The sequence below is a fragment of the Equus asinus genome, chromosome 1 (genome assembly GCF_041296235.1).
Source record: "Equus asinus isolate D_3611 breed Donkey chromosome 1, EquAss-T2T_v2, whole genome shotgun sequence".
NCBI classification, from domain to species: Eukaryota; Metazoa; Chordata; class Mammalia; order Perissodactyla; family Equidae; genus Equus; species Equus asinus.
Genome location: NC_091790.1, coordinates 66,508,447 through 66,578,886, shown reverse-complemented (window position 1 = coordinate 66,578,886; position 70,440 = coordinate 66,508,447).

The window sequence follows — 70,440 nt, the reverse complement described above, 5'->3', positions numbered from 1 at the left end:
CCAAAGAGCTGGAAGCAAGATGCTTTGGGGTCCTTCTGACCCTTTGGAAAGAAGGCAGCACTTTGAGCCTTGCAGCTCTAGGGCAATGTAGCACACACAGAGCAGAAGTTCTACTTCAGCCAGATCAGGCCTTCAAAGAAACTTCGTTTCACAGGCCTTTGTAAGAGATGTTCCCGGTAGGCTGTAAGAGCACTGTGCAGAGCGTGTTTTCACTTAGCTTCCCAAAGAGCTGGAGACAAAAGCCTTTTGGTCCAGTCTCCCTCTTTGGAAAGAAGGCAGCACTTGGTGCCTTGCACCTCTAGGGCAATGTAGCACATGGCAGAGCAGAAGTTCTACTTCAGGGAGATCACGCCTGCAAAGAAACTGCATTTCACAGGCCTTTGTAAAACATGTTCCCAGTAGGCTGTAAGAGCACTGTGCAGAGCGACTTGTTTCTTAGCTTCAGAAAGAGCTGGAAGCAAGATGCTTTGGGGCCCTTCTCACCCTTTGGAAAGAAGGCAGCACTTTGTGCCTTACAGCTCTAGGGCAATGTAGCACACCCAGAGCAGAAGTTCTTCTTCAGCCAGATCAGGCTTTCAAAGAAACTGCGTTTCACAGGCCTTTGTAAGAAATGTTCCCTGTGGGCTGTTAGAGCACTGTGCAGAGCGAGTTCTTTCTTAGCTTCCCAAAGACCTGGAAGCAAGATGCTTTGGGGGCCATCTGCCCTTAAGTAAAGAAGGCAGCACTTTGTGCCTTGCAGCTCTAGGGCAATGTAGCTCACGCAGAGCAGATGTTGTACTTCTGCCAGGTCAGGCCTGCAAAGAAACTGCGTTTCACAGGCCTTTGTAAGAGATGTTCCCGGTAGGCTGTAAGAGCACTGTGCAGAGCGTGTTTTCTCTTAGCTTCCCAAAGAGCTGGCAACAAAACGCTTTTAGTCCAGTCTCCCTCTTTGTAAACAAGGCAGCACTTGGTGCCTTGCACCTCTAGGGCGATGTAGCACATGGCAGAGCAGAAGTTCTATTTCAGGGAGATCACGCCTGCAAAGAAACTGCATTTCACAGGCCTTTGTAAAACATGTTCCCAGTAGGCTGTAAGAGCACTGTGCAGAGCGACTTGTTTCTTAGCTTCAGAAAGAGCTGGAAGCAAGATGCTTTGGGGCCATTCTCACCCTTTGGAAAGAAGGCAGCACTTTGTGCCTTGCAGCTCTAGGGCAATGTAGCACACCCAGAGCAGAACTTCTGCTTCAGCTACATCAGACCTGCAAAGAAACTTCGTTTCACAGGCCTTTGTAAGAGATGTTCCCTGTAGGCTGTAAGAGCACTGTGCAGAGCGACTAGTTTCTTAGCTTCCCAGAGAGCTGGAAGCAAGATGCTTTGGGGCCCATATGCCCCTATGGAAAGAACGCAGCACTTTGTGCCTTGCAGCTCTAGGGCGATGCAGCACACCCAGAGCAGAAGTTCTACTTCTGCCAGGTCAGGCCTGCAAAGAAACTGCGTTTCACAGGCCTTTGTAAGAGATGTTCCCGGTAGGCTGTAAGAGCACTGTGCAGAGCGTGTTTTCTCTTAGCTTCCCAAAGAGCTGGAAACAAAACGCTTTTGGTCCAGTCTCCCTCTTTGGAAAGAAGGCAGCACTTGGTGCCTTGCACCTCTAGGGCAATGTAGCACATGGCAGAGCAGAAGTTCTACTTCAGGGAGATCACGCCTGCAAAGAAACTGCATTTCACAGGCCTTTGTAAAACATGTTCCCAGTAGGCTGTAAGAGCACTTTGCAGAGCGACTTGTTTCTTAGCTTCCCAAAGAGCTGGAAGCAAGATGCTTTGGGGTCCTTCTGACCCTTTGGAAAGAAGGCAGCACTTTGAGCCTTGCAGCTCTAGGGCAATGTAGCACATGGCAGAGCAGAAGTTCTACTTCATGGAGATCACGCCTGCAAAGAAACTGCATTTCACAGGCCTTTGTAAAACATGTTCCCAGTAGGCTGTAAGAGCACTGTGCAGAGCGACTTGATTCTTAGCTTCAGAAAGAGCTGGAAGCAAGATGCTTTGGGGCCATTCTCACCCTTTGGAAAGAAGGCAGCACTTTGTGCCTTGCAGCTCTAGGGCAATGTAGCACACCTAGAGCAGAACTTCTGCTTCAGCTACATCAGACCTGCAAAGAAACTTCGTTTCACAGGCCTTTGTAAGAGATGTTCCCTGTAGGCTGTAAGAGCACTGTGCAGAGCGACTAGTTTCTTAGCTTCCCAGAGAGCTGGAAGCAAGATGCTTTGGGGCCCATATGCCCCTATGGAAAGAACGCAGCACTTTGTGCCTTGCAGCTCTAGGGCGATGCAGCACACCCAGAGCAGAAGTTCTACTTCTGCCAGGTCAGGCCTGCAAAGAAACTGCGTTTCACAGGCCTTTGTAAGAGATGTTCCCGGTAGGCTGTAAGAGCACTGTGCAGAGCGTGTTTTCTCTTAGCTTCCCAAAGAGCTGGAAACAAAACGCTTTTGGTCCAGTCTCCCTCTTTGGAAAGAAGGCAGCACTTGGTGCCTTGCACCTCTAGGGCGATGTAGCACATGGCAGAGCAGAAGTTCTACTTCATGGAGATCACGCCTGCAAAGAAACTGCATTTCACAGGCCTTTGTAAAACATGTTCCCAGTAGGCTGTAAGAGCACTGTGCAGAGCGACTTGTTTCTTAGCTTCAGAAAGAGCTGGAAGCAAGATGCTTTGGGGCCCTTCTCACCCTTTGGAAAGTAGGCAGCACTTTGTGCCTTGCAGCTCTAGGGCAATGTAGCACACCCAGAGCAGAACTTCTGCTTCAGCTACATCAGACCTGCAAAGAAACTTCGTTTCACAGGCCTTTGTAAGAGATGTTCCCTGTAGGCTGTAAGAGCACTGTGCTGAGCGACTAGTTTCTTAGCTTCCCAGAGAGCTGGAAGCAAGATGCTTTGGGGCCCATATGCCCCTATGGAAAGAACGCAGCAGTTTGTGCCTTGCAGCTCTAGGGCGATGCAGCAAACCCAGAGCAGAAGTTATACTTCTGCCAGGTCAGGCCTGCAAAGAAACTGCGTTTCACAGGCCTTTGTAAGAGATGTTCCCGGTAGGCTGTAAGAGCACTGTGCAGAGCGTGTTTTCTCTTAGCTTCCCAAAGAGCTGGAAACAAAACGCTTTTGGTCCAGTCTCCCTCTTTGGAAAGAAGGCAGCACTTGGTGCCTTGCACCTCTAGGGCAATGTAGCACATGGCAGAGCAGAAGTTCTACTTCAGGGAGATCACGCCTGCAAAGAAACTGCATTTCACAGGCCTTTGTAAAACATGTTCCCAGTAGGCTGTAAGAGCACTGTGCAGAGCGACTTGTTTCTTAGCTTCCCAAAGAGCTGGAGACAAAAGCCTTTTGGTCCAGTCTCCCTCTTTGGAAAGAAGGCAGCACTTGGTGCCTTGCACCTCTAGGGCAATGTAGCACATGGCAGAGCAGAAGTTCTACTTCAGGGAGATCACGCCTGCAAAGAAACTGCATTTCACAGGCCTTTGTAAAACATGTTCCCAGTAGGCTGTAAGAGCACTGTGCAGAGCGACTTGTTTCTTAGCTTCCCAAAGAGCTGGAAGCAAGATGCTTTGGGGTCCTTCTGACCCTTTGGAAAGAAGGCAGCACTTTGAGCCTTGCAGCTCTAGGGCAATGTAGCACACACAGAGCAGAAGTTCTACTTCAGCCAGATCAGGCCTTCAAAGAAACTTCGTTTCACAGGCCTTTGTAAGAGATGTTCCCGGTAGGCTGTAAGAGCACTGTGCAGAGCGTGTTTTCACTTAGCTTCCCAAAGAGCTGGAGACAAAAGCCTTTTGGTCCAGTCTCCCTCTTTGGAAAGAAGGCAGCACTTGGTGCCTTGCACCTCTAGGGCAATGTAGCACATGGCAGAGCAGAAGTTCTAATTCAGGGAGATCACGCCTGCAAAGAAACTGCATTTCACAGGCCTTTGTAAAACATGTTCCCAGTAGGCTGTAAGAGCACTGTGCAGAGCGACTTGTTTCTTAGCTTCCCAAAGAGCTGGAAGCAAGATGCTTTGGGCCCATTCTCACCATTTGGAAAGAAGGCAGCACTTTGTGCCTTACAGCTCTAGGGCAATGTAGCACACCCAGAGCAGAAGTTCTTCTTCAGCCAGATCAGGCTTTCAAAGAAACTGCGTTTCACAGGCCTTTGTAAGAAATGTTCCCTGTGGGCTGTTAGAGCACTGTGCAGAGCGAGTTCTTTCTTAGCTTCCCAAAGACCTGGAAGCAAGATGCTTTGGGGCCCTTCTCACCCTTTGGAAAGAAGGCAGCACTTTGTGCCTTGCAGCTCTAGGGCAATGTAGCACACCCAGAGCAGAACTTCTGCTTCAGCTACATCAGACCTGCAAAGAAACTTCGTTTCACAGGCCTTTGTAAGAGATGTTCCCTGTAGGCTGTAAGAGCACTGTGCTGAGCGACTAGTTTCTTAGCTTCCCAGAGAGCTGGAAGCAAGATGCTTTGGGGCCCATATGCCCCTATGGAAAGAACGCAGCAGTTTGTGCCTTGCAGCTCTAGGGCGATGCAGCACACCCAGAGCAGAAGTTCTACTTCTGCCAGGTCAGGCCTGCAAAGAAACTGCGTTTCACAGGCCTTTGTAAGAGATGTTCCCGGTAGGCTGTAAGAGCACTGTGCAGAGCGTGTTTTCTCTTAGCTTCCCAAAGAGCTGGAAACAAAACGCTTTTGGTCCAGTCTCCCTCTTTGGAAAGAAGGCAGCACTTGGTGCCTTGCACCTCTAGGGCAATGTAGCACATGGCAGAGCAGAAGTTCTACTTCAGGGAGATCACGCCTGCAAAGAAACTGCATTTCACAGGCCTTTGTAAAACATGTTCCCAGTAGGCTGTAAGAGCACTGTGCAGAGCGACTTGTTTCTTAGCTTCCCAAAGAGCTGGAAGCAAGATGCTTTGGGGTCCTTCTGACCCTTTGGAAAGAAGGCAGCACTTTGAGCCTTGCAGCTCTAGGGCAATGTAGCACACACAGAGCAGAAGTTCTACTTCAGCCAGATCAGGCCTTCAAAGAAACTTCGTTTCACAGGCCTTTGTAAGAGATGTTCCCGGTAGGCTGTAAGAGCACTGTGCAGAGCGTGTTTTCACTTAGCTTCCCAAAGAGCTGGAGACAAAAGCCTTTTGGTCCAGTCTCCCTCTTTGGAAAGAAGGCAGCACTTGGTGCCTTGCACCTCTAGGGCAATGTAGCACATGGCAGAGCAGAAGTTCTACTTCAGGGAGATCACGCCTGCAAAGAAACTGCATTTCACAGGCCTTTGTAAAACATGTTCCCAGTAGGCTGTAAGAGCACTGTGCAGAGCGACTTGTTTCTTAGCTTCAGAAAGAGCTGGAAGCAAGATGCTTTGGGGCCCTTCTCACCCTTTGGAAAGAAGGCAGCACTTTGTGCCTTACAGCTCTAGGGCAATGTAGCACACCCAGAGCAGAAGTTCTTCAGCCAGATCAGGCTTTCAAAGAAACTGCGTTTCACAGGCCTTTGTAAGAAATGTTCCCTGTGGGCTGTTAGAGCACTGTGCAGAGCGAGTTCTTTCTTAGCTTCCCAAAGACCTGGAAGCAAGATGCTTTGGGGGCCATCTGCCCTTAAGTAAAGAAGGCAGCACTTTGTGCCTTGCAGCTCTAGGGCAATGTAGCTCACGCAGAGCAGATGTTGTACTTCTGCCAGGTCAGGCCTGCAAAGAAACTGCGTTTCATAGGCCTTTGTAAGAGATGTTCCCGGTAGGCTGTAAGAGCACTGTGCAGAGCGTGTTTTCTCTTAGCTTCCCAAAGAGCTGGCAACAAAACGCTTTTAGTCCAGTCTCCCTCTTTGTAAACAAGGCAGCACTTGGTGCCTTGCACCTCTAGGGCGATGTAGCACATGGCAGAGCAGAAGTTCTACTTCAGGGAGATCACGCCTGCAAAGAAACTGCATTTCACAGGCCTTTGTAAAACATGTTCCCAGTATGCTGTAAGAGCACTGTGCAGAGCGACTTGTTTCTTAGCTTCAGAAAGAGCTGGAAGCAAGATGCTTTGGGGCCCTTCTCACCCTTTGGAAAGAAGGCAGCACTTTGTGCCTTGCAGCTCTAGGGCAATGTAGCACACCCAGAGCAGAACTTCTGCTTCAGCTACATCAGACCTGCAAAGAAACTTCGTTTCACAGGCCTTTGTAAGAGATGTTCCCTGTAGGCTGTAAGAGCACTGTGCAGAGCGACTAGTTTCTTAGCTTCCCAGAGAGCTGGAAGCAAGATGCTTTGGGGCCCATATGCCCCTATGGAAAGAACGCAGCACTTTGTGCCTTGCAGCTCTAGGGCGATGCAGCACACCCAGAGCAGAAGTTCTACTTCTGCCAGGTCAGGCCTGCAAAGAAACTGCGTTTCACAGGCCTTTGTAAGAGATGTTCCCGGTAGGCTGTAAGAGCACTGTGCAGAGCGTGTTTTCTCTTAGCTTCCCAAAGAGCTGGAAACAAAACGCTTTTGGTCCAGTCTCCCTCTTTGGAAAGAAGGCAGCACTTGGTGCCTTGCACCTCTAGGGCAATGTAGCACATGGCAGAGCAGAAGTTCTACTTCAGGGAGATCACGCCTGCAAAGAAACTGCATTTCACAGGCCTTTGTAAAACATGTTCCCAGTAGGCTGTAAGAGCACTGTGCGGAGCGACTTGTTTCTTAGCTTCCCAAAGAGCTGAAAGCAAGATGCTTTGGGGCCATTCTCACCCTTTGGAAAGAAGGCAGCACTTTGTGCCTTACAGCTCTAGGGCAATGTAGCACACCCAGAGCAGAAGTTCTTCTTCAGCCAGATCAGGCTTTCAAAGAAACTGCGTTTCACAGGCCTTTGTAAGAAATGTTCCCTGTGGGCTGTTAGAGCACTGTGCAGAGCGAGTTCTTTCTTAGCTTCCCAACGACCTGGAAGCAAGATGCTTTGGGGGCCATCTGCCCTTAAGTAAAGAAGGCAGCACTTTGTGCCTTGCAGCTCTAGGGCAATGTAGCTCACGCAGAGCAGATGTTGTACTTCTCCCAGGTCAGGCCTGCAAAGAAACTGCGTTTCACAGGCCTTTGTAAGAGATGTTACCGGTAGGCTGTAAGAGCACTGTGCAGAGCGTGTTTTTTCTTAGCTTCCCAAAGAGCTGGAGACAAAACGCTTTTGGTCCAGTCTCCCTCTTAGTAAACAAGGCAGCACTTGGTGCCTTGCACCTCTAGGGCAATGTAGCACATGGCAGAGCAGAAGTTCTACTTCAGGGAGATCACGCCTGCAAAGAAACTGCATTTCACAGGCCTTTGTAAAACATGTTCCCAGTAGGCTGTAAGAGCACTGTGCAGAGCGACTTGTTTCTTAGCTTCAGAAAGAGCTGGAAGCAAGATGCTTTGGGGCCCTTCTCACCCTTTGGAAAGAAGGCAGCACTTTGTGCCTTGCAGCTCTAGGGCAATGTAGCACACCCAGAGCAGAACTTCTGCTTCAGCTACATCAGACCTGCAAAGAAACTTCGTTTCACAGGCCTTTGTAAGAGATGTTCCCTGTAGGCTGTAAGAGCACTGTGCAGAGCGACTAGTTTCTTAGCTTCCCAGAGAGCTGGAAGCAAGATGCTTTGGGGCCCATATGCCCCTATGGAAAGAACGCAGCACTTTGTGCCTTGCAGCTCTAGGGCGATGCAGCACACCCAGAGCAGAAGTTCTACTTCTGCCAGGTCAGGCCTGCAAAGAAACTGCGTTTCACAGGCCTTTGTAAGAGATGTTCCCGGTAGGCTGTAAGAGCACTGTGCAGAGCGTGTTTTCTCTTAGCTTCCCAAAGAGCTGGAAACAAAACGCTTTTGGTCCAGTCTCCCTCTTTGGAAAGAAGGCAGCACTTGGTGCCTTGCACCTCTAGGGCAATGTAGCACATGGCAGAGCAGAAGTTCTACTTCAGGGAGATCACGCCTGCAAAGAAACTGCATTTCACAGGCCTTTGTAAAACATGTTCCCAGTAGGCTGTAAGAGCACTGTGCAGAGCGACTTGTTTCTTAGCTTCCCAAAGAGCTGGAAGCAAGATGCTTTGGGGTCCTTCTGACCCTTTGGAAAGAAGGCAGCACTTTGAGCCTTGCAGCTCTAGGGCAATGTAGCACATGGCAGAGCAGAAGTTCTACTTCATGGAGATCACGCCTGCAAAGAAACTGCATTTCACAGGCCTTTGTAAAACATGTTCCCAGTAGGCTGTAAGAGCACTGTGCAGAGCGACTTGTTTCTTAGCTTCAGAAAGAGCTGGAAGCAAGATGCTTTGGGGCCCTTCTCACCCTTTGGAAAGAAGGCAGCACTTTGTGCCTTGCAGCTCTAGGGCAATGTAGCACACCCAGAGCAGAACTTCTGCTTCAGCTACATCAGACCTGCAAAGAAACTTCGTTTCACAGGCCTTTGTAAGAGATGTTCCCTGTAGGCTGTAAGAGCACTGTGCAGAGCGACTAGTTTCTTAGCTTCCCAGAGAGCTGGAAGCAAGATGCTTTGGGGCCCATATGCGCCTATGGAAAGAACGCAGCACTTTGTGCCTTGCAGCTCTAGGGCGATGCAGCACACCCAGAGCAGATGTTGTACTTCTGCCAGGTCAGGCCTGCAAAGAAACTGCGTTTCACAGGCCTTTGTAAGAGATGTTCCCGGTAGGCTGTAAGAGCACTGTGCAGAGCGTGTTTTCTCTTAGCTTCCCAAACAGCTGGAAACAAAACGCTTTTGGTCCAGTCTCCCTCTTTGGAAAGAAGGCAGCACTTGGTGCCTTGCACCTCTAGGGCAATGTAGCACATGGCAGAGCAGAAGTTCTACTTCAGGGAGATCACGCCTGCAAAGAAACTGCATTTCACAGGCCTTTGTAAAGCATGTTCCCAGTAGGCTGTAAGAGCACTGTGCAGAGCGACTTGTTTCTTAGCTTCAGAAAGAGCTGGAAGCAAGATGCTTTGGGGCCCTTCTCACCCTTTGGAAAGAAGGCAGCACTTTGTGCCTTGCAGCTCTAGGGCAATGTAGCACACCCAGAGCAGAACTTCTGCTTCAGCTACATCAGACCTGCAAAGAAACTTCGTTTCACAGGCCTTTGTAAGAGATGTTCCCTGTAGGCTGTAAGAGCACTGTGCAGAGCGACTAGTTTCTTAGCTTCCCAGAGAGCTGGAAGCAAGATGCTTTGGGGCCCATATGCCCCTATGGAAAGAACGCAGCACTTTGTGCCTTGCAGCTCTAGGGCGATGCAGCACACCCAGAGCAGAAGTTCTACTTCTGCCAGGTCAGGCCTGCAAAGAAACTGCGTTTCACAGGCCTTTGTAAGAGATGTTCCCGGTAGGCTGTAAGAGCACTGTGCAGAGCGTGTTTTCTCTTAGCTTCCCAAAGAGCTGGAAACAAAACGCTTTTGGTCCAGTCTCCCTCTTTGGAAAGAAGGCAGCACTTGGTGCCTTGCACCTCTAGGGCAATGTAGCACATGGCAGAGCAGAAGTTCTACTTCAGGGAGATCACGCCTGCAAAGAAACTGCATTTCACAGGCCTTTGTAAAACATGTTCCCAGTAGGCTGTAAGAGCACTGTGCAGAGCGACTTGTTTCTTAGCTTCCCAAAGAGCTGGAAGCAAGATGCTTTGGGGCCATTCTCACCCTTTGGAAAGAAGGCAGCACTTTGTGCCTTACAGCTCTAGGGCAATGTAGCACACCCAGAGCAGAAGTTCTTCTTCAGCCAGATCAGGCTTTCAAAGAAACTGCGTTTCACAGGCCTTTGTAAGAAATGTTCCCTGTGGGCTGTTAGAGCACTGTGCAGAGCGAGTTCTTTCTTAGCTTCCCAACGACCTGGAAGCAAGATGCTTTGGGGGCCATCTGCCCTTAAGTAAAGAAGGCAGCACTTTGGGCCTTGCAGCTCTAGGGCAATGTAGCTCACGCAGAGCAGATGTTGTACTTCTGCCAGGTCAGGCCTGCAAAGAAACTGCGTTTCACAGGCCTTTGTAAGAGATGTTCCCGGTAGGCTGTAAGAGCACTGTGCAGAGCGTGTTTTCTCTTAGCTTCCCAAAGAGCTGGAGACAAAACGCTTTTGGTCCAGTCTCCCTCTTTGTAAACAAGGCAGCACTTGGTGCCTTGCACCTCTAGGGCAATGTAGCACATGGCAGAGCAGAAGTTCTACTTCAGGGAGATCACGCCTGCAAAGAAACTGCATTTCACAGGCCTTTGTAAAACATGTTCCCAGTAGGCTGTAAGAGCACTGTGCAGAGCGACTTGTTTCTTAGCTTCCCAAAGAGCTGGAAGCAAGATGCTTTGGGGTCCTTCTGACCCTTTGGAAAGAAGGCAGCACTTTGAGCCTTGCAGCTCTAGGGCAATGTAGCACATGGCAGAGCAGAAGTTCTACTTCATGGAGATCACGCCTGCAAAGAAACTGCATTTCACAGGCCTTTGTAAAACATGTTCCCAGTAGGCTGTAAGAGCACTGTGCAGAGCGACTTGTTTCTTAGCTTCAGAAAGAGCTGGAAGCAAGATGCTTTGGGGCCCTTCTCACCCTTTGGAAAGAAGGCAGCACTTTGTGCCTTGCAGCTCTAGGGCAATGTAGCACACCCAGAGCAGAACTTCTGCTTCAGCTACATCAGACCTGCAAAGAAACTTCGTTTCACAGGCCTTTGTAAGAGATGTTCCCTGTAGGCTGTAAGAGCACTGTGCAGAGCGACTAGTTTCTTAGCTTCCCAGAGAGCTGGAAGCAAGATGCTTTGGGGCCCATATGCGCCTATGGAAAGAACGCAGCACTTTGTGCCTTGCAGCTCTAGGGCGATGCAGCACACCCAGAGCAGATGTTGTACTTCTGCCAGGTCAGGCCTGCAAAGAAACTGCGTTTCACAGGCCTTTGTAAGAGATGTTCCCGGTAGGCTGTAAGAGCACTGTGCAGAGCGTGTTTTCTCTTAGCTTCCCAAACAGCTGGAAACAAAACGCTTTTGGTCCAGTCTCCCTCTTTGGAAAGAAGGCAGCACTTGGTGCCTTGCACCTCTAGGGCAATGTAGCACATGGCAGAGCAGAAGTTCTACTTCAGGGAGATCACGCCTGCAAAGAAACTGCATTTCACAGGCCTTTGTAAAGCATGTTCCCAGTAGGCTGTAAGAGCACTGTGCAGAGCGACTTGTTTCTTAGCTTCAGAAAGAGCTGGAAGCAAGATGCTTTGGGGCCCTTCTCACCCTTTGGAAAGAAGGCAGCACTTTGTGCCTTGCAGCTCTAGGGCAATGTAGCACACCCAGAGCAGAACTTCTGCTTCAGCTACATCAGACCTGCAAAGAAACTTCGTTTCACAGGCCTTTGTAAGAGATGTTCCCTGTAGGCTGTAAGAGCACTGTGCAGAGCGACTAGTTTCTTAGCTTCCCAGAGAGCTGGAAGCAAGATGCTTTGGGGCCCATATGCCCCTATGGAAAGAACGCAGCACTTTGTGCCTTGCAGCTCTAGGGCGATGCAGCACACCCAGAGCAGAAGTTCTACTTCTGCCAGGTCAGGCCTGCAAAGAAACTGCGTTTCACAGGCCTTTGTAAGAGATGTTCCCGGTAGGCTGTAAGAGCACTGTGCAGAGCGTGTTTTCTCTTAGCTTCCCAAAGAGCTGGAAACAAAACGCTTTTGGTCCAGTCTCCCTCTTTGGAAAGAAGGCAGCACTTGGTGCCTTGCACCTCTAGGGCAATGTAGCACATGGCAGAGCAGAAGTTCTACTTCAGGGAGATCACGCCTGCAAAGAAACTGCATTTCACAGGCCTTTGTAAAACATGTTCCCAGTAGGCTGTAAGAGCACTGTGCAGAGCGACTTGTTTCTTAGCTTCCCAAAGAGCTGGAAGCAAGATGCTTTGGGGCCATTCTCACCCTTTGGAAAGAAGGCAGCACTTTGTGCCTTACAGCTCTAGGGCAATGTAGCACACCCAGAGCAGAAGTTCTTCTTCAGCCAGATCAGGCTTTCAAAGAAACTGCGTTTCACAGGCCTTTGTAAGAAATGTTCCCTGTGGGCTGTTAGAGCACTGTGCAGAGCGAGTTCTTTCTTAGCTTCCCAACGACCTGGAAGCAAGATGCTTTGGGGGCCATCTGCCCTTAAGTAAAGAAGGCAGCACTTTGGGCCTTGCAGCTCTAGGGCAATGTAGCTCACGCAGAGCAGATGTTGTACTTCTGCCAGGTCAGGCCTGCAAAGAAACTGCGTTTCACAGGCCTTTGTAAGAGATGTTCCCGGTAGGCTGTAAGAGCACTGTGCAGAGCGTGTTTTCTCTTAGCTTCCCAAAGAGCTGGAGACAAAACGCTTTTGGTCCAGTCTCCCTCTTTGTAAACAAGGCAGCACTTGGTGCCTTGCACCTCTAGGGCAATGTAGCACATGGCAGAGCAGAAGTTCTACTTCAGGGAGATCACGCCTGCAAAGAAACTGCATTTCACAGGCCTTTGTAAAACATGTTCCCAGTAGGCTGTAAGAGCACTGTGCAGAGCGACTTGTTTCTTAGCTTCCCAAAGAGCTGGAAGCAAGATGCTTTGGGGTCCTTCTGACCCTTTGGAAAGAAGGCAGCACTTTGAGCCTTGCAGCTCTAGGGCAATGTAGCACATGGCAGAGCAGAAGTTCTACTTCATGGAGATCACGCCTGCAAAGAAACTGCATTTCACAGGCCTTTGTAAAACATGTTCCCAGTAGGCTGTAAGAGCACTGTGCAGAGCGACTTGTTTCTTAGCTTCAGAAAGAGCTGGAAGCAAGATGCTTTGGGGCCCTTCTCACCCTTTGGAAAGAAGGCAGCACTTTGTGCCTTGCAGCTCTAGGGCAATGTAGCACACCCAGAGCAGAACTTCTGCTTCAGCTACATCAGACCTGCAAAGAAACTTCGTTTCACAGGCCTTTGTAAGAGATGTTCCCTGTAGGCTGTAAGAGCACTGTGCAGAGCGACTAGTTTCTTAGCTTCCCAGAGAGCTGGAAGCAAGATGCTTTGGGGCCCATATGCGCCTATGGAAAGAACGCAGCACTTTGTGCCTTGCAGCTCTAGGGCGATGCAGCACACCCAGAGCAGATGTTGTACTTCTGCCAGGTCAGGCCTGCAAAGAAACTGCGTTTCACAGGCCTTTGTAAGAGATGTTCCCGGTAGGCTGTAAGAGCACTGTGCAGAGCGTGTTTTCTCTTAGCTTCCCAAACAGCTGGAAACAAAACGCTTTTGGTCCAGTCTCCCTCTTTGGAAAGAAGGCAGCACTTGGTGCCTTGCACCTCTAGGGCAATGTAGCACATGGCAGAGCAGAAGTTCTACTTCAGGGAGATCACGCCTGCAAAGAAACTGCATTTCACAGGCCTTTGTAAAACATGTTCCCAGTAGGCTGTAAGAGCACTGTGCAGAGCGACTTGTTTCTTAGCTTCAGAAAGAGCTGGAAGCAAGATGCTTTGGGGCCCTTCTCACCCTTTGGAAAGAAGGCAGCACTTTGTGCCTTGCAGCTCTAGGGCAATGTAGCACACCCAGAGCAGAACTTCTGCTTCAGCTACATCAGACCTGCAAAGAAACTTCGTTTCACAGGCCTTTGTAAGAGATGTTCCCTGTAGGCTGTAAGAGCACTGTGCAGAGCGACTAGTTTCTTAGCTTCCCAGAGAGCTGGAAGCAAGATGCTTTGGGGCCCATATGCCCCTATGGAAAGAACGCAGCACTTTGTGCCTTGCAGCTCTAGGGCGATGCAGCACACCCAGAGCAGAAGTTCTACTTCTGCCAGGTCAGGCCTGCAAAGAAACTGCGTTTCACAGGCCTTTGTAAGAGATGTTCCCGGTAGGCTGTAAGAGCACTGTGCAGAGCGTGTTTTCTCTTAGCTTCCCAAAGAGCTGGAAACAAAACGCTTTTGGTCCAGTCTCCCTCTTTGGAAAGAAGGCAGCACTTGGTGCCTTGCACCTCTAGGGCAATGTAGCACATGGCAGAGCAGAAGTTCTACTTCAGGGAGATCACGCCTGCAAAGAAACTGCATTTCACAGGCCTTTGTAAAACATGTTCCCAGTAGGCTGTAAGAGCACTGTGCAGAGCGACTTGTTTCTTAGCTTCCCAAAGAGCTGGAAGCAAGATGCTTTGGGGCCATTCTCACCCTTTGGAAAGAAGGCAGCACTTTGTGCCTTACAGCTCTAGGGCAATGTAGCACACCCAGAGCAGAAGTTCTTCTTCAGCCAGATCAGGCTTTCAAAGAAACTGCGTTTCACAGGCCTTTGTAAGAAATGTTCCCTGTGGGCTGTTAGAGCACTGTGCAGAGCGAGTTCTTTCTTAGCTTCCCAACGACCTGGAAGCAAGATGCTTTGGGGGCCATCTGCCCTTAAGTAAAGAAGGCAGCACTTTGGGCCTTGCAGCTCTAGGGCAATGTAGCTCACGCAGAGCAGATGTTGTACTTCTGCCAGGTCAGGCCTGCAAAGAAACTGCGTTTCACAGGCCTTTGTAAGAGATGTTCCCGGTAGGCTGTAAGAGCACTGTGCAGAGCGTGTTTTCTCTTAGCTTCCCAAAGAGCTGGAGACAAAACGCTTTTGGTCCAGTCTCCCTCTTTGTAAACAAGGCAGCACTTGGTGCCTTGCACCTCTAGGGCAATGTAGCACATGGCAGAGCAGAAGTTCTACTTCAGGGAGATCACGCCTGCAAAGAAACTGCATTTCACAGGCCTTTGTAAAACATGTTCCCAGTAGGCTGTAAGAGCACTGTGCAGAGCGACTTGTTTCTTAGCTTCAGAAAGAGCTGGAAGCAAGATGCTTTGGGGCCCTTCTCACCCTTTGGAAAGAAGGCAGCACTTTGTGCCTTGCAGCTCTAGGGCAATGTAGCACACCCGGAGCAGAACTTCTGCTTCAGCTACATCAGACCTGCAAAGAAACTTCTTTTCACAGGCCTTTGTAAGAGATGTTCCCTGTAGGCTGTAAGAGCACTGTGCAGAGCGACTAGTTTCTTAGCTTCCCAGAGAACTTGAAGCAAGATGCTTTGGGGCCCATATGCCCCTATGGAAAGAACGCAGCACTTTGTGCCTTGCAGCTCTAGGGCGATGCAGCACACCCAGAGCAGAAGTTCTACTTCTGCCAGGTCAGGCCTGCAAAGAAACTGCGTTTCACAGGCCTTTGTAAGAGATGTTCCCGGTAGGCTGTAAGAGCACTGTGCAGAGCGTGTTTTCTCTTAGCTTCCCGAAGAGCTGGAAACAAAACGCTTTTGGTCCAGTCTCCCTCTTTGGAAAGAAGGCAGCACTTGGTGCCTTGCACCTCTAGGGCAATGTAGCACATGGCAGAGCAGAAGTTCTACTTCAGGGAGATCACGCCTGCAAAGAAACTGCATTTCACAGGCCTTTGTAAAACATGTTCCCAGTAGGCTGTAAGAGCACTGTGCAGAGCGACTTGTTTCTTAGCTTCCCAAAGAGCTTTAAGCAAGATGCTTTGGGGCCCTTCTCACCCTTTGGAAAGAAGGCAGCACTTTGTGCCTTGCAGCTCTAGGGCAATGTAGCACACCCAGAGCAGAAGTTCTGCTTCAGCTACATCAGACCTGCAAAGAAACTTCGTTTCACAGGCTTTTGTAAGAGATGTTCCCTGTAGGCTGTAAGAGCACTGTGCAGAGCGACTAGTTTCTTAGCTTCCCAGAGAGCTGGAAGCAAGATGATTTGGGGCCCATATGCCCCTATGGAAAGAACGCAGCACTTTGTGCCTTGCAGCTCTAGGGCGATGCAGCACACCCAGAGCAGAAGTTCTACTTCTGCCAGGTCAGGCCTGCAAAGAAACTGCGTTTCACAGGCCTTTGTAAGAGATGTTCCCGGTAGGCTGTAAGAGCACTGTGCAGAGCGTGTTTTCTCTTAGCTTCCCAAAGAGCTGGAAACAAAACGCATTTGGTCCAGTCTCCCTCTTTGGAAAGAAGGCAGCACTTGGTGCCTTGCACCTCTAGGGCAATGTAGCACATGGCAGAGCAGAAGTTCTACTTCAGGGAGATCACGCCTGCAAAGAAACTGCATTTCACAGGCCTTTGTAAAACATGTTCCCAGTAGGCTGTAAGAGCACTGTGCAGAGCGACTTGTTTCTTAGCTTAGCAAAGAGCTGGAAGCAAGATGCTTTGGGGTCCTTCTGACCCTTTGGAAAGAAGGCAGCACTTGGTGCCTTGCACCTCTAGGGCAATGTAGCACATGGCAGAGCAGAAATTCTACTTCAGGGAGATCACGCCTGCAAAGAAACTGCATTTCACAGGCCTTTGTAAAACATGTTCCCAGTAGGCTGTAAGAGCACTGTGCAGAGCGACTTGTTTCTTAGCTTCCCAAAGAGCTGGAAGCAAGATGCTTTGGGGTCCTTCTGACCTTTTGGAAAGAAGGCAGCACTTTGAGCCTTGCAGCTCTAGGGCAATGTAGCACACACAGAGCAGAAGTTCTACTTCAGCCAGATCAGGCCTTCAAAGAAACTTCGTTTCACAGGCCTTTGTAAGAGATGTGCCCGGTAGGCTGTAAGAGCACTGTGCAGAGCGTGTTTTCTCTTAGCTTCCCAAAGAGCTGGAGACAAAAGCCTTTTGGTCCAGTCTCCCTCTTTGGAAAGAAGGCAGCACTTGGTGCCTTGCACCTCTAGGGCAATGTAGCACATGGCAGAGCAGAAGTTCTACTTCAGGGAGATCACGCCTGCAAAGAAACTGCATTTCACAGGCCTTTGTAAAACATGTTCCCAGTAGGCTGTAAGAGCACTGTGCAGAGCGACTTGTTTCTTCGCTTCCCAAAGAGCTTTAAGCAAGATGCTTTGGGGCCCTTCTCACCCTTTGGAAAGAAGGCAGCACTTTGTGCCTTGCAGCTCTAGGGCAATGTAGCACACCCAGAGCAGAAGTTCTGCTTCAGCTACATCAGACCTGCAAAGAAACTTCGTTTCACAGGCTTTTGTAAGAGATGTTCCCTGTAGGCTGTAAGAGCACTGTGCAGAGCGACTAGTTTCTTAGCTTCCCAGAGAGCTGGAAGCAAGATGATTTGGGGCCCATATGCCCCTATGGAAAGAACGCAGCACTTTGTGCCTTGCAGCTCTAGGGCGATGCAGCACACCCAGAGCAGAAGTTCTACTTCTGCCAGGTCAGGCCTGCAAAGAAACTGCGTTTCACAGGCCTTTGTAAGAGATGTTCCCGGTAGGCTGTAAGAGCACTGTGCAGAGCGTGTTTTCTCTTAGCTTCCCAAAGAGCTGGAAACAAAACGCATTTGGTCCAGTCTCCCTCTTTGGAAAGAAGGCAGCACTTGGTGCCTTGCACCTCTAGGGCAATGTAGCACATGGCAGAGCAGAAGTTCTACTTCAGGGAGATCACGCCTGCAAAGAAACTGCATTTCACAGGCCTTTGTAAAACATGTTCCCAGTAGGCTGTAAGAGCACTGTGCAGAGCGACTTGTTTCTTAGCTTAGCAAAGAGCTGGAAGCAAGATGCTTTGGGGTCCTTCTGACCCTTTGGAAAGAAGGCAGCACTTGGTGCCTTGCACCTCTAGGGCAATGTAGCACATGGCAGAGCAGAAATTCTACTTCAGGGAGATCACGCCTGCAAAGAAACTGCATTTCACAGGCCTTTGTAAAACATGTTCCCAGTAGGCTGTAAGAGCACTGTGCAGAGCGACTTGTTTCTTAGCTTCCCAAAGAGCTGGAAGCAAGATGCTTTGGGGTCCTTCTGACCCTTTGGAAAGAAGGCAGCACTTTGAGCCTTGCAGCTCTAGGGCAATGTAGCACACACAGAGCAGAAGTTCTACTTCAGCCAGATCAGGCCTTCAAAGAAACTTCGTTTCACAGGCCTTTGTAAGAGATGTGCCCGGTAGGCTGTAAGAGCACTGTGCAGAGCGTGTTTTCTCTTAGCTTCCCAAAGAGCTGGAGACAAAAGCCTTTTGGTCCAGTCTCCCTCTTTGGAAAGAAGGCAGCACTTGGTGCCTTGCACCTCTAGGGCAATGTAGCACATGGCAGAGCAGAAGTTCTACTTCAGGGAGATCACGCCTGCAAAGAAACTGCATTTCACAGGCCTTTGTAAAACATGTTCCCAGTAGGCTGTAAGAGCACTGTGCAGAGCGACTTGTTTCTTAGCTTCAGAAAGAGCTGGAAGCAAGATGCTTTGGGGCCCTTCTCACCCTTTGGAAAGAAGGCAGCACTTTGTGCCTTGCAGCTCTAGGGCAATGTAGCACACCCAGAGCAGAACTTCTGCTTCAGCTACATCAGACCTGCAAAGAAACTTCGTTTCACAGGCCTTTGTAAGAGATGTTCCCTGTAGGCTGTAAGAGCACTGTGCAGAGCGACTAGTTTCTTAGCTTCCCAGAGAGCTGGAAGCAAGATGCTTTGGGGCCCATATGCCCCTATGGAAAGAACGCAGCACTTTGTGCCTTGCAGCTCTAGGGCGATGCAACACACACAGAGCAGAAGTTCTACTTCTGCCAGGTCAGGCCTGCAAAGAAACTGCGTTTCACAGGCCTTTGTAAGAGATGTTCCCGGTAGGCTGTAAGAGCACTGTGCAGAGCGTGTTTTCTCTTAGCTTCCCAAAGAGCTGGAAACAAAACGCTTTTGGTCCAGTCTCCCTCTTTGGAAAGAAGGCAGCACTTGGTGCCTTGCACCTCTAGGGCAATGTAGCACATGGCAGAGCAGAAGTTCTACTTCAGGGAGATCACGCCTGCAAAGAAACTGCATTTCACAGCCCTTTGTAAAACATGTTCCCAGTAGGCTGTAAGAGCACTGTGCAGAGCGACTTGTTTCTTAGCTTCCCAAAGAGCTGGAAGCAAGATGCTTTGGGGTCCTTCTGACCCTTTGGAAAGAAGGCAGCACTTTGAGCCTTGCAGCTCTAAGGCAATGTAGCACACACAGAGCAGAAGTTCTACTTCAGCCAGATCAGGCCTTCAAAGAAACTTCGTTTCACAGGCCTTTGTAAGAGATGTTCCCGGTAGGCTGTAAGAGCACTGTGCAGAGCGTGTTTTCTCTTAGCTTCCCAAAGAGCTGGAAACAAAACGCTTTTGGTCCAGTCTCCCTCTTTGTAAACAAGGCAGCACTTGGTGCCTTGCACCTCTAGGGCGTTGTAGCTCATGGCAGAGCAGAAGTTCTACTTCATGGAGATCACGCCTGCAGAGAAATTGCATTTCACAGGCGTTTGTAAAACATGTTCCCAGAAGGCTGTAAGAGCACTGTGCAGAGCGACTTGTTTCTTAGCTTCAGAAAGAGCTGGAAGCAAGATGCTTTGGGGCCCTTCTCACCCTTTGGAAAGAAGGCAGCACTTTGTGCCTTGCAGCTCTAGGGCAATGTAGCACACCCAGAGCAGAACTTCTGCTTCAGCTACATCAGACCTGCAAAGAAACTTCGTTTCACAGGCCTTTGTAAGAGATGTTCCCTGTAGGCTGTGAGAGCACTGTGCAGAGCGACTAGTTTCTTAGCTTCCCAGAGAGCTGGAAGCAAGATGCTTTGGGGCCCATATGCCCCTATGGAAAGAACGCAGCACTTTGTGCCTTGCAGCTCTAGGGCGATGCAGCACACCCAGAGCAGAAGTTCTACTTCTGCCAGGTCAGGCCTGCAAAGAAACTGCGTTTCAGAGGCCTTTGTAAGAGATGTTCCCGGTAGGCTGTAAGAGCACTGTGCAGAGCGACTTGTTTCTTAGCTTCCCAAAGAGCTGGAAGCAAGATGCTTTGGGGCCATTCTCACCCTTTGGAAAGAAGGCAGCACTTTGTGCCTTACAGCTCTAGGGCAATGTAGCACACCCAGAGCAGAAGTTCTTCTTCAGCCAGTTCAGGCTTTCAAAGAAACTGTGTTTCACAGGCCTTTGTAAGAAATGTTCCCTGTGGGCTGTTAGAGCACTGTGCAGAGCGAGTTCTTTCTTAGCTTCCCAACGACCTGGAAGCAAGATGCTTTGGGGGCCATCTGCCCTTAAGTAAAGAAGGCAGCACTTTGTGCCTTGCAGCTCTAGGGCAATGTAGCTCACGCAGAGCAGATGTTATACTTCTGCCAGGTCAGGCCTGCAAAGAAACTCCGTTTCACAGGCCTTTGTAAGAGATGTTCCCGGTAGGCTGTAAGAGCACTGTGCAGAGCGTGTTTTCTCTTAGCTTCCCGAAGAGCTGGAAACAAAACGCTTTTGGTCCAGTCTCCTTCTTTGGAAAGAAGGCAGCACTTGGTGCCTTGCACCTCTAGGGCAATGTAGCACATGGCAGAGCAGAAGTTCTACTTCAGGGAGATCACGCCTGCAAAGAAACTGCATTTCACAGGCCTTTGTAAAACATGTTCCCAGTAGGCTGTAAGAGCACTGTGCAGAGCGACTTGTTTCTTAGCTTCCCAAAGAGCTTTAAGCAAGATGCTTTGGGGCCCTTCTCACCCTTTGGAAAGAAGGCAGCACTTTGTGCCTTGCAGCTCTAGGGCAATGTAGCACACCCAGAGCAGAAGTTCTGCTTCAGCTACATCAGACCTGCAAAGAAACTTCGTTTCACAGGCTTTTGTAAGAGATGTTCCCTGTAGGCTGTAAGAGCACTGTGCAGAGCGACTAGTTTCTTAGCTTCCCAGAGAGCTGGAAGCAAGATGATTTGGGGCCCATATGCCCCTATGGAAAGAACGCAGCACTTTGTGCCTTGCAGCTCTAGGGCGATGCAGCACACCCAGAGCAGAAGTTCTACTTCTGCCAGGTCAGGCCTGCAAAGAAACTGCGTTTCACAGGCCTTTGTAAGAGATGTTCCCGGTAGGCTGTAAGAGCACTGTGCAGAGCGTGTTTTCTCTTAGCTTCCCAAAGAGCTGGAAACAAAACGCATTTGGTCCAGTCTCCCTCTTTGGAAAGAAGGCAGCACTTGGTGCCTTGCACCTCTAGGGCAATGTAGCACATGGCAGAGCAGAAGTTCTACTTCAGGGAGATCACGCCTGCAAAGAAACTGCATTTCACAGGCCTTTGTAAAACATGTTCCCAGTAGGCTGTAAGAGCACTGTGCAGAGCGACTTGTTTCTTAGCTTAGCAAAGAGCTGGAAGCAAGATGCTTTGGGGTCCTTCTGACCCTTTGGAAAGAAGGCAGCACTTGGTGCCTTGCACCTCTAGGGCAATGTAGCACATGGCAGAGCAGAAATTCTACTTCAGGGAGATCACGCCTGCAAAGAAACTGCATTTCACAGGCCTTTGTAAAACATGTTCCCAGTAGGCTGTAAGAGCACTGTGCAGAGCGACTTGTTTCTTAGCTTCCCAAAGAGCTGGAAGCAAGATGCTTTGGGGTCCTTCTGACCCTTTGGAAAGAAGGCAGCACTTTGAGCCTTGCAGCTCTAGGGCAATGTAGCACACACAGAGCAGAAGTTCTACTTCAGCCAGATCAGGCCTTCAAAGAAACTTCGTTTAACAGGCCTTTGTAAGAGATGTTCCCGGTAGGCTGTAAGAGCACTGTGCAGAGCGTGTTTTCTCTTAGCTTCCCAAAGAGCTGGAGACAAAAGCCTTTTGGTCCAGTCTCCCTCTTTGGAAAGAAGGCAGCACTTGGTGCCTTGCACCTCTAGGGCAATGTAGCACATGGCAGAGCAGAAGTTCTACTTCAGGGAGATCACGCCTGCAAAGAAACTGCATTTCACAGGCCTTTGTAAAACATGTTCCCAGTAGGCTGTAAGAGCACTGTGCAGAGCGACTTGTTTCTTAGCTTCAGAAAGAGCTGGAAGCAAGATGCTTTGGGGCCCTTCTCACCCTTTGGAAAGAAGGCAGCACTTTGTGCCTTGCAGCTCTAGGGCAATGTAGCACACCCAGAGCAGAACTTCTGCTTCAGCTACATCAGACCTGCAAAGAAACTTCGTTTCACAGGCCTTTGTAAGAGATGTTCCCTGTAGGCTGTAAGAGCACTGTGCAGAGCGACTAGTTTCTTAGCTTCCCAGAGAGCTGGAAGCAAGCTGCTTTGGGGCCCATATGCCCCTATGGAAAGAACGCAGCACTTTGTGCCTTGCAGCTCTAGGGCGATGCAGCACACCCAGAGCAGAAGTTCTACTTCTGCCAGGTCAGGCCTGCAAAGAAACTGCGTTTCACAGGCCTTTGTAAGAGATGTTCCCGGTAGGCTGTAAGAGCACTGTGCAGAGCGTGTTTTCTCTTAGCTTCCCAAAGAGCTGGAAACAAAACGCTTTTGGTCCAGTCTCCCTCTTTGTAAACAAGGCAGCACTTGGTGCCTTGCACCTCTAGGGCGTTGTAGCTCATGGCAGAGCAGAAGTTCTACTTCATGGAGATCACGCCTGCAGAGAAATTGCATTTCACAGGCGTTTGTAAAACATGTTCCCAGAAGGCTGTAAGAGCACTGTGCAGAGCGACTTGTTTCTTAGCTTCAGAAAGAGCTGGAAGCAAGATGCTTTGGGGCCATTCTCACCCTTTGGAAAGAAGGCAGCACTTTGTGCCTTACAGCTCTAGGGCAATGTAGCACACCCAGAGCAGAAGTTCTTCTTCAGCCAGTTCAGGCTTTCAAAGAAACTGTGTTTCACAGGCCTTTGTAAGAAATGTTCCCTGTGGGCTGTTAGAGCACTGTGCAGAGCGAGTTCTTTCTTAGCTTCCCAACGACCTGGAAGCAAGATGCTTTGGGGGCCATCTGCCCTTAAGTAAAGAAGGCAGCACTTTGTGCCTTGCAGCTCTAGGGCAATGTAGCTCACGCAGAGCAGATGTTGTACTTCTGCCAGGTCAGGCCTGCAAAGAAACTGCGTTTCACAGGCCTTTGTAAGAGATGTTCCCGGTAGGCTGTAAGAGCACTGTGCAGAGCGTGTTTTCTCTTAGCTTCCCAAAGAGCTGGAAACAAAACGCTTTTTGTCCAGTCTCCCTCTTTGTAAACAAGGCAGCACTTGGTGCCTTGCACCTCTAGGGCAATGTAGCACATGGCAGAGCAGAAGTTCTACTTCAGGGAGATCACGCCTGCAAAGAAACTGCATTTCACAGGCCTTTGTAAAACATGTTCCCAGTAGGCTGTAGGAGCACTGTGCAGAGCGACTTTTTTCTTAGCTTCAGAAAGAGCTGGAAGCAAGATGCTTTGGGGCCCTTCTCACGCTTTGGAAAGAAGGCAGCACTTTGTGCCTTGCAGCTCTAGGGCAATGTAGCACACCCAGAGCAGAACTTCTGCTTCAGCTACATCAGACCTGCAAAGAAACTTCGTTTCACAGGCCTTTGTAAGAGATGTTCCCTGTAGGCTGTGAGAGCACTGTGCAGAGCGACTAGTTTCTTAGCTTCCCAGAGAACTGGAAGCAAGATGCTTTGGGGCCCATATGCCCCTATGGAAAGAACGCAGCACTTTGTGCCTTGCAGCTCTAGGGCGATGCAGCACACCCAGAGCAGAAGTTCTACTTCTGCCAGGTCAGGCCTGCAAAGAAACTGCGTTTCACAGGCCTTTGTAAGAGATGTTCCCGGTAGGCTGTAAGAGCACTGTGCAGAGCGACTTGTTTCTTAGCTTCCCAAAGAGCTGGAAGCAAGATGCTTTGGGGCCATTCTCACCCTTTGGAAAGAAGGCAGCACTTTGTGCCTTACAGCTCTAGGGCAATGTAGCACACCCAGAGCAGAAGTTCTTCTTCAGCCAGTTCAGGCTTTCAAAGAAACTGTGTTTCACAGGCCTTTGTAAGAAATGTTCCCTGTGGGCTGTTAGAGCACTGTGCAGAGCGAGTTCTTTCTTAGCTTCCCAACGACCTGGAAGCAAGATGCTTTGGGGGCCATCTGCCCTTAAGTAAAGAAGGCAGCACTTTGTGCCTTGCAGCTCTAGGGCAATGTAGCTCACGCAGAGCAGATGTTGTACTTCTGCCAGGTCAGGCCTGCAAAGAAACTGCGTTTCACAGGCCTTTGTAAGAGATGTTCCCGGTAGGCTGTAAGAGCACTGTGCAGAGCGTGTTTTCTCTTAGCTTCCCAAAGAGCTGGAAACAAAACGCTTTTTGTCCAGTCTCCCTCTTTGTAAACAAGGCAGCACTTGGTGCCTTGCACCTCTAGGGCAATGTAGCACATGGCAGAGCAGAAGTTCTACTTCAGGGAGATCACGCCTGCAAAGAAACTGCATTTCACAGGCCTTTGTAAAACATGTTCCCAGTAGGCTGTAAGAGCACTGTGCAGAGCGACTTGTTTCTTAGCTTCAGAAAGAGCTGGAAGCAAGATGCTTTGGGGCCCTTCTCACCCTTTGGAAAGAAGGCAGCACTTTGTGCCTTGCAGCTCTAGGGCAATGTAGCACACCCAGAGCAGAACTTCTGCTTCAGCTACATCAGACCTGCAAAGAAACTTCGTTTCACAGGCCTTTGTAAGAGATGTTCCCTGTAGGCTGTAAGAGCACTGTGCAGAGCGACTAGTTTCTTAGCTTCCCAGAGAGCTGGAAGCAAGCTGCTTTGGGGCCCATATGCCCCTATGGAAAGAACGCAGCACTTTGTGCCTTGCAGCTCTAGGGCGATGCAGCACACCCAGAGCAGAAGTTCTACTTCTGCCAGGTCAGGCCTGCAAAGAAACTGCGTTTCACAGGCCTTTGTAAGAGATGTTCCCGGTAGGCTGTAAGAGCACTGTGCAGAGCGTGTTTTCTCTTAGCTTCCCAAAGAGCTGGAAACAAAACGCTTTTGGTCCAGTCTCCCTCTTTGTAAACAAGGCAGCACTTGGTGCCTTGCACCTCTAGGGCGTTGTAGCTCATGGCAGAGCAGAAGTTCTACTTCATGGAGATCACGCCTGCAGAGAAATTGCATTTCACAGGCGTTTGTAAAACATGTTCCCAGAAGGCTGTAAGAGCACTGTGCAGAGCGACTTGTTTCTTAGCTTCAGAAAGAGCTGGAAGCAAGATGCTTTGGGGCCATTCTCACCCTTTGGAAAGAAGGCAGCACTTTGTGCCTTACAGCTCTAGGGCAATGTAGCACACCCAGAGCAGAAGTTCTTCTTCAGCCAGTTCAGGCTTTCAAAGAAACTGTGTTTCACAGGCCTTTGTAAGAAATGTTCCCTGTGGGCTGTTAGAGCACTGTGCAGAGCGAGTTCTTTCTTAGCTTCCCAACGACCTGGAAGCAAGATGCTTTGGGGGCCATCTGCCCTTAAGTAAAGAAGGCAGCACTTTGTGCCTTGCAGCTCTAGGGCAATGTAGCTCACGCAGAGCAGATGTTGTACTTCTGCCAGGTCAGGCCTGCAAAGAAACTGCGTTTCACAGGCCTTTGTAAGAGATGTTCCCGGTAGGCTGTAAGAGCACTGTGCAGAGCGTGTTTTCTCTTAGCTTCCCAAAGAGCTGGAAACAAAACGCTTTTTGTCCAGTCTCCCTCTTTGTAAACAAGGCAGCACTTGGTGCCTTGCACCTCTAGGGCAATGTAGCACATGGCAGAGCAGAAGTTCTACTTCAGGGAGATCACGCCTGCAAAGAAACTGCATTTCACAGGCCTTTGTAAAACATGTTCCCAGTAGGCTGTAGGAGCACTGTGCAGAGCGACTTTTTTCTTAGCTTCAGAAAGAGCTGGAAGCAAGATGCTTTGGGGCCCTTCTCACGCTTTGGAAAGAAGGCAGCACTTTGTGCCTTGCAGCTCTAGGGCAATGTAGCACACCCAGAGCAGAACTTCTGCTTCAGCTACATCAGACCTGCAAAGAAACTTCGTTTCACAGGCCTTTGTAAGAGATGTTCCCTGTAGGCTGTGAGAGCACTGTGCAGAGCGACTAGTTTCTTAGCTTCCCAGAGAACTGGAAGCAAGATGCTTTGGGGCCCATATGCCCCTATGGAAAGAACGCAGCACTTTGTGCCTTGCAGCTCTAGGGCGATGCAGCACACCCAGAGCAGAAGTTCTACTTCTGCCAGGTCAGGCCTGCAAAGAAACTGCGTTTCACAGGCCTTTGTAAGAGATGTTCCCGGTAGGCTGTAAGAGCACTGTGCAGAGCGACTTGTTTCTTAGCTTCCCAAAGAGCTGGAAGCAAGATGCTTTGGGGCCATTCTCACCCTTTGGAAAGAAGGCAGCACTTTGTGCCTTACAGCTCTAGGGCAATGTAGCACACCCAGAGCAGAAGTTCTTCTTCAGCCAGTTCAGGCTTTCAAAGAAACTGTGTTTCACAGGCCTTTGTAAGAAATGTTCCCTGTGGGCTGTTAGAGCACTGTGCAGAGCGAGTTCTTTCTTAGCTTCCCAACGACCTGGAAGCAAGATGCTTTGGGGGCCATCTGCCCTTAAGTAAAGAAGGCAGCACTTTGTGCCTTGCAGCTCTAGGGCAATGTAGCTCACGCAGAGCAGATGTTGTACTTCTGCCAGGTCAGGCCTGCAAAGAAACTGCGTTTCACAGGCCTTTGTAAGAGATGTTCCCGGTAGGCTGTAAGAGCACTGTGCAGAGCGTGTTTTCTCTTAGCTTCCCAAAGAGCTGGAAACAAAACGCTTTTTGTCCAGTCTCCCTCTTTGTAAACAAGGCAGCACTTGGTGCCTTGCACCTCTAGGGCAATGTAGCACATGGCAGAGCAGAAGTTCTACTTCAGGGAGATCACGCCTGCAAAGAAACTGCATTTCACAGGCCTTTGTAAAACATGTTCCCAGTAGGCTGTAAGAGCACTGTGCAGAGCGACTTGTTTCTTAGCTTCAGAAAGAGCTGGAAGCAAGATGCTTTGGGGCCCTTCTCACCCTTTGGAAAGAAGGCAGCACTTTGTGCCTTGCAGCTCTAGGGCAATGTAGCACACCCAGAGCAGAACTTCTGCTTCAGCTACATCAGACCTGCAAAGAAACTTCGTTTCACAGGCCTTTGTAAGAGATGTTCCCTGTAGGCTGTAAGAGCACTGTGCAGAGCGACTAGTTTCTTAGCTTCCCAGAGAGCTGGAAGCAAGATGCTTTGGGGCCCATATGCCCCTATGGAAAGAACGCAGCACTTTGTGCCTTGCAGCTCTAGGGCGATGCAGCACACCCAGAGCAGAAGTTCTACTTCTGCCAGGTCAGGCCTGCAAAGAAACTGCGTTTCACAGGCCTTTGTAAGAGATGTTCCCGGTAGGCTGTAAGAGCACTGTGCAGAGCGTGTTTTCTCTTAGCTTCCCAAAGAGCTGGAAACAAAACGCTTTTGGTCCAGTCTCCCTCTTTGTAAACAAGGCAGCACTTGGTGCCTTGCACCTCTAGGGCGTTGTAGCTCATGGCAGAGCAGAAGTTCTACTTCATGGAGATCACGCCTGCAGAGAAATTGCATTTCACAGGCGTTTGTAAAACATGTTCCCAGAAGGCTGTAAGAGCACTGTGCAGAGCGACTTGTTTCTTAGCTTCAGAAAGAGCTGGAAGCAAGATGCTTTGGGGCCATTCTCACCCTTTGGAAAGAAGGCAGCACTTTGTGCCTTACAGCTCTAGGGCAATGTAGCACACCCAGAGCAGAAGTTCTTCTTCAGCCAGTTCAGGCTTTCAAAGAAACTGTGTTTCACAGGCCTTTGTAAGAAATGTTCCCTGTGGGCTGTTAGAGCACTGTGCAGAGCGAGTTCTTTCTTAGCTTCCCAACGACCTGGAAGCAAGATGCTTTGGGGGCCATCTGCCCTTAAGTAAAGAAGGCAGCACTTTGTGCCTTGCAGCTCTAGGGCAATGTAGCTCACGCAGAGCAGATGTTGTACTTCTGCCAGGTCAGGCCTGCAAAGAAACTGCGTTTCACAGGCCTTTGTAAGAGATGTTCCCGGTAGGCTGTAAGAGCACTGTGCAGAGCGTGTTTTCTCTTAGCTTCCCAAAGAGCTGGAAACAAAACGCTTTTTGTCCAGTCTCCCTCTTTGTAAACAAGGCAGCACTTGGTGCCTTGCACCTCTAGGGCAATGTAGCACATGGCAGAGCAGAAGTTCTACTTCAGGGAGATCACGCCTGCAAAGAAACTGCATTTCACAGGCCTTTGTAAAACATGTTCCCAGTAGGCTGTAAGAGCACTGTGCAGAGCGACTTGTTTCTTAGCTTCCCAAAGAGCTGGAAGCAAGATGCTTTGGGGCCATTCTCACCCTTTGGAAAGAAGGCAGCACTTTGTGCCTTACAGCTCTAGGGCAATGTAGCACACCCAGAGCAGAAGTTCTTCTTCAGCCAGATCAGGCTTTCAAAGAAACTGCGTTTCACAGGCCTTTGTAAGAAATGTTCCCTGTGGGCTCTTAGAGCACTGTGTAGAGCGAGTTCTTTCTTAGCTTCCCAAAGACCTGGAAGCAAGATGCTTTGGGGGCCATCTGCCCTTAAGTAAAGAAGGCAGCACTTTGTGCCTTGCAGCTCTAGGGCGATGCAGCACACCCAGAGCAGAAGTTCTACTTCTGCCAGGTCAGGCCTGCAAAGAAACTGCGTTTCACAGGCCTTTGTAAGAGATGTTCCCGGTAGGCTGTAAGAGCACTGTGCAGAGCGTGTTTTCTCTTAGCTTCCCAAAGAGCTGGAAACAAAACGCTTTTTGTCCAGTCTCCCTCTTTGTAAACAAGGCAGCACTTGGTGCCTTGCACCTCTAGGGCAATGTAGCACATGGCAGAGCAGAAGTTCTACTTCAGGGAGATCACGCCTGCAAAGAAACTGCATTTCACAGGCCTTTGTAAAACATGTTCCCAGTAGGCTGTAAGAGCACTGTGCAGAGCGACTTGTTTCTTAGCTTCCCAAAGAGCTGGAAGCAAGATGCTTTGGGGCCATTCTCACCCTTTGGAAAGAAGGCAGCACTTTGTGCCTTACAGCTCTAGGGCAATGTAGCACACCCAGAGCAGAAGTTCTTCTTCAGCCAGATCAGGCTTTCAAAGAAACTGCGTTTCACAGGCCTTTGTAAGAAATGTTCCCTGTGGGCTCTTAGAGCACTGTGTAGAGCGAGTTCTTTGTTAGCTTCCCAAAGACCTGGAAGCAAGATGCTTTGGGGGCCATCTGCCCTTAAGTAAAGAAGGCAGCACTTTGTGCCTTGCAGCTCTAGGGCAATGTAGCTCACGCAGAGCAGATGTTGTACTTCTGCCAGGTCAGGCCTGCAAAGAAACTGCGTTTCACAGGCCTTTGTAAGAGATGTTCCCGGTAGGCTGTAAGAGCACTGTGCAGAGCGTGTTTTCTCTTAGCTTCCCAAAGAGCTGGAAACAAAACGCTTTTGGTCCAGTCTCCCTCTTTGTAAACAAGGCAGCACTTGGTGCCTTGCACCTCTAGGTAGATGTAGCACATGGCAGAGCAGAAGTTCTACTTCAGGGAGATCACGCCTGCAAAGAAACTGCATTTCACAGGCCTTTGTAAAACATGTTCCCAGTAGGCTGTAAGAGCACTGTGCAGAGCGACTTGTTTCTTAGCTTCAGAAAGAGCTGGAAGCAAGATGCTTTGGGGCCCTTCTCACGCTTTGGAAAGAAGGCAGCACTTTGTGCCTTGCAGCTCTAGGGCAATGTAGCACACCAAGAGCAGAACTTCTGCTTCAGCTACATCAGACCTGCAAAGAAACTTCGTTTCACAGGCCTTTGTAAGAGATGTTCCCTGTAGGCTGTAAGAGCACTGTGCAGAGCGACTAGTTTCTTAGCTTCCCAGAGAGCTGGAAGCAAGATGCTTTGGGGCCCATATGCCCCTATGGAAACAACGCAGCACTTTGTGCCTTGCAGCTCTAGGGCGATGCAGCACACCCAGAGCAGAAGTTCTACTTCTGCCAGGTCAGGCCTGCAAAGAAACTGCGTTTCACAGGCCTTTGTAAGAGATGTTCCCTGTAGGCTGTAAGAGCACTGTGCAGAGCGACTAGTTTCTTAGCTTCCCAGAGAGCTGGAAGCAAGATGCTTTGGGGCCCATATGCCCCTATGGAAACAACGCAGCACTTTGTGCCTTGCAGCTCTAGGGCGATGCAGCACACCCAGAGCAGAAGTTCTACTTCTGCCAGGTCAGGCCTGCAAAGAAACTGCGTTTCAGAGGCCTTTGTAAGAGATGTTCCCGGTAGGCTGTAAGAGCACTGTGCAGAGCGACTTGTTTCTTAGCTTCCCAAAGAGCTGGAAGCAAGATGCTTTGGGGCCATTCTCACCCTTTGGAAAGAAGGCAGCACTTTGTGCCTTACAGCTCTAGGGCAATGTAGCACACCCAGAGCAGAAGTTCTTCTTCAGCCAGTTCAGGCTTTCAAAGAAACTGTGTTTCACAGGCCTTTGTAAGAAATGTTCCCTGTGGGCTGTTAGAGCACTGTGCAGAGCGAGTTCTTTCTTAGCTTCCCAACGACCTGGAAGCAAGATGCTTTGGGGGCCATCTGCCCTTAAGTAAAGAAGGCAGCACTTTGTGCCTTGCAGCTCTAGGGCAATGTAGCTCACGCAGAGCAGATGTTGTACTTCTGCCAGGTCAGGCCTGCAAAGAAACTGCGTTTCACAGGCCTTTGTAAGAGATGTTCCCGGTAGGCTGTAAGAGCACTGTGCAGAGCGTGTTTTCTCTTAGCTTCCCAAAGAGCTGGAAACAAAACGCTTTTTGTCCAGTCTCCCTCTTTGTAAACAAGGCAGCACTTGGTGCCTTGCACCTCTAGGGCAATGTAGCACATGGCAGAGCAGAAGTTCTACTTCAGGGAGATCACGCCTGCAAAGAAACTGCATTTCACAGGCCTTTGTAAAACATGTTCCCAGTAGGCTGTAAGAGCACTGTGCAGAGCGACTTGTTTCTTAGCTTCAGAAAGAGCTGGAAGCAAGATGCTTTGGGGCCCTTCTCACCCTTTGGAAAGAAGGCAGCACTTTGTGCCTTGCAGCTCTAGGGCAATGTAGCACACCCAGAGCAGAGGTTCTGCTTCAGCTACATCAGACCTGCAAAGAAACTTCGTTTCACAGGCTTTTGTAAGAGATGTTCCCTGTAGGCTGTAAGAGCACTGTGCAGAGCGACTAGTTTCTTAGCTTCCCAGAGAGCTGGAAGCAAGATGATTTGGGGCCCATATGCCCCTATGGAAAGAACGCAGCACTTTGTGCCTTGCAGCTCTAGGGCGATGCAGCACACCCAGAGCAGAAGTTCTACTTCTGCCAGGTCAGGCCTGCAAAGAAACTGCGTTTCACAGGCCTTTGTAAGAGATGTTCCCGGTAGGCTGTAAGAGCACTGTGCAGAGCGTGTTTTCTCTTAGCTTCCCAAAGAGCTGGAAACAAAACGCTTTTGGTCCAGTCTCCCTCTTTGTAAACAAGGCAGCACTTGGTGCCTTGCACCTCTAGGGCAATGTAGCACATGGCAGAGCAGAAGTTCTACTTCAGGGAGATCACGCCTGCAAAGAAACTGCATTTCACAGGCCTTTGTAAAACATGTTCCCAGTAGGCTGTAAGAGCACTGTGCAGAGCGACTTGTTTCTTAGCTTCCCAAAGAGCTGGAAGCAAGATGCTTTGGGGCCATTCTCACCCTTTGGAAAGAAGGCAGCACTTTGTGCCTTACAGCTCTAGGGCAATGTAGCACACCCAGAGCAGAAGTTCTTCTTCAGCCAGATCAGGCTTTCAAAGAAACTGCGTTTCACAGGCCTTTGTAAGAAATGTTCCCTGTGGGCTCTTAGAGCACTGTGTGGAGCGAGTTCTTTCTTAGCTTCCCAAAGACCTGGAAGCAAGATGCTTTGGGGGCCATCTGCCCTTAAGTAAAGAAGGCAGCACTTTGTGCCTTGCAGCTCTAGGGCAATGTAGCTCACGCAGAGCAGATGTTGTACTTCTGCCAGGTCAGGCCTGCAAAGAAACTGCGTTTCACAGGCCTTTGTAAGAGATGTTCCCGGTAGGCTGTAAGAGCACTGTGCAGAGCGTGTTTTCTCTTAGCTTCCCAAAGAGCTGGAAACAAAACGCTTTTGGTCCAGTCTCCCTCTTTGTAAACAAGGCAGCACTTGGTGCCTTGCACCTCTAGGGCGATGTAGCACATGGCAGAGCAGAAGTTCTACTTCAGGGAGATCACGCCTGCAAAGAAACTGCATTTCACAGGCCTTTGTAAAACATGTTCCCAGTAGGCTGTAAGAGCACTGTGCAGAGCGACTTGTTTCTTAGCTTCAGAAAGAGCTGGAAGCAAGATGCTTTGGGGCCCTTCTCACGCTTTGGAAAGAAGGCAGCACTTTGTGCCTTGCAGCTCTAGGGCAATGTAGCACACCCAGAGCAGAACTTCTGCTTCAGCTACATCAGACCTGCAAAGAAACTTCGTTTCACAGGCCTTTGTAAGAGATGTTCCCTGTAGGCTGTAAGAGCACTGTGCAGAGCGACTAGTTTCTTAGCTTCCCAGAGAGCTGGAAGCAAGATGCTTTGGGGCCCATATGCCCCTATGGAAACAACGCAGCACTTTGTGCCTTGCAGCTCTAGGGCGATGCAGCACACCCAGAGCAGAAGTTCTACTTCTGCCAGGTCAGGCCTGCAAAGAAACTGCGTTTCAGAGGCCTTTGTAAGAGATGTTCCCGGTAGGCTGTAAGAGCACTGTGCAGAGCGACTTGTTTCTTAGCTTCCCAAAGAGCTGGAAGCAAGATGCTTTGGGGCCATTCTCACCCTTTGGAAAGAAGGCAGCACTTTGTGCCTTACAGCTCTAGGGCAATGTAGCACACCCAGAGCAGAAGTTCTTCTTCAGCCAGTTCAGGCTTTCAAAGAAACTGTGTTTCACAGGCCTTTGTAAGAAATGTTCCCTGTGGGCTGTTAGAGCACTGTGCAGAGCGAGTTCTTTCTTAGCTTCCCAACGACCTGGAAGCAAGATGCTTTGGGGGCCATCTGCCCTTAAGTAAAGAAGGCAGCACTTTGTGCCTTGCAGCTCTAGGGCAATGTAGCTCACGCAGAGCAGATGTTGTACTTCTGCCAGGTCAGGCCTGCAAAGAAACTGCGTTTCACAGGCCTTTGTAAGAGATGTTCCCGGTAGGCTGTAAGAGCACTGTGCAGAGCGTGTTTTCTCTTAGCTTCCCAAAGAGCTGGAAACAAAACGCTTTTTGTCCAGTCTCCCTCTTTGTAAACAAGGCAGCACTTGGTGCCTTGCACCTCTAGGGCAATGTAGCACATGGCAGAGCAGAAGTTCTACTTCAGGGAGATCACGCCTGCAAAGAAACTGCATTTCACAGGCCTTTGTAAAACATGTTCCCAGTAGGCTGTAAGAGCACTGTGCAGAGCGACTTGTTTCTTAGCTTCAGAAAGAGCTGGAAGCAAGATGCTTTGGGGCCCTTCTCACCCTTTGGAAAGAAGGCAGCACTTTGTGCCTTGCAGCTCTAGGGCAATGTAGCACACCCAGAGCAGAGGTTCTGCTTCAGCTACATCAGACCTGCAAAGAAACTTCGTTTCAAGGCTTTTGTAAGAGATGTTCCCTGTAGGCTGTAAGAGCACTGTGCAGAGCGACTAGTTTCTTAGCTTCCCAGAGAGCTGGAAGCAAGATGATTTGGGGCCCATATGCCCCTATGGAAAGAACGCAGCACTTTGTGCCTTGCAGCTCTAGGGCGATGCAGCACACCCAGAGCAGAAGTTCTACTTCTGCCAGGTCAGGCCTGCAAAGAAACTGCGTTTCACAGGCCTTTGTAAGAGATGTTCCCGGTAGGCTGTAAGAGCACTGTGCAGAGCGTGTTTTCTCTTAGCTTCCCAAAGAGCTGGAAACAAAACGCTTTTGGTCCAGTCTCCCTCTTTGTAAACAAGGCAGCACTTGGTGCCTTGCACCTCTAGGGCAATGTAGCACATGGCAGAGCAGAAGTTCTACTTCAGGGAGATCACGCCTGCAAAGAAACTGCATTTCACAGGCCTTTGTAAAACATGTTCCCAGTAGGCTGTAAGAGCACTGTGCAGAGCGACTTGTTTCTTAGCTTCCCAAAGAGCTGGAAGCAAGATGCTTTGGGGCCATTCTCACCCTTTGGAAAGAAGGCAGCACTTTGTGCCTTACAGCTCTAGGGCAATGTAGCACACCCAGAGCAGAAGTTCTTCTTCAGCCAGATCAGGCTTTCAAAGAAACTGCGTTTCACAGGCCTTTGTAAGAAATGTTCCCTGTGGGCTCTTAGAGCACTGTGTGGAGCGAGTTCTTTCTTAGCTTCCCAAAGACCTGGAAGCAAGATGCTTTGGGGGCCATCTGCCCTTAAGTAAAGAAGGCAGCACTTTGTGCCTTGCAGCTCTAGGGCAATGTAGCTCACGCAGAGCAGATGTTGTACTTCTGCCAGGTCAGGCCTGCAAAGAAACTGCGTTTCACAGGCCTTTGTAAGAGATGTTCCCGGTAGGCTGTAAGAGCACTGTGCAGAGCGTGTTTTCTCTTAGCTTCCCAAAGAGCTGGAAACAAAACGCTTTTGGTCCAGTCTCCCTCTTTGTAAACAAGGCAGCACTTGGTGCCTTGCACCTCTAGGGCGATGTAGCACATGGCAGAGCAGAAGTTCTACTTCAGGGAGATCACGCCTGCAAAGAAACTGCATTTCACAGGCCTTTGTAAAACATGTTCCCAGTAGGCTGTAAGAGCACTGTGCAGAGCGACTTGTTTCTTAGCTTCAGAAAGAGCTGGAAGCAAGATGCTTTGGGGCCCTTCTCACCCTTTGGAAAGAAGGCAGCACTTTGTGCCTTGCAGCTCTAGGGCAATGTAGCACACCCAGAGCAGAACTTCTGCTTCAGCTACATCAGACCTGCAAAGAAACTTCGTTTCACAGGCCTTTGTAAGAGATGTTCCCTGTAGGCTGTAAGAGCACTGTGCAGAGCGACTAGTTTCTTAGCTTCCCAGAGAGCTGGAAGCAAGATGCTTTGGGGCCCATATGCGCCTATGGAAAGAACGCAGCACTTTGTGCCTTGCAGCTCTAGGGCGATGCAGCACACCCAGAGCAGATGTTGTACTTCTGCCAGGTCAGGCCTGCAAAGAAACTGCGTTTCACAGGCCTTTGTAAGAGATGTTCCCGGTAGGCTGTAAGAGCACTGTGCAGAGCGTGTTTTCTCTTAGCTTCCCAAACAGCTGGAAACAAAACGCTTTTGGTCCAGTCTCCCTCTTTGGAAAGAAGGCAGCACTTGGTGCCTTGCACCTCTAGGGCAATGTAGCACATGGCAGAGCAGAAGTTCTACTTCAGGGAGATCACGCCTGCAAAGAAACTGCATTTCACAGGCCTTTGTAAAGCATGTTCCCAGTAGGCTGTAAGAGCACTGTGCAGAGCGACTTGTTTCTTAGCTTCAGAAAGAGCTGGAAGCAAGATGCTTTGGGGCCCTTCTCACCCTTTGGAAAGAAGGCAGCACTTTGTGCCTTGCAGCTCTAGGGCAATGTAGCACACCCAGAGCAGAACTTCTGCTTCAGCTACATCAGACCTGCAAAGAAACTTCGTTTCACAGGCCTTTGTAAGAGATGTTCCCTGTAGGCTGTAAGAGCACTGTGCAGAGCGACTAGTTTCTTAGCTTCCCAGAGAGCTGGAAGCAAGATGCTTTGGGGCCCATATGCCCCTATGGAAAGAACGCAGCACTTTGTGCCTTGCAGCTCTAGGGCGATGCAGCACACCCAGAGCAGAAGTTCTACTTCTGCCAGGTCAGGCCTGCAAAGAAACTGCGTTTCACAGGCCTTTGTAAGAGATGTTCCCGGTAGGCTGTAAGAGCACTGTGCAGAGCGTGTTTTCTCTTAGCTTCCCAAAGAGCTGGAAACAAAACGCTTTTGGTCCAGTCTCCCTCTTTGGAAAGAAGGCAGCACTTGGTGCCTTGCACCTCTAGGGCAATGTAGCACATGGCAGAGCAGAAGTTCTACTTCAGGGAGATCACGCCTGCAAAGAAACTGCATTTCACAGGCCTTTGTAAAACATGTTCCCAGTAGGCTGTAAGAGCACTGTGCAGAGCGACTTGTTTCTTAGCTTCCCAAAGAGCTGGAAGCAAGATGCTTTGGGGCCATTCTCACCCTTTGGAAAGAAGGCAGCACTTTGTGCCTTACAGCTCTAGGGCAATGTAGCACACCCAGAGCAGAAGTTCTTCTTCAGCCAGATCAGGCTTTCAAAGAAACTGCGTTTCACAGGCCTTTGTAAGAAATGTTCCCTGTGGGCTGTTAGAGCACTGTGCAGAGCGAGTTCTTTCTTAGCTTCCCAACGACCTGGAAGCAAGATGCTTTGGGGGCCATCTGCCCTTAAGTAAAGAAGGCAGCACTTTGGGCCTTGCAGCTCTAGGGCAATGTAGCTCACGCAGAGCAGATGTTGTACTTCTGCCAGGTCAGGCCTGCAAAGAAACTGCGTTTCACAGGCCTTTGTAAGAGATGTTCCCGGTAGGCTGTAAGAGCACTGTGCAGAGCGTGTTTTCTCTTAGCTTCCCAAAGAGCTGGAGACAAAACGCTTTTGGTCCAGTCTCCCTCTTTGTAAACAAGGCAGCACTTGGTGCCTTGCACCTCTAGGGCAATGTAGCACATGGCAGAGCAGAAGTTCTACTTCAGGGAGATCACGCCTGCAAAGAAACTGCATTTCACAGGCCTTTGTAAAACATGTTCCCAGTAGGCTGTAAGAGCACTGTGCAGAGCGACTTGTTTCTTAGCTTCCCAAAGAGCTGGAAGCAAGATGCTTTGGGGTCCTTCTGACCCTTTGGAAAGAAGGCAGCACTTTGAGCCTTGCAGCTCTAGGGCAATGTAGCACATGGCAGAGCAGAAGTTCTACTTCATGGAGATCACGCCTGCAAAGAAACTGCATTTCACAGGCCTTTGTAAAACATGTTCCCAGTAGGCTGTAAGAGCACTGTGCAGAGCGACTTGTTTCTTAGCTTCAGAAAGAGCTGGAAGCAAGATGCTTTGGGGCCCTTCTCACCCTTTGGAAAGAAGGCAGCACTTTGTGCCTTGCAGCTCTAGGGCAATGTAGCACACCCAGAGCAGAACTTCTGCTTCAGCTACATCAGACCTGCAAAGAAACTTCGTTTCACAGGCCTTTGTAAGAGATGTTCCCTGTAGGCTGTAAGAGCACTGTGCAGAGCGACTAGTTTCTTAGCTTCCCAGAGAGCTGGAAGCAAGATGCTTTGGGGCCCATATGCGCCTATGGAAAGAACGCAGCACTTTGTGCCTTGCAGCTCTAGGGCGATGCAGCACACCCAGAGCAGATGTTGTACTTCTGCCAGGTCAGGCCTGCAAAGAAACTGCGTTTCACAGGCCTTTGTAAGAGATGTTCCCGGTAGGCTGTAAGAGCACTGTGCAGAGCGTGTTTTCTCTTAGCTTCCCAAACAGCTGGAAACAAAACGCTTTTGGTCCAGTCTCCCTCTTTGGAAAGAAGGCAGCACTTGGTGCCTTGCACCTCTAGGGCAATGTAGCACATGGCAGAGCAGAAGTTCTACTTCAGGGAGATCACGCCTGCAAAGAAACTGCATTTCACAGGCCTTTGTAAAACATGTTCCCAGTAGGCTGTAAGAGCACTGTGCAGAGCGACTTGTTTCTTAGCTTCAGAAAGAGCTGGAAGCAAGATGCTTTGGGGCCCTTCTCACCCTTTGGAAAGAAGGCAGCACTTTGTGCCTTGCAGCTCTAGGGCAATGTAGCACACCCAGAGCAGAACTTCTGCTTCAGCTACATCAGACCTGCAAAGAAACTTCGTTTCACAGGCCTTTGTAAGAGATGTTCCCTGTAGGCTGTAAGAGCACTGTGCAGAGCGACTAGTTTCTTAGCTTCCCAGAGAGCTGGAAGCAAGATGCTTTGGGGCCCATATGCCCCTATGGAAAGAACGCAGCACTTTGTGCCTTGCAGCTCTAGGGCGATGCAGCACACCCAGAGCAGAAGTTCTACTTCTGCCAGGTCAGGCCTGCAAAGAAACTGCGTTTCACAGGCCTTTGTAAGAGATGTTCCCGGTAGGCTGTAAGAGCACTGTGCAGAGCGTGTTTTCTCTTAGCTTCCCAAAGAGCTGGAAACAAAACGCTTTTGGTCCAGTCTCCCTCTTTGGAAAGAAGGCAGCACTTGGTGCCTTGCACCTCTAGGGCAATGTAGCACATGGCAGAGCAGAAGTTCTACTTCAGGGAGATCACGCCTGCAAAGAAACTGCATTTCACAGGCCTTTGTAAAACATGTTCCCAGTAGGCTGTAAGAGCACTGTGCAGAGCGACTTGTTTCTTAGCTTCCCAAAGAGCTGGAAGCAAGATGCTTTGGGGCCATTCTCACCCTTTGGAAAGAAGGCAGCACTTTGTGCCTTACAGCTCTAGGGCAATGTAGCACACCCAGAGCAGAAGTTCTTCTTCAGCCAGATCAGGCTTTCAAAGAAACTGCGTTTCACAGGCCTTTGTAAGAAATGTTCCCTGTGGGCTGTTAGAGCACTGTGCAGAGCGAGTTCTTTCTTAGCTTCCCAACGACCTGGAAGCAAGATGCTTTGGGGGCCATCTGCCCTTAAGTAAAGAAGGCAGCACTTTGGGCCTTGCAGCTCTAGGGCAATGTAGCTCACGCAGAGCAGATGTTGTACTTCTGCCAGGTCAGGCCTGCAAAGAAACTGCGTTTCACAGGCCTTTGTAAGAGATGTTCCCGGTAGGCTGTAAGAGCACTGTGCAGAGCGTGTTTTCTCTTAGCTTCCCAAAGAGCTGGAGACAAAACGCTTTTGGTCCAGTCTCCCTCTTTGTAAACAAGGCAGCACTTGGTGCCTTGCACCTCTAGGGCAATGTAGCACATGGCAGAGCAGAAGTTCTACTTCAGGGAGATCACGCCTGCAAAGAAACTGCATTTCACAGGCCTTTGTAAAACATGTTCCCAGTAGGCTGTAAGAGCACTGTGCAGAGCGACTTGTTTCTTAGCTTCAGAAAGAGCTGGAAGCAAGATGCTTTGGGGCCCTTCTCACCCTTTGGAAAGAAGGCAGCACTTTGTGCCTTGCAGCTCTAGGGCAATGTAGCACACCCGGAGCAGAACTTCTGCTTCAGCTACATCAGACCTGCAAAGAAACTTCTTTTCACAGGCCTTTGTAAGAGATGTTCCCTGTAGGCTGTAAGAGCACTGTGCAGAGCGACTAGTTTCTTAGCTTCCCAGAGAACTTGAAGCAAGATGCTTTGGGGCCCATATGCCCCTATGGAAAGAACGCAGCACTTTGTGCCTTGCAGCTCTAGGGCGATGCAGCACACCCAGAGCAGAAGTTCTACTTCTGCCAGGTCAGGCCTGCAAAGAAACTGCGTTTCACAGGCCTTTGTAAGAGATGTTCCCGGTAGGCTGTAAGAGCACTGTGCAGAGCGTGTTTTCTCTTAGCTTCCCGAAGAGCTGGAAACAAAACGCTTTTGGTCCAGTCTCCCTCTTTGGAAAGAAGGCAGCACTTGGTGCCTTGCACCTCTAGGGCAATGTAGCACATGGCAGAGCAGAAGTTCTACTTCAGGGAGATCACGCCTGCAAAGAAACTGCATTTCACAGGCCTTTGTAAAACATGTTCCCAGTAGGCTGTAAGAGCACTGTGCAGAGCGACTTGTTTCTTAGCTTCCCAAAGAGCTTTAAGCAAGATGCTTTGGGGCCCTTCTCACCCTTTGGAAAGAAGGCAGCACTTTGTGCCTTGCAGCTCTAGGGCAATGTAGCACACCCAGAGCAGAAGTTCTGCTTCAGCTACATCAGACCTGCAAAGAAACTTCGTTTCACAGGCTTTTGTAAGAGATGTTCCCTGTAGGCTGTAAGAGCACTGTGCAGAGCGACTAGTTTCTTAGCTTCCCAGAGAGCTGGAAGCAAGATGATTTGGGGCCCATATGCCCCTATGGAAAGAACGCAGCACTTTGTGCCTTGCAGCTCTAGGGCGATGCAGCACACCCAGAGCAGAAGTTCTACTTCTGCCAGGTCAGGCCTGCAAAGAAACTGCGTTTCACAGGCCTTTGTAAGAGATGTTCCCGGTAGGCTGTAAGAGCACTGTGCAGAGCGTGTTTTCTCTTAGCTTCCCAAAGAGCTGGAAACAAAACGCATTTGGTCCAGTCTCCCTCTTTGGAAAGAAGGCAGCACTTGGTGCCTTGCACCTCTAGGGCAATGTAGCACATGGCAGAGCAGAAGTTCTACTTCAGGGAGATCACGCCTGCAAAGAAACTGCATTTCACAGGCCTTTGTAAAACATGTTCCCAGTAGGCTGTAAGAGCACTGTGCAGAGCGACTTGTTTCTTAGCTTAGCAAAGAGCTGGAAGCAAGATGCTTTGGGGTCCTTCTGACCCTTTGGAAAGAAGGCAGCACTTGGTGCCTTGCACCTCTAGGGCAATGTAGCACATGGCAGAGCAGAAATTCTACTTCAGGGAGATCACGCCTGCAAAGAAACTGCATTTCACAGGCCTTTGTAAAACATGTTCCCAGTAGGCTGTAAGAGCACTGTGCAGAGCGACTTGTTTCTTAGCTTCCCAAAGAGCTGGAAGCAAGATGCTTTGGGGTCCTTCTGACCTTTTGGAAAGAAGGCAGCACTTTGAGCCTTGCAGCTCTAGGGCAATGTAGCACACACAGAGCAGAAGTTCTACTTCAGCCAGATCAGGCCTTCAAAGAAACTTCGTTTCACAGGCCTTTGTAAGAGATGTGCCCGGTAGGCTGTAAGAGCACTGTGCAGAGCGTGTTTTCTCTTAGCTTCCCAAAGAGCTGGAGACAAAAGCCTTTTGGTCCAGTCTCCCTCTTTGGAAAGAAGGCAGCACTTGGTGCCTTGCACCTCTAGGGCAATGTAGCACATGGCAGAGCAGAAGTTCTACTTCAGGGAGATCACGCCTGCAAAGAAACTGCATTTCACAGGCCTTTGTAAAACATGTTCCCAGTAGGCTGTAAGAGCACTGTGCAGAGCGACTTGTTTCTTCGCTTCCCAAAGAGCTTTAAGCAAGATGCTTTGGGGCCCTTCTCACCCTTTGGAAAGAAGGCAGCACTTTGTGCCTTGCAGCTCTAGGGCAATGTAGCACACCCAGAGCAGAAGTTCTGCTTCAGCTACATCAGACCTGCAAAGAAACTTCGTTTCACAGGCTTTTGTAAGAGATGTTCCCTGTAGGCTGTAAGAGCACTGTGCAGAGCGACTAGTTTCTTAGCTTCCCAGAGAGCTGGAAGCAAGATGATTTGGGGCCCATATGCCCCTATGGAAAGAACGCAGCACTTTGTGCCTTGCAGCTCTAGGGCGATGCAGCACACCCAGAGCAGAAGTTCTACTTCTGCCAGGTCAGGCCTGCAAAGAAACTGCGTTTCACAGGCCTTTGTAAGAGATGTTCCCGGTAGGCTGTAAGAGCACTGTGCAGAGCGTGTTTTCTCTTAGCTTCCCAAAGAGCTGGAAACAAAACGCATTTGGTCCAGTCTCCCTCTTTGGAAAGAAGGCAGCACTTGGTGCCTTGCACCTCTAGGGCAATGTAGCACATGGCAGAGCAGAAGTTCTACTTCAGGGAGATCACGCCTGCAAAGAAACTGCATTTCACAGGCCTTTGTAAAACATGTTCCCAGTAGGCTGTAAGAGCACTGTGCAGAGCGACTTGTTTCTTAGCTTAGCAAAGAGCTGGAAGCAAGATGCTTTGGGGTCCTTCTGACCCTTTGGAAAGAAGGCAGCACTTGGTGCCTTGCACCTCTAGGGCAATGTAGCACATGGCAGAGCAGAAATTCTACTTCAGGGAGATCACGCCTGCAAAGAAACTGCATTTCACAGGCCTTTGTAAAACATGTTCCCAGTAGGCTGTAAGAGCACTGTGCAGAGCGACTTGTTTCTTAGCTTCCCAAAGAGCTGGAAGCAAGATGCTTTGGGGTCCTTCTGACCCTTTGGAAAGAAGGCAGCACTTTGAGCCTTGCAGCTCTAGGGCAATGTAGCACACACAGAGCAGAAGTTCTACTTCAGCCAGATCAGGCCTTCAAAGAAACTTCGTTTCACAGGCCTTTGTAAGAGATGTGCCCGGTAGGCTGTAAGAGCACTGTGCAGAGCGTGTTTTCTCTTAGCTTCCCAAAGAGCTGGAGACAAAAGCCTTTTGGTCCAGTCTCCCTCTTTGGAAAGAAGGCAGCACTTGGTGCCTTGCACCTCTAGGGCAATGTAGCACATGGCAGAGCAGAAGTTCTACTTCAGGGAGATCACGCCTGCAAAGAAACTGCATTTCACAGGCCTTTGTAAAACATGTTCCCAGTAGGCTGTAAGAGCACTGTGCAGAGCGACTTGTTTCTTAGCTTCAGAAAGAGCTGGAAGCAAGATGCTTTGGGGCCCTTCTCACCCTTTGGAAAGAAGGCAGCACTTTGTGCCTTGCAGCTCTAGGGCAATGTAGCACACCCAGAGCAGAACTTCTGCTTCAGCTACATCAGACCTGCAAAGAAACTTCGTTTCACAGGCCTTTGTAAGAGATGTTCCCTGTAGGCTGTAAGAGCACTGTGCAGAGCGACTAGTTTCTTAGCTTCCCAGAGAGCTGGAAGCAAGATGCTTTGGGGCCCATATGCCCCTATGGAAAGAACGCAGCACTTTGTGCCTTGCAGCTCTAGGGCGATGCAACACACCCAGAGCAGAAGTTCTACTTCTGCCAGGTCAGGCCTGCAAAGAAACTTCGTTTCACAGGCCTTTGTAAGAGATGTTGCCGGTAGGCTGTAAGAGCACTGTGCAGAGCGACTTATTTCTTAGCTTCCCAGAGCTGGAAGCAAGATGCTTTGGGGCCCTTCTCACCCTTTGGAAAGAAGGCAGCACTTTGTGCCTTGCAGCTCTAGGGCAATGTAGCACACCCACAGCAGAAGTTCTACTTAAGCCAGATCTGGCCCGCAAAGAAACTGCGTTTCACAGGCCTTTGTAAGAGATGTTCCCGGTAGGCTGTTAGAGCACTGTGCAGAGCGAGTTGTTTCTTAGCTTCCCAGAGAGCTGGAAGCAAGATGCTTTGGGGCCCGTTAATTTTATACCCTGCTACTTTGCTGTAGTTGTTGATTATTTCTAATAGTTTTTCTGTGGATTCTTTGGGGTTTTCTATGTATAAGATCATGTCGTCTGCAAACAACGCGAGTTTTACTTCTTCGTTACCGATTTGGATTCCTTTCATTTTTTTTTCCTGCCGAATTGCTCTGGCCAGCACCTCCAGTACTATGTTGAATAGGAGTGGTGAAAGTGGGCACCCTTGTCTTGTTCCTGTCCTCAGAGGGATGGCTTTCAGCTTTTGTCCATTGAGTATGATGTTGGCTGTGGGTCTATCATATATGGCCTTTATTATGTTGAGGTACTTTCCTTCTATACCCGTTTTACTGAGGGTTTTTATCATAAATGGGTGTTGGATCTTGTCGAATGCTTTCTCTGCGTCTATTGAGATGATCATGTGGTTTTTGTTTTTCATTTTGTTGATGTAGTGTATCACGTTGATTGACTTGCGGGTGTTGAACCATCCCTGTGTCCCTGGTATAAATCCCACTTGATCATGGTGTATAATCTTTTTGATGTATTGCTGTAATCGGTTTGCCAAAATTTGGTTGAGGATTTTTGCATCTATGTTCATCAGTGATATCGGCCTGTAGTTCTCCTTCTTTGTGTTGTCCTTGTCAGGTTTGGGGATCAGAGTGATGTTGGCTTCATAGAATGTGTTAGGGAGTTCTCCATCTTTCTCAATTTTCTGGAACAGTTTGAGGAGAATAGGTACAAAGAACTCACACTGCTTAACAACAAAAAAACAAACAACCCGATCAAAAAATGGGCAGAGGACATGAACAGACATTTCTCCAAAGAAGATATGAACATGGCCAATAGACACATGAAAAGATGTTCATCATCGCTAATCATCAGGGAAATGCAAATCAAAACTACACTAAGATATCACCTTACCCCCGTTAGATTGGCAAAAACATCCAAAACCAAGAACGACAAATGTTGCAGAGGTTGTGGACAAAGAGGAACCCTCATACACTGTTGGTGGGAATGCAAACTGGTACAGCCACTATGGAAAACAGTATGGAGATTTCTCAAAAAGTTAAAAATAGAAATACCCTATGACCCAGCCATCCCATTACTGGGTATCTATTCTAAGAACCTGATATCAGATATCTCAAGAGTCCGTTGCACCCCTATGTTCATCACAGCATTATTTACAATAGCCAAGACGTGGAACCAGCCTACATGCCCAGAAACTGATGATTGGATAAAGAAGATGTGGTATATATACACAATGGAATACTACTCAGCCATAAAAAAAGACGAAAGTGGCCCATTCACAACAATGTGGATGGACCTCGAGGGCATTATGTTAAGCGAAATAAGTCAGTCAGAGAAAGACGAACTCTATATGACTCCACTCATAGGTGGAAATTAGTATATTGAGAAGGAGATCTGATCGGTGGTTACCAGGGAAAAGGGGGGGTGGGGGGAGGGCACGGAGGGGGAAGTGGTGTTCCCACAACATGACTAACAAAAATGTACAACTGAAATTTCACAAGCTTGTAATCCGTCATAAGATTAATAAACAAACAAACAAACAAACAAAAAAAGATGCTTTGGGGCCCATCTGCCCCTATGGAAAGAACGCAGCACTTTCTGCCTTGCAGCTCTAGGGCAATGTAGCACACCCAGAGCAGAAGTTCTACTTCAGCCAGATCAGGCCCGCAAAGAAACTGCGTTTCACAGGCCTTTGTAAGAGATGTTCCCGGTAGGCTGTTAGAGCACTGTGCAGAGCGAGTTGTTTCTTAGCTTCCCAAAGAGCTGGAAGCAAAATGCTTTGAGACTCATCTGCCCCTTTGGAAAGAAGGCAGCACTTTGTGCCTTGCAGCTCTAGGGCAATGTAGCACACCCAGAGCAGATGTTCTACTTCTTCCAGGTCAGTCCTGCAAAGAAACTGCATTTCACAGTCCTTTGTAAGAGATGTTCCCGGTAGGCTGTTAGAGCACTGTGCAGAGCGAGTTGTTTCTTAGCTTCCCAAAGAGCTGGAAGCAAGATGCTTTGGGGCCCTTCTCACCCTTTGGAAAGAAGGCAGCACTTTGTGCCTTGCAGCTCTAGGGTAATGTAGCACACCCAGAGCAGAAGTTCTACTTCAGCCAGATCAGGCCCGCAAAGAAACTGCGTTTCACAGGCCTTTGTAAGAGATGTTCCCGGTAGGCTGTTAGAGCACTGTGCAGAGCGAGTTGTTTCTTAGATTCCCAACGAGCTGGAAGCAAGATGCTTTAGGGGCCATCTGCCCTTAAGGAAAGAAGGCAGCACTTTGTGCCTTGCAGCTCTAGGGCAATGTAGCACACCCAGAGCAGATGTTCTACTTCTGCCAGGTCAGGCCTGCAAAGAAACTTCGTTTCACAGGCCTTTGTAAGAGATGTTGCCGGTAGGCTGTAAGAGCACTGTGCAGAGCGACTTATTTCTTAGCTTCCCAGAGAGCTGGAAGCAAGATGCTTTGGGGCCCTTCTCACCCTTTGGAAAGAAGGCAGCACTTTGTGCCTTGCAGCTCTAGGGCAATGTAGCACACCCAGAGCAGAAGTTCTACTTCAGCTAGATCAGACCTGCAAAGAAACTGCGTTTCACAGGCCTTTGTAAGAGATGTTCCCTGTAGGCTGTTAGAGCACTGTGCAGAGCGAGTTGTTTCTTAGCTTCCCAAAGAGCTGGAAGCAAGATGCTTTAGGGGCCATCTGCCCTTAAGGAAAGAAGGCAACACTTTGTGCCTTGCAGCTCTAGGGCAATGTAGCACACCCAGAGCAGATGTTCTACTTCTGCCAGGTCAGGCCTGCAAAGAAACTTCGTTTCACAGGCCCTTGTAAGAGATGTTCCCGGTAGGCTGTTAGAGCACTGTGCAGAGCGACTTGTTTCTTAGCTTCCCAAAGAGCTGGAAGCAAGATGCTTTGGGGCCCGTTAATTTTATACCCTGCTACTTTGCTGTAGTTGTTGATTATTTCTAATAGTTTTTCTGTGGATTCTGTGGGGTTTTCTATGTATAAGATCATGTCGTCTGCAAACAACGCGAGTTTTACTTCTTCGTTACCGATTTGGATTCCTTTCATTTTTTTTTCCTGCCGAATTGCTCTGGCCAGCACCTCCAGTACTATGTTGAATAGGAGTGGTGAAAGTGGGCACCCTTGTCTTGTTCCTGTCCTCAGATGGATGGCTTTCAGCTTTTGTCCATTGAGTATGATGTTGGCTGTGGGTCTATCATATATGGCCTTTATTATGTTGAGGTACTTTCCTTCTATACCCGTTTTACTGAGGGTTTTTATCATAAATGGGTGTTGGATCTTGTCGAATGCTTTCTCTGCGTCTATTGAGATGATCATGTGGTTTTTGTTTTTCATTTTGTTGATGTAGTGTATCACGTTGATTGACTTGCGGGTGTTGAACCATCCCTGTGTCCCTGGTATAAATCCCACTTGATCATGGTGTATAATCTTTTTGATGTATTGCTGTAATCGGTTTGCCAAAATTTGGTTGAGGATTTTTGCATCTATGTTCATCAGTGATATCGGCCTGTAGTTCTCCTTCTTTGTGTTGTCCTTGTCAGGTTTGGGGATCAGAGTGATGTTGGCTTCATAGAATGTGTTAGGGAGTTCTCCATCTTTCTCAATTTTCTGGAACAGTTTGAGGAGAATAGGTACAAAGAACTCACACTGCTTAACAACAAAAAAACAAACAACCCGATCAAAAAATGGGCAGAGGACATGAACAGACATTTCTCCAAAGAAGATATGAACATGGCCAATAGACACATGAAAAGATGTTCATCATCGCTAATCATCAGGGAAATGCAAATCAAAACTACACTAAGATATCACCTTACCCCCGTTAGATTGGCAAAAACATCCAAAACCAAGAACGACAAATGTTGCAGAGGTTGTGGACAAAGAGGAACCCTCATACACTGTTGGTGGGAATGCAAACTGGTACAGCCACTATGGAAAACAGTATGGAGATTTCTCAAAAAGTTAAAAATAGAAATACCCTATGACCCAGCCATCCCATTACTGGGTATCTATCCTAAGAACCTGATATCAGATATCTCAAGAGTCCGTTGCACCCCTATGTTCATCGCAGCATTATTTACAATAGCCAAGACGTGGAACCAGCCTACATGCCCAGAAACTGATGATTGGATAAAGAAGATGTGGTATATATACACAATGGAATACTACTCAGCCATAAAAAAAGACGAAAGTGGCCCATTCACAACAATGTGGATGGACCTCGAGGGCATTATGTTAAGCGAAATAAGTCAGTCAGAGAAAGACGAACTCTATATGACTCCACTCATAGGTGGAAATTAGTATATTGAGAAGGAGATCTGATCGGTGGTTACCAGGGAAAAGGGGGGGTGGGGGGAGGGCACGGAGGGGGAAGTGGTGTTCCCACAACATGACTAACAAAAATGTACAACTGAAATTTCACAAGCTTGTAATCCGTCATAAGATTAATAAACAAACAAACAAACAAACAAAAAAAGATGCTTTGGGGCCCATCTGCCCCTATGGAAAGAACGCAGCACTTTCCGCCTTGCAGCTCTAGGGCAATGTAGCACACCCAGAGCAGAAGTTCTACTTCAGCCAGATCAGGCCCGCAAAGAAACTGCGTTTCACAGGCCTTTGTAAGAGATGTTCCCGGTAGGCTGTTAGAGCACTGTGCAGAGCGAGTTGTTTCTTAGCTTCCCAAAGAGCTGGAAGCAAAATGCTTTGAGACTCATCTGCCCCTTTGGAAAGAAGGCAGCACTTTGTGCCTTGCAGCTCTAGGGCAATGTAGCACACCCAGAGCAGATGTTCTACTTCTTCCAGGTCAGTCCTGCAAAGAAACTGCATTTCACAGTCCTTTGTAAAAGATGTTCCCGGTAGGCTGTTAGAGCACTGTGCAGAGCGAGTTGTTTCTTAGCTTCCCAAAGAGCTGGAAGCAAGATGCTTTGGGGCCCTTCTCACCCTTTGGAAAGAAGGCAGCACTTTGTGCCTTGCAGCTCTAGGGCAATGTAGCACACCCAGAGCAGAAGTTCTACTTCAGCCAGATCAGGCCCGCAAAGAAACTGCGTTTCACAGGCCTTTGTAAGAGATGTTCCCGGTAGGCTGTTAGAGCACTGTGCAGAGCGAGTTGTTTCTTAGATTCCCAACGAGCTGGAAGCAAGATGCTTTAGGGGCCATCTGCCCTTAAGGAAAGAAGGCAGCACTTTGTGCCTTGCAGCTCTAGGGCAATGTAGCACACCCAGAGCAGATGTTCTACTTCTGCCAGGTCAGGCCTGCAAAGAAACTTCGTTTCACAGGCCTTTGTAAGAGATGTTGCCGGTAGGCTGTAAGAGCACTGTGCAGAGCGACTTATTTCTTAGCTTCCCAGAGAGCTGGAAGCAAGATGCTTTGGGGCCCTTCTCACCCTTTGGAAAGAAGGCAGCACTTTGTGCCTTGCAGCTCTAGGGCAATGTAGCACACCCAGAGCAGAAGTTCTACTTCAGTTAGATCAGACCTGCAAAGAAACTGCGTTTCACAGGCCTTTGTAAGAGATGTTCCCTGTAGGCTGTTAGAGCACTGTGCAGAGCGAGTTGTTTCTTAGCTTCCCAAAGAGCTGGAAGCAAGATGCTTTAGGGGCCATCTGCCCTTAAGGAAAGAAGGCAGCACTTTGTGCCTTGCAGCTCTAGGGCAATGTAGCACACCCAGAGCAGATGTTCTACTTCTGCCAGGTCAGGCCTGCAAAGAAACTTCGTTTCACAGGCCCTTGTAAGAGATGTTCCCGGTAGGCTGTTAGAGCACTGTGCAGAGCGACTTGTTTCTTAGCTTCCCAAAGAGCTGGAAGCAAGATGCTTTGGGGCCCTTCTCACCCTTTGGAAAGAAGGCAGCACTTTGTGCCTTGCAGCTCTAGGGCAATGTAGCACACCCACAGCAGAAGTTCTACTTAAGCCAGATCTGGCCCGCAAAGAAACTGCGTTTCACAGGCCTTTGTAAGAGATGTTCCCGGTAGGCTGTTAGAGCACTGTGCAGAGCGAGTTGTTTCTTAGCTTCCCAGAGAGCTGGAAGCAAGATGCTTTGGGGCCCGTTAATTTTATACCCTGCTACTTTGCTGTAGTTGTTGATTATTTCTAATAGTTTTTCTGTGGATTCTTTGGGGTTTTCTATGTATAAGATCATGTCGTCTGCAAACAACGCGAGTTTTACTTCTTCGTTACCGATTTGGATTCCTTTCATTTTTTTTTCCCGCCGAATTGCTCTGGCCAGCACCTCCAGTACTATGTTGAATAGGAGTGGTGAAAGTGGGCACCCTTGTCTTGTTCCTGTCCTCAGAGGGATGGCTTTCAGCTTTTGTCCATTGAGTATGATGTTGGCTGTGGGTCTATCATATATGGCCTTTATTATGTTGAGGTACTTTCCTTCTATACCCATTTTACTGAGGGTTTTTATCATAAATGGGTGTTGGATCTTGTCGAATGCTTTCTCTGCGTCTATTGAGATGATCATGTGGTTTTTGTTTTTCATTTTGTTGATGTAGTGTATCACGTTGATTGACTTGCGGGTGTTGAACCATCCCTGTGTCCCTGGTATAAATCCCACTTGATCATGGTGTATAATCTTTTTGATGTATTGCTGTAATCGGTTTGCCAAAATTTGGTTGAGGATTTTTGCATCTATGTTCATCAGTGATATCGGCCTGTAGTTCTCCTTCTTTGTGTTGTCCTTGTCAGGTTTGGGGATCAGAGTGATGTTGGCTTCATAGAATGTGTTAGGGAGTTCTCCATCTTTCTCAATTTTCTGGAACAGTTTGAGGAGAATAGGTACAAAGAACTCACACTGCTTAACAACAAAAAAACAAACAACCCGATCAAAAAATGGGCAGAGGACATGAACAGACATTTCTCAAAAGAAGATATGAACATGGCCAATAGACACATGAAAAGATGTTCATCATCGCTAATCATCAGGGAAATGCAAATCAAAACTACACTAAGATATCACCTTACCCCCGTTAGATTGGCAAAAACATCCAAAACCAAGAACGACGAATGTTGGAGAGGTTGTGGAGAAAGAGGAACCCTCATACACTGTTGGTGGGAATGCAAACTGGTACAGCCACTATGGAAAACAGTATGGAGATTTCTCAAAAAGTTAAAAATAGAAATACCCTATGACCCAGCCATCCCATTACTGGGTATCTATCCTAAGAACCTGATATCAGATATCTCAAGAGTCCGTTGCACCCCTATGTTCATCGCAGCATTATTTACAATAGCCAAGACGTGGAACCAGCCTACATGCCCAGAAACTGATGATTGGATAAAGAAGATGTGGTATATATACACAATGGAATACTACTCAGCCATAAAAAAAGACGACATTGGCCCATTCACAACAATGTGGATGGACCTCGAGGGCATTATGATAAGCGAAATAAGTCAGGCAGAGAAAGACGAACTCTATATGACTCCACACATAGGTGGAAATTAGTATATTGAGAAGGAGATCTGATCGGTGGTTACCAGGGAAAAGGGGGGGTGGGGGAGGGCACGGAGGGGGAAGTGGTGTTCCCACAACATGACTAACAAAAATGTACAACTGAAATTTCACAAGCTTGTAATCCATCAAAACATTAATAAACAAAAAAAAAAAAAGATGCTTTGGGGCCCATCTGCCCCTATGGAAAGAACGCAGCACTTTCTGCCTTGCAGCTCTAGGGCAATGTAGCACACCCAGAGCAGAAGTTCTACTTCAGCCAGATCAGGCCCGCAAAGAAACTGCGTTTCACAGGCCTTTGTAACAGATGTTCCCGGTAGGCTGTTAGAGCACTGTGCAGAGCGACTTGTTTCTTAGCTTCCCAAAGAGCTGGAAGCAAGATGCTTTGGGGCCCTTCTCACCCTTTGGAAAGAAGGCAGCACTTTGTGCCTTGCAGCTCTAGGGCAATGTAGCACACCCCGAGTAGAAGTTCTACTTCAGCCAGATCAGGCCCGCAAAGAAACTGCGTTTCACAGGCCTTTGTAAGAGATGTTCCCGGTAGGCTGTTAGAGCACTGTGCAGAGCGAGTTGTTTCTTAGCTTCCCAAAGAGCTGGAAGCAAGATGCTTTGGGGCCCTTCTCACCCTTTGGAAAGAAGGCAGCACTTTGTGCCTTGCAGCTCTAGGGCAATGTCGCACACCCCGAGCAGAAGTTCTACTTCAGCCAGATCAGGCCCGCAAAGAAACTGCGTTTCACAGGCCTTTGTAAGAGATGTTCCCGGTAGGCTGTTAGAGCACTGTGCAGAGCGAGTTGTTTCTTAGCTTCCCAATGAGCTGGAAGCAAGATGCTTTAGGGGCCATCTGCCCTTAAGGAAGGAAGGCAGCACTTTGTGCCTTGCAGCTCTAGGGCAATGTAGCACACCCAGAGCAGATGTTCTACTTCTCCCAGGTCAGGCCTGCAAAGAAACTTCGTTTCACAGGCCTTTGTAAGAGATGTTCCCGGTAGGCTGTAAGAGCACTGTGCAGAGCGACTTGTTTCTTAGCTTCCCAGAGAGCTGGAAGCAAGATGCTTTTTGGCCCTTCTCACCCTTTGGAAAGAAGGCAGCACTTTGTGCCTTGCAGCTCTAGGGCAATGTAGCACACCCACAGCATAAGTTCTACTTCAGCCAGATCAGGCCCGCAAAGAAACTGCGTTTCACAGGCCTTTGTAAGAGATGTTCCCTGTAGGCTGTTAGAGCACTGTGCAGAGCGAATTGTTTCTTAGCTTCCCAAAGAGCTGGAAGCAAGATGCTTTAGGGGCCATCTGCCCTTAAGGAAAGAAGGCAGCACTTTGTGCCTTGCATCTCTAGGGCAATGTAGCACACCCAGAGCAGATGTTCTACTTCTGCCAGGTCAGGCCTGCAAAGAAACTTCGTTTCACAGGCCCTTGTAAGAGACGTTCCCGGTAGGCTGTTAGAGCACTATGCAGAGCGACTTGTTTCTTAGCTTCCCAAAGAGCTGGAAGCAAGATGCTTTGGGGCTCTTCTCACCCTTTGGAAAGAAGGCAGCACTTTGTGCCTTGCAGCTCTAGGGCAATGTAGCACACCCCGAGCAGAAGTTCTACTTCAGCCAGATCAGGCCCGCAAAGAAACTGCGTTTCCCTGGCCTTTCTAAGAGATGTTCCCGGTAGGCTGTTAGAGCACTGTGCAGAGCGAGTTGTTTCTTAGCTTCCCAACGAGCTGGAAGCAAGATGCTTTAGGGGCCATCTGCCCTTAAGGAAAGAAGGCAGCACTTTGTGCCATGCAGCTCTAGGGCAATGTAGCACACCCAGAGCAGATGTTCTACTTCTCCCAGGTCAGGCCTGCAAAGAAACTGCGTTTCACAGGCCTTTGTAAGAGATGTTCCCGGTAGGCTGTTAGAGCACTGTGCAGAGCGAGTTGTTTCTTAGCTTCCCAGAGAGCTGGAAGCAAGATGCTTTGGGGCCCGTTAATTTTATACCCTGCTACTTTGCTGTAGTTGTTGATTATTTCTAATAGTTTTTCTGTGGATTCTTTGGGGTTTTCTATGTATAAGATCATGTCGTCTGCAAACAACGCGAGTTTTACTTCTTCGTTACCTATTTGGATTCCTTTCATTTTTTTTTCCTGCCGAATTGCTCTGGCCAGCACCTCCAGTACTATGTTGAATAGGAGTGGTGAAAGTGGGCACCCTTGTCTTGTTCCTGTCCTCAGAGGGATGGCTTTCAGCTTTTGTCCATTGAGTATGATGTTGGCTGTGGGTCTATCATATATGGCCTTTATTATGTTGAGGTCCTTTCCTTCTATACCCATTTTACTGAGGGTTTTTATCATAAATGGGTGTTGGATCTTGTCGAATGCTTTCTCTGCGTCTATTGAGATGATCATGTGGTTTTTGTTTTTCATTTTGTTGATGTAGTGTATCACGTTGATTGACTTGCGGGTGTTGAACCATCCCTGTGTCCCTGGTATAAATCCCACTTGATCATGGTGTATAATCTTTTTGATGTATTGCTGTAATCGGTTTGCCAAAATTTGGTTGAGGATTTTTGCATCTATGTTCATCAGTGATATCGGCCTGTAGTTCTCCTTCTTTGTGTTGTCCTTGTCAGGTTTGGGGATCAGAGTGATGTTGGCTTCATAGAATGTGTTAGGGAGTTCTCCATCTTTCTCAATTTTCTGGAACAGTTTGAGGAGAATAGGTACAAAGAACTCACACTGCTTAACAACAAAAAAACAAACAACCCGATCAAAAAATGGGCAGAGGACATGAACAGACATTTCTCAAAAGAAGATATGAACAGGGCCAATAGACACATGAAAAGATGTTCATCATCGCTACTCATCAGGGAAATGCAAATCAAAACTACACTAAGATATCACCTTACCCCCGTTAGATTGGCAAAAACATCCAAAACCAAGAATGACAAATGTTGGAGAGGTTGTGGAGAAAGAGGAACCCTCATACACTGTTGGTGGGAATGTAAACTGGTACAGCCACTATGGAAAACAGTATGGAGATTTCTCAAAAAGTTAAAAATAGAAATACCCTATGACCCAGCCATCCCATTACTGGGTATCTATCCTAAGAACCTGATATCAGATATCTCAAGAGTCCGTTGCACCCCTATGTTCATCGCAGCATTATTTACAATAGCCAAGACGTGGAACCAGCCTACATGCCCAGAAACTGATGATTGGATAAAGAAGATGTGGTATATATACACAATGGAATACTACTCAGCCATAAAAAAAGACGACATTGGCCCATTCACAACAATGTGGATGGACCTCGAGGGCATTATGTTAAGCGAAATAAGTCAGTCAGAGAAAGACGAACTCTATATGACTCCACTCATAGGTGGAAATTAGTATATTGAGAAGGAGATCTGATCGGTGGTTACCAGGGAAAAGGGGGGGTGGGGGGAGGGCACGGAGGGGGAAGTGGTGTTCCCACAACATGACTAACAAAAATGTACAACTGAAATTTCACAAGCTTGTAATCCATCATAACATTAATAAACAAACAAACAAAAAAAAAATGCTTTGGGGCCCATCTGCCCCTATGGAAGAACGCAGCACTTTCTGCCTTGCAGCTCTAGGGCAATGTAGCACACCCAGAGCAGAAGTTCCACTTCAGCCAGATCAGGCGCACAAAGAAACTGCGTTTCACAGGCCTTTGTAAGAGATGTTCCCGGTAGGCTGTTAGAGCACTGTGCAGAGCGAGTTGTTTCTTAGCTTCCCAAAGAGCTGGAAGCAAGATGCTTTAGGGGCCATCTGCCCTTAAGGAAAGAATGCAGCACTTTGTGCCTTGCATCTCTAGGGCAATGTAGCACACCCAGAGCAGATGTTCTACTTCTGCCAGGTCAGGCCTGCAAAGAAACTTCGTTTCACAGGCCCTTGTAAGAGATGTTCCCGGTAGGCTGTTAGAGCACTGTGCAGAACGAGTTGTTTCTTAGCTTCCCAAAGAGCTGGAAGCAAGATGCTTTGGGGCCCTTCTCACCCTTTGGAAAGAAGGCAGCACTTTGTCCCTTGCAGCTCTAGGGCAATGTAGCACACCCCGAGCAGAAGTTCTACTTCAGCCAGATCAGGCCCGCAAAGAAACTGCGTTTCACAGGCCTTTGTAAGAGATGTTCCCGGTAGGCTGTTAGAGCACTGTGCAGAGCGAGTTGTTTCTTAGCTTCCCAGAGAGCTGGAAGCAAGATGCTTTGGGGCCCGTTAATTTTATACCCTGCTACTTTGCTGTAGTTGTTGATTATTTCTAATAGTTTTTCTGTGGATTCTTTGGGGTTTTCTATGTATAAGATCATGTCGTCTGCAAACAACGCGAGTTTTACTTCTTCGTTACCTATTTGGATTCCTTTCATTTTTTTTTCCTGCCGAATTGCTCTGGCCAGCACCTCCAGTACTATGTTGAATAGGAGTGGTGAAAGTGGGCACCCTTGTCTTGTTCCTGTCCTCAGAGGGATGGCTTTCAGCTTTTGTCCATTGAGTATGATGTTGGCTGTGGGTCTATCATATATGGCCTTTATTATGTTGAGGTACTTTCCTTCTATACCCATTTTACTGAGGGTTTTTATCATAAATGGGTGTTGGATCTTGTCGAATGCTTTCTCTGCATCTATTGAGATGATCATGTGGTTTTTGTTTTTCATTTTGTTGATGTAGTGTATCACGTTGATTGACTTGCGGGTGTTGAACCATCCCTGTGTCCCTGGTATAAATCCCACTTGATCATGGTGTATAATCTTTTTGATGTATTGCTGTAATCGGTTTGCCAAAATTTGGTTGAGGATTTTTGCATCTATGTTCATCAGTGATATCGGCCTGTAGTTCTCCTTCTTTGTGTTGTCCTTGTCAGGTTTGGGGATCAGAGTGATGTTGGCTTCATAGAATGTGTTAGGGAGTTCTCCATCTTTCTCAATTTTCTGGAACAGTTTGAGGAGAATAGGTACAAAGAACTCACACTGCTTAACAACAAAAAAACAAACAACCCGATCAAAAAATGGGCAGAGGACATGAACAGACATTTCTCCAAAGAAGATATGAACATGGCCAATAGACACATGAAAAGATGTTCATCATCGCTAATCATCAGGGAAATGCAAATCAAAACTACACTAAGATATCACCTTACCCCCGTTAGATTGGCAAAAACATCCAAAACCAAGAACGACAAATGTTGCAGAGGTTGTGGAGAAAGAGGAACCCTCATACACTGTGGGTGGGAATGCAAACTGGTACAGCCACTACGGAAAACAGTATGGAGATTTCTCAAAAAGTTAAAAATAGAAATACACTATGACCCAGCCATCCCATTACTGGGTATCTATCCTAAGAACCTGATATCAGATATCTCAAGAGTCCGTTGCACCCCTATGTTCATCGCAGCATTATTTACAATAGCCAAGACGTGGAACCAGCCTACATGCCCAGAAACTGATGATTGGATAAAGAAGATGTGGTATATATACACAATGGAATACTACTCAGCCATAAAAAAAGACGACATTGGCCCATTCACAACAATGTGGATGGACCTCGAGGGCATTATGTTAAGCGAAATAAGTCAGTCAGAGAAAGACGAACTCTATATGACTCCACTCATAGGTGGAAATTAGTATATTGAGAAGGAGATCTGATCGGTGGTTACCAGGGAAAAGGGGGGGTGGGGGGAGGGCACGGAGGGGGAAGTGGTGTTCCCACAACATGACTAACAAAAATGTACAACTGAAATTTCACAAGCTTGTAATCCATCATAACATTAATAAACAAAAAAAAAAAAAAAAAGATGCTTTGGGGCCCATCTGCCCCTATGGAAAGAACGCAGCACTTTCTGCCTTGCAGCTCTAGGGCAATGTAGCACACCCAGAGCAGAAGTTCTACTTCAGCCAAATCAGGCCCGCAAAGAAACTGCGTTTCACAGGCCTTTGTAAGAGATGTTCCCGGTAGGCTGTTAGAGCACTGTGCAGAGCGAGTTGTTTCTTAGCTTCCCAAAGAGCTGGAAGCAAGATGCTTTGGGGCCCTTCTCACCCTTTGGAAAGAAGGCAGCACTTTGTGCCTTGCAGCTCTAGGGCAATGTAGCACACCCAGAGCAGATGTTCTACTTCTGCCAGGTCAGGCCTGCAAAGAAACTTCGTTTCACAGGCCCTTGTAAGAGATGTTCCCGGTAGGCTGTTAGAGCACTGTGCAGAGCGACTTGTTTCTTAGCTTCCCAAAGAGCTGGAAGCAAGATGCTTTGGGGCCCTTCTCACCCTTTGGAAAGAAGGCAGCACTTTGTGCCTTGCAGCTCTAGGGCAATGTCGCACACCCCGAGCAGAAGTTCTACTTCAGCCAGATCAGGCCCGCAAAGAAACTGCGTTTCACAGGCCTTTGTAAGAGATGTTCCCGGTAGGCTGTTAGAGCACTGTGCAGAGCGAGTTGTTTCTTAGCTTCCCAATGAGCTGGAAGCAAGATGCTTTAGGGGCCATCTGCCCTTAAGGAAGGAAGGCAGCACTTTGTGCCTTGCAGCTCTAGGGCAATGTAGCACACCCAGAGCAGATGTTCTACTTCTCCCAGGTCAGGCCTGCAAAGAAACTTCGTTTCACAGGCCTTTGTAAGAGATGTTCCCGGTAGGCTGTAAGAGCACTGTGCAGAGCGACTTGTTTCTTAGCTTCCCAGAGAGCTGGAAGCAAGATGCTTTTTGGCCCTTCTCACCCTTTGGAAAGAAGGCAGCACTTTGTGCCTTGCAGCTCTAGGGCAATGTAGCACACCCACAGCATAAGTTCTACTTCAGCCAGATCAGGCCCGCAAAGAAACTGCGTTTCACAGGCCTTTGTAAGAGATGTTCCCTGTAGGCTGTTAGAGCACTGTGCAGAGCGAATTGTTTCTTAGCTTCCCAAAGAGCTGGAAGCAAGATGCTTTAGGGGCCATCTGCCCTTAAGGAAAGAAGGCAGCACTTTGTGCCTTGCATCTCTAGGGCAATGTAGCACACCCAGAGCAGATGTTCTACTTCTGCCAGGTCAGGCCTGCAAAGAAACTTCGTTTCACAGGCCCTTGTAAGAGACGTTCCCGGTAGGCTGTTAGAGCACTATGCAGAGCGACTTGTTTCTTAGCTTCCCAAAGAGCTGGAAGCAAGATGCTTTGGGGCTCTTCTCACCCTTTGGAAAGAAGGCAGCACTTTGTGCCTTGCAGCTCTAGGGCAATGTAGCACACCCCGAGCAGAAGTTCTACTTCAGCCAGATCAGGCCCGCAAAGAAACTGCGTTTCCCTGGCCTTTCTAAGAGATGTTCCCGGTAGGCTGTTAGAGCACTGTGCAGAGCGAGTTGTTTCTTAGCTTCCCAACGAGCTGGAAGCAAGATGCTTTAGGGGCCATCTGCCCTTAAGGAAAGAAGGCAGCACTTTGTGCCATGCAGCTCTAGGGCAATGTAGCACACCCAGAGCAGATGTTCTACTTCTCCCAGGTCAGGCCTGCAAAGAAACTGCGTTTCACAGGCCTTTGTAAGAGATGTTCCCGGTAGGCTGTTAGAGCACTGTGCAGAGCGAGTTGTTTCTTAGCTTCCCAGAGAGCTGGAAGCAAGATGCTTTGGGGCCCGTTAATTTTATACCCTGCTACTTTGCTGTAGTTGTTGATTATTTCTAATAGTTTTTCTGTGGATTCTTTGGGGTTTTCTATGTATAAGATCATGTCGTCTGCAAACAACGCGAGTTTTACTTCTTCGTTACCTATTTGGATTCCTTTCATTTTTTTTTCCTGCCGAATTGCTCTGGCCAGCACCTCCAGTACTATGTTGAATAGGAGTGGTGAAAGTGGGCACCCTTGTCTTGTTCCTGTCCTCAGAGGGATGGCTTTCAGCTTTTGTCCATTGAGTATGATGTTGGCTGTGGGTCTATCATATATGGCCTTTATTATGTTGAGGTCCTTTCCTTCTATACCCATTTTACTGAGGGTTTTTATCATAAATGGGTGTTGGATCTTGTCGAATGCTTTCTCTGCGTCTATTGAGATGATCATGTGGTTTTTGTTTTTCATTTTGTTGATGTAGTGTATCACGTTGATTGACTTGCGGGTGTTGAACCATCCCTGTGTCCCTGGTATAAATCCCACTTGATCATGGTGTATAATCTTTTTGATGTATTGCTGTAATCGGTTTGCCAAAATTTGGTTGAGGATTTTTGCATCTATGTTCATCAGTGATATCGGCCTGTAGTTCTCCTTCTTTGTGTTGTCCTTGTCAGGTTTGGGGATCAGAGTGATGTTGGCTTCATAGAATGTGTTAGGGAGTTCTCCATCTTTCTCAATTTTCTGGAACAGTTTGAGGAGAATAGGTACAAAGAACTCACACTGCTTAACAACAAAAAAACAAACAACCCGATCAAAAAATGGGCAGAGGACATGAACAGACATTTCTCAAAAGAAGATATGAACAGGGCCAATAGACACATGAAAAGATGTTCATCATCGCTACTCATCAGGGAAATGCAAATCAAAACTACACTAAGATATCACCTTACCCCCGTTAGATTGGCAAAAACATCCAAAACCAAGAATGACAAATGTTGGAGAGGTTGTGGAGAAAGAGGAACCCTCATACACTGTTGGTGGGAATGTAAACTGGTACAGCCACTATGGAAAACAGTATGGAGATTTCTCAAAAAGTTAAAAATAGAAATACCCTATGACCCAGCCATCCCATTACTGGGTATCTATCCTAAGAACCTGATATCAGATATCTCAAGAGTCCGTTGCACCCCTATGTTCATCGCAGCATTATTTACAATAGCCAAGACGTGGAACCAGCCTACATGCCCAGAAACTGATGATTGGATAAAGAAGATGTGGTATATATACACAATGGAATACTACTCAGCCATAAAAAAAGACGACATTGGCCCATTCACAACAATGTGGATGGACCTCGAGGGCATTATGTTAAGCGAAATAAGTCAGTCAGAGAAAGACGAACTCTATATGACTCCACTCATAGGTGGAAATTAGTATATTGAGAAGGAGATCTGATCGGTGGTTACCAGGGAAAAGGGGGGGTGGGGGGAGGGCACGGAGGGGGAAGTGGTGTTCCCACAACATGACTAACAAAAATGTACAACTGAAATTTCACAAGCTTGTAATCCATCATAACATTAATAAACAAACAAACAAAAAAAAAATGCTTTGGGGCCCATCTGCCCCTATGGAAGAACGCAGCACTTTCTGCCTTGCAGCTCTAGGGCAATGTAGCACACCCAGAGCAGAAGTTCCACTTCAGCCAGATCAGGCGCACAAAGAAACTGCGTTTCACAGGCCTTTGTAAGAGATGTTCCCGGTAGGCTGTTAGAGCACTGTGCAGAGCGAGTTGTTTCTTAGCTTCCCAAAGAGCTGGAAGCAAGATGCTTTAGGGGCCATCTGCCCTTAAGGAAAGAAGGCAGCACTTTGTGCCTTGCATCTCTAGGGCAATGTAGCACACCCAGAGCAGATGTTCTACTTCTGCCAGGTCAGGCCTGCAAAGAAACTTCGTTTCACAGGCCCTTGTAAGAGATGTTCCCGGTAGGCTGTTAGAGCACTGTGCAGAACGAGTTGTTTCTTAGCTTCCCAAAGAGCTGGAAGCAAGATGCTTTGGGGCCCTTCTCACCCTTTGGAAAGAAGGCAGCACTTTGTCCCTTGCAGCTCTAGGGCAATGTAGCACACCCCGAGCAGAAGTTCTACTTCAGCCAGATCAGGCCCGCAAAGAAACTGCGTTTCACAGGCCTTTGTAAGAGATGTTCCCGGTAGGCTGTTAGAGCACTGTGCAGAGCGAGTTGTTTCTTAGCTTCCCAGAGAGCTGGAAGCAAGATGCTTTGGGGCCCGTTAATTTTATACCCTGCTACTTTGCTGTAGTTGTTGATTATTTCTAATAGTTTTTCTGTGGATTCTTTGGGGTTTTCTATGTATAAGATCATGTCGTCTGCAAACAACGCGAGTTTTACTTCTTCGTTACCTATTTGGATTCCTTTCATTTTTTTTTCCTGCCGAATTGCTCTGGCCAGCACCTCCAGTACTATGTTGAATAGGAGTGGTGAAAGTGGGCACCCTTGTCTTGTTCCTGTCCTCAGAGGGATGGCTTTCAGCTTTTGTCCATTGAGTATGATGTTGGCTGTGGGTCTATCATATATGGCCTTTATTATGTTGAGGTACTTTCCTTCTATACCCATTTTACTGAGGGTTTTTATCATAAATGGGTGTTGGATCTTGTCGAATGCTTTCTCTGCGTCTATTGAGATGATCATGTGGTTTTTGTTTTTCATTTTGTTGATGTAGTGTATCACGTTGATTGACTTGCGGGTGTTGAACCATCCCTGTGTCCCTGGTATAAATCCCACTTGATCATGGTGTATAATCTTTTTGATGTATTGCTGTAATCGGTTTGCCAAAATTTGGTTGAGGATTTTTGCATCTATGTTCATCAGTGATATCGGCCTGTAGTTCTCCTTCTTTGTGTTGTCCTTGTCAGGTTTGGGGATCAGAGTGATGTTGGCTTCATAGAATGTGTTAGGGAGTTCTCCATCTTTCTCAATTTTCTGGAACAGTTTGAGGAGAATAGGTACAAAGAACTCACACTGCTTAACAACAAAAAAACAAACAACCCGATCAAAAAATGGGCAGAGGACATGAACAGACATTTCTCCAAAGAAGATATGAACATGGCCAATAGACACATGAAAAGATGTTCATCATCGCTAATCATCAGGGAAATGCAAATCAAAACTACACTAAGATATCACCTTACCCCCGTTAGATTGGCAAAAACATCCAAAACCAAGAACGACAAATGTTGCAGAGGTTGTGGAGAAAGAGGAACCCTCATACACTGTGGGTGGGAATGCAAACTGGTACAGCCACTACGGAAAACAGTATGGAGATTTCTCAAAAAGTTAAAAATAGAAATACACTATGACCCAGCCATCCCATTACTGGGTATCTATCCTAAGAACCTGATATCAGATATCTCAAGAGTCCGTTGCACCCCTATGTTCATCGCAGCATTATTTACAATAGCCAAGACGTGGAACCAGCCTACATGCCCAGAAACTGATGATTGGATAAAGAAGATGTGGTATATATACACAATGGAATACTACTCAGCCATAAAAAAAGACGACATTGGCCCATTCACAACAATGTGGATGGACCTCGAGGGCATTATGTTAAGCGAAATAAGTCAGTCAGAGAAAGACGAACTCTATATGACTCCACTCATAGGTGGAAATTAGTATATTGAGAAGGAGATCTGATCGGTGGTTACCAGGGAAAAGGGGGGGTGGGGGGAGGGCACGGAGGGGGAAGTGGTGTTCCCACAACATGACTAACAAAAATGTACAACTGAAATTTCACAAGCTTGTAATCCATCATAACATTAATAAACAAAAAAAAAAAAAAAAAGATGCTTTGGGGCCCATCTGCCCCTATGGAAAGAACGCAGCACTTTCTGCCTTGCAGCTCTAGGGCAATGTAGCACACCCAGAGCAGAAGTTCTACTTCAGCCAAATCAGGCCCGCAAAGAAACTGCGTTTCACAGGCCTTTGTAAGAGATGTTCCCGGTAGGCTGTTAGAGCACTGTGCAGAGCGAGTTGTTTCTTAGCTTCCCAAAGAGCTGGAAGCAAGATGCTTTGGGGCCCTTCTCACCCTTTGGAAAGAAGGCAGCACTTTGTGCCTTGCAGCTCTAGGGCAATGTAGCACACCCAGAGCAGATGTTCTACTTCTGCCAGGTCAGGCCTGCAAAGAAACTTCGTTTCACAGGCCCTTGTAAGAGATGTTCCCGGTAGGCTGTTAGAGCACTGTGCAGAGCGACTTGTTTCTTAGCTTCCCAAAGAGCTGGAAGCAAGATGCTTTGGGGCCCTTCTCACCCTTTGGAAAGAAGGCAGCACTTTGTGCCTTGCAGCTCTAGGGCAATGTAGCACACCCCGAGCAGAAGTTCTACTTCAGCCAGATCAGGCCCGCAAAGAAACTGCGTTTCACAGGCCTTTGTAAGAGATGTTCCCGGTAGGCTGTTAGAGCACTGTGCAGAGCGAGTTGTTTCTTAGCTTCCCAGAGAGCTGGAAGCAAGATGCTTTGGGGCCCGTTAATTTTATACCCTGCTACTTTGCTGTAGTTGTTGATTATTTCTAATAGTTTTTCTGTGGATTCTTTGGGGTTTTCTATGTATAAGATCATGTCGTCTGCAAACAACGCGAGTTTTACTTCTTCGTTACCTATTTGGACTCCTTTCATTTTTTTTTCCTGCCGAATTGCTCTGGCCAGCACCTCCAGTACTATGTTGAATAGGAGTGGTGAAAGTGGGCACCCTTGTCTTGTTCCTGTCCTCAGAGGGATGGCTTTCAGCTTTTGTCCATTGAGTATGATGTTGGCTGTGGGTCTATCATATATGGCCTTTATTATGTTGAGGTCCTTTCCTTCTATACCCATTTTACTGAGGGTTTTTATCATAAATGGGTGTTGGATCTTGTCGAATGCTTTCTCTGCGTCTATTGAGATGATCATGTGGTTTTTGTTTTTCATTTTGTTGAGGTAGTGTATCACGTTGATTGACTTGCGGGTGTTGAACCATCCCTGTGTCCCTGGTATAAATCCCACATGATCATGGTGTATAATCTTTTTGATGTATTGCTGTAATCGGTTTGCCAAAATTTGGTTGAGGATTTTTGCATCTATGTTCATCAGTGATATCGGCCTGTAGTTCTCCTTCTTTGTGTTGTCCTTGTCAGGTTTGGGGATCAGAGTGATGTTGGCTTCATAGAATGTGTTAGGGAGTTCTCCATCTTTCTCAATTTTCTGGAACAGTTTGAGGAGAATAGGTACAAAGAACTCACACTGCTTAACAACAAAAAAACAAACAACCCGATCAAAAAATGGGCAGAGGACATGAACAGACATTTCTCCAAAGAAGATATGAACATGGCCAATAGACACATGAAAAGATGTTCATCATCGCTAATCATCAGGGAAATGCAAATCAAAACTACACTAAGATATCACCTTACCCCCGTTAGATTGGCAAAAACATCCAAAACAAAGAACGACAAATGTGGGAGAGGTTGTGGAGAAAGAGGAACCCTCATACACTGTTGGTGGGAATGCAAACTGGTACAGCCACTATGGAAAACAGTATGGAGATTTCTCAAAAAGTTAAAAATAGAAATACCCTATGACCCAGCCATCCCATTACTGGGTATCTATCCTAAGAACCTGATATCAGATATCTCAAGAGTCCGTTGCACCCCTATGTTCATCGCAGCATTATTTACAATAGCCAAGACGTGGAACCAGCCTACATGCCCAGAAACTGATGATTGGATAAAGAAGATGTGGTATATATACACAATGGAATACTACTCAGCCATAAAAAAAGACGAAAGTGGCCCATTCACAACAATGTGGATGGACCTCGAGGGCATTATGTTAAGCGAAATAAGTCAGGCAGAGAAAGACGAACTCTATATGACTCCACTCATAGGTGGAAATTAGTATATTGAGAAGGAGATCTGATCGGTGGTTACCAGGGAAAAGGGGGGGTGGGGGGAGGGCACGGAGGGGGAAGTGGTGTTCCCACAACATGACTAACAAAAATGTACAACTGAAATTTCACAAGCTTGTAATCCATCATAACATTAATAAACAACAACAAAAAAAAAAGATGCTTTGGGGCCCATCTGCCCCTATGGAAAGAACGCAGCACTTTCTGCCTTGCAGCTCTAGGGCAATGTAGCACACCCAGAGCAGAAGTTCTACTTCAGCCAGATCAGGCGCGCAAAGAAACTGCGTTTCACAGGCCTTTGTAAGAGATGTTCCCGGTAGGCTGTTAGAGCACTGTGCAGAGCGAGTTGTTTCTTAGCTTCCCAACGAGCTGGAAGCAAGATGCTTTAGGGGCCATCTGCCCTTAAGGAAAGAAGGCAGCACTTTGTGCCTTGCATCTCTAGGGCAATGTAGCACACCCAGAGCAGATGTTCTTCTTCTGCCAGGTCAGGCCTGCAAAGAATCTTCGTTTCACAGGCCCTTGTAAGAGATGTTCCCGGTAGGCTGTTAGAGCACTGTGCAGAGCGACTTGTTTCTTAGCTTCCCAAAGAGCTGGAAGCAAGATGCTTTCTGGCCCTTCTCACCCTTTGGAAAGAAGGCAGCACTTTGTGCCTTGCAGCTCTAGGGCAATGTAGCACACCCAGAGCAGAAGTTCTACTTCAGCCAGATCAGGCCCGCAAAGAAACTGCGTTTCACAGGCCTTTGTAAGAGATGTTCCCGGTAGGCTGTTAGAGCACTGTGCAGAGCGAGTTGTTTCTTAGCTTCCCAGAGAGCTGGAAGCAAGATGCTTTGGGGCCCGTTAATTTTATACCCTGCTACTTTGCTGTAGTTGTTGATTATTTCTAATAGTTTTTCTGTGGATTCTTTGGGGTTTTCTATGTATAAGATCATGTCGTCTGCAAACAACGCGAGTTTTACTTCTTCGTTACCTATTTGGATTCCTTTCATTTTTTTTTCCTGCCGAATTGCTCTGGCCAGCACCTCCAGTACTATGTTGAATAGGAGTGGTGAAAGTGGGCACCCTTGTCTTCTTCCTGTCCTCAGAGGGATGGCTTTCAGCTTTTGTCCATTGAGTATGATGTTGGCTGTGGGTCTATCATATATGGCCTTTATTATGTTGAGGTCCTTTCCTTCTATACCCATTTTACTGAGGGTTTTTATCATAAATGGGTGTTGGATCTTGTCGAATGCTTTCTCTGCGTCTATTGAGATGATCATGTGGTTTTTGTTTTTCATTTTGTTGAGGTAGTGTATCACGTTGATTGACTTGCGGGTGTTGAACCATCCCTGTGTCCCTGGTATAAATCCCACTTGATCATGGTGTATAATCTTTTTGATGTATTGCTGTAATCGGTTTGCCAAAATTTGGTTGAGCATTTTTGCATCTATGTTCATCAGTGATATCGGCCTGTAGTTCTCCTTCTTTGTGTTGTCCTTGTCAGGTTTGGGGATCAGAGTGATGTTGGCTTCATAGAATGTGTTAGGGAGTTCTCCATCTTTCTCAATTTTCTGGAACAGTTTGAGGAGAATAGGTACAAAGAACTCACACTGCTTAACAACAAAAAAACAAACAACCCGATCAAAAAATGGGCAGAGGACATGAACAGACATTTCTCAAAAGAAGATATGAACATGGCCAATAGACACATGAAAAGATGCTCATCATCGCTAATCATCAGGGAAATGCAAATCAAAACTACAGTAAGATATCACCTTACCCCCGTTAGATTGGCAAAAACATCCAAAACCAAGAACGACAAATGTTGCAGAGGTTGTGGAGAAAGAGGAACCCTCATACACTGTTGGTGGGAATGCAAACTGGTACAGCCACTACGGAAAACAGTATGGAGATTTCTCAAAAAGTTAAAAATAGAAATACCCTATGACCCAGCCATCCCATTACTGGGTATCTATCCTAAGAACCTGATATCAGATATCTCAAGAGTCCGTTGCACCCCTATGTTCATCGCAGCATTATTTACAATAGCCAAGACGTGGAACCAGCCTACATGCCCAGAAACTGATGATTGGATAAAGAAGATGTGGTATATATACACAATGGAATACTACTCAGCCATAAAAAAAGACGACATTGGCCCATTCACAACAATGTGGATGGACCTCGAGGGCATTATGTTAAGCGAAATAAGTCAGTCAGAGAAAGACGAACTCTATATGACTCCACTCATAGGTGGAAATTAGTATATTGAGAAGGAGATCTGATCGGTGGTTACCAGGGAAAAGGGGGGGTGGGGGGAGGGCACGGAGGGGGAAGTGGTGTTCCCACAACATGACTAACAAAAATGTACAACTGAAATTTCACAAGCTTGTAATCCATCATAACATTAATAAACAAAAAAAAAAAAAAAAAGATGCTTTGGGGCCCATCTGCCCCTATGGAAAGAACGCAGCACTTTCTGCCTTGCAGCTCTAGGGCAATGTAGCACACCCAGAGCAGAAGTTCTACTTCAGCCAAATCAGGCCCGCAAAGAAACTGCGTTTCACAGGCCTTTGTAAGAGATATTCCCGGTAGGCTGTTAGAGCACTGTGCAGAGCGAGTTGTTTCTTAGCTTCCCAAAGAGCTGGAAGCAAGATGCTTTGGGGCCCTTCTCACCCTTTGGAAAGAAGGCAGCACTTTGTGCCTTGCAGCTCTAGGGCAATGTAGCACACCCAGAGCAGATGTTCTACTTCTGCCAGGTCAGGCCTGCAAAGAAACTTCGTTTCACAGGCCCTTGTAAGAGATGTTCCCGGTAGGCTGTTAGAGCACTGTGCAGAGCGACTTGTTTCTTAGCTTCCCAAAGAGCTGGAAGCAAGATGATTTAGGGGCCCTTCTCACCCTTTGGAAAGAAGGCAGCACTTTGTGCCTTGCAGCTCTAGGGCAATGTAGCACACCCCGAGCAGAAGTTCTACTTCAGCCAGATCAGGCCCGCAAAGAAACTGCGTTTCACAGGCCTTTGTAAGAGATGTTCCCGGTAGGCTGTTAGAGCACTGTGCAGAGCGAGTTGTTTCTTAGCTTCCCAGAGAGCTGGAAGCAAGATGCTTTGGGGCCCGTTAATTTTATACCCTGCTACTTTGCTGTAGTTGTTGATTATTTCTAATAGTTTTTCTGTGGATTCTTTGGGGTTTTCTATGTATAAGATCATGTCGTCTGCAAACAACGCGAGTTTTACTTCTTCGTTACCTATTTGGATTCCTTTCATTTTTTTTTCCTGCCGAATTGCTCTGGCCAGCACCTCCAGTACTATGTTGAATAGGAGTGGTGAAAGTGGGCACCCTTGTCTTGTTCCTGTCCTCAGAGGGATGGCTTTCAGCTTTTGTCCATTGAGTATGATGTTGGCTGTGGGTCTATCATATATGGCCTTTATTATGTTGAGGTCCTTTCCTTCTATACCCATTTTACTGAGGGTTTTTATCATAAATGGGTGTTGGATCTTGTCGAATGCTTTCTCTGCGTCTATTGAGATGATCATGTGGTTTTTGTTTTTCATTTTGTTGATGTAGTGTATCACGTTGATTGACTTGCGGGTGTTGAACCATCCCTGTGTCCCTGGTATAAATCCCACTTGATCATGGTGTATAATCTTTTTGATGTATTGCTGTAATCGGTTTGCCAAAATTTGGTTGAGGATTTTTGCATCTATGTTCATCAGTGATATCGGCCTGTAGTTCTCCTTCTTTGTGTTGTCCTTGTCAGGTTTGGGGATCAGAGTGATGTTGGCTTCATAGAATGTGTTAGGGAGTTCTCCATCTTTCTCAATTTTCTGGAACAGTTTGAGGAGAATAGGTACAAAGAACTCACACTGCTTAACAACAAAAAAACAAAAAACCCGATCAAAAAATGGGCAGAGGACATGAACAGACATTTCTCAAAAGAAGATATGAACATGGCCAATAGACACATGAAAAGATGCTCATCATCGCTAATCATCAGGGAAATGCAAATCAAAACTACACTAAGATATCACCTTACCCCCGTTAGATTGGCAAAAACATCCAAAACCAAGAACGACAAATGTTGCAGAGGTTGTGGAGAAAGAGGAACACTCATACACTGTTGGTGGGAATGCAAACTGGTACAGCCACTACGGAAAACAGTATGGAGATTTCTCAAAAAGTTAAAAATAGAAATACCCTATGACCCAGCCATCCCATTACTGGGTATCTATCCTAAGAACCTGATATCAGATATCTCAAGAGTCCGTTGCACCCCTATGTTCATCGCAGCATTATTTACAATAGCCAAGACGTGGAACCAGCCTACATGCCCAGAAACTGATGATTGGATAAAGAAGATGTGGTATATATACACAATGGAATACTACTCAGCCATAAAAAAAGACGACATTGGCCCATTCACAACAATGTGGATGGACCTCGAGGGCATTATGTTAAGCGAAATAAGTCAGTCAGAGAAAGACGAACTCTATATGACTCCACTCATAGGTGGAAATTAGTATATTGAGAAGGAGATCTGATCGGTGGTTACCAGGGAAAAGGGGGGGTGGGGGGAGGGCACGGAGGGGGAAGTGGTGTTCCCACAACATGACTAACAAAAATGTACAACTGAAATTTCACAATCTTGTAATCCATCATAACATTAATAAACAAAAAAAAAAAAAAAAAGATGCTTTGGGGCCCATCTGCCCCTATGGAAAGAACGCAGCACTTTCTGCCTTGCAGCTCTAGGGCAATGTAGCACACCCAGAGCAGAAGTTCTACTTCAGCCAAATCAGGCCCGCAAAGAAACTGCGTTTCACAGGCCTTTGTAAGAGATATTCCCGGTAGGCTGTTAGAGCACTGTGCAGAGCGAGTTGTTTCTTAGCTTCCCAAAGAGCTGGAAGCAAGATGCTTTGGGGCCCTTCTCACCCTTTGGAAAGAAGGCAGCACTTTGTGCCTTGCAGCTCTAGGGCAATGTAGCACACCCAGAGCAGATGTTCTACTTCTGCCAGGTCAGGCCTGCAAAGAAACTTCGTTTCACAGGCCCTTGTAAGAGATGTTCCCGGTAGGCTGTTAGAGCACTGTGCAGAGCGACTTGTTTCTTAGCTTCCCAAAGAGCTGGAAGCAAGATGATTTAGGGGCCCTTCTCACCCTTTGGAAAGAAGGCAGCACTTTGTGCCTTGCAGCTCTAGGGCAATGTAGCACACCCCGAGCAGAAGTTCTACTTCAGCCAGATCAGGCCCGCAAAGAAACTGCGTTTCACAGGCCTTTGTAAGAGATGTTCCCGGTAGGCTGTTAGAGCACTGTGCAGAGCGAGTTGTTTCTTAGCTTCCCAGAGAGCTGGAAGCAAGATGCTTTGGGGCCCGTTAATTTTATACCCTGCTACTTTGCTGTAGTTGTTGATTATTTCTAATAGTTTTTCTGTGGATTCTTTGGGGTTTTCTATGTATAAGATCATGTCGTCTGCAAACAACGCGAGTTTTACTTCTTCGTTACCTATTTGGATTCCTTTCATTTTTTTTTCCTGCCGAATTGCTCTGGCCAGCACCTCCAGTACTATGTTGAATAGGAGTGGTGAAAGTGGGCACCCTTGTCTTGTTCCTGTCCTCAGAGGGATGGCTTTCAGCTTTTGTCCATTGAGTATGATGTTGGCTGTGGGTCTATCATATATGGCCTTTATTATGTTGAGGTCCTTTCCTTCTATACCCATTTTACTGAGGGTTTTTATCATAAATGGGTGTTGGATCTTGTCGAATGCTTTCTCTGCGTCTATTGAGATGATCATGTGGTTTTTGTTTTTCATTTTGTTGATGTAGTGTATCACGTTGATTGACTTGCGGGTGTTGAACCATCCCTGTGTCCCTGGTATAAATCCCACTTGATCATGGTGTATAATCTTTTTGATGTATTGCTGTAATCGGTTTGCCAAAATTTGGTTGAGGATTTTTGCATCTATGTTCATCAGTGATATCGGCCTGTAGTTCTCCTTCTTTGTGTTGTCCTTGTCAGGTTTGGGGATCAGAGTGATGTTGGCTTCATAGAATGTGTTAGGGAGTTCTCCATCTTTCTCAATTTTCTGGAACAGTTTGAGGAGAATAGGTACAAAGAACTCACACTGCTTAACAACAAAAAAACAAACAACCCGATCCAAAAATGGGCAGAGGACATGAACAGACATTTCTCAAAAGAAGATATGAACATGGCCAATAGACACATGAAAAGATGTTCATCATCGCTAATCATCAGGGAAATGCAAATCAAAACTACACTAAGATATCACCTTACCCCCGTTAGATTGGCAAAAACATCCAAAACCAAGAACGACAAATGTTGCAGAGGTTGTGGAGAAAGAGGAACCCTCATACACTGTTGGTGGGAATGCAAACTGGTACAGCCACTATGGAAAACAGTATGGAGATTGCTCAAAAAGTTAAAAATAGAAATACCCTATGACCCAGCCATCCCATTACTGGGTATCTATCCTAAGAACCTGATATCAGATATCTCAAGAGTCCGTTGCACCCCTATGTTCATCGCAGCATTATTTACAATAGCCAAGACGTGGAACCAGCCTACATGCCCAGAAACTGATGATTGGATAAAGAAGATGTGGTATATATACACAATGGAATACTACTCAGCCATAAAAAAAGACGACATTGGCCCATTCACAACAATGTGGATGGACCTCGAGGGCATTATGTTAAGCGAAATAAGTCAGGCAGAGAAAGACGAACTCTATATGACTCCACTCATAGGTGGAAATTAGTATATTGAGAAGGAGATCTGATCGGTGGTTACCAGGGCAAAGGGGGGGTGGGGGGAGGGCACGGAGGGGGAAGTGGTGTTCCCACAACATGACTAACAAAAATGTACAACTGAAATTTCACAAGCTTGTAATCCATCATAACATTAATAAACAAACAAACAAAAAAAAAAGATGCTTTGGGGCCCATCTGCCCCTATGGAAAGAACGCAGCACTTTCTGCCTTGCAGCTCTAGGGCAATGTAGCACACCCAGAGCAGAAGTTCTACTTCAGCCAGATCAGGCCCGCAAAGAAACTGCGTTTCACAGGCCTTTGTAAGAGATGTTCCCGGTAGGCTGTTAGAGCACTGTGCAGAGCGAGTTGTTTCTTAGCTTCCCAAAGAGCTGGAAGCAAGATGCTTTGGTCCCCTTCTCACCCTTTGGCAAGAAGGCAGCACTTTGTGCCTTGCACCTCTAGGGCA